Source organism: Armigeres subalbatus, chromosome 2, assembly GCF_024139115.2.
Source record: "Armigeres subalbatus isolate Guangzhou_Male chromosome 2, GZ_Asu_2, whole genome shotgun sequence".
Classification (NCBI taxonomy): domain Eukaryota; kingdom Metazoa; phylum Arthropoda; class Insecta; order Diptera; family Culicidae; genus Armigeres; species Armigeres subalbatus.
Window position 1 is genome coordinate 431,085,190 of NC_085140.1, and position 60,948 is coordinate 431,146,137.

Below are 60,948 nucleotides of genomic sequence, written 5' to 3' on the forward strand. Positions count from 1 at the left end.
ACATATTGCCCCCTTCCTTCCGCTACACGCCACTGTCACCGCCGCTTGGCGACTGCAATTCGGTCGCCTTTGGTATGGAATCGAAAATGGAACATTGCATGTTTGCTATACGATAAAATCGCTTAGGTTTGGGGCTTCAAACAGGTTCATTATATGAACCGTCGCCAGAAAAAGTGTTACATACATTATTTTGATCATTTTTGTTTTTTTTTTTTACATAAACGGGTAAGGTGTCCAATCAGAGAGTGAAATAATCAAAATCATTTGCTGTAGTCCACCTTTCTTCACTTGTCAGCTCACCTTCAGACACATTCATTTTCGACTCTACAGTGTCAATATTCGGTTGATTATTGGTCATTGAACATTTATGTACATTTTCAAATTGATAAATTATTTCAAATCTAAATAAGTTTTAAATTAGTAAAGTAATGTATTGAATGAATGAGTCGATGTCATTCTACGTTTTGAAAAAATATGCGATGATTGTCAAAAATCAGACCGAAGTAGCTTCATGAAATTGAATGTTTTAAAATTTTTGTCCAACTAATCATCGTTCCCCTTCCTCAGCATTCGCATGGACGTGGCCAGGACAGCTACCCGGGCAGAAGCTATGAACAGAATAACAAAACATGATATGGACTTGATTGATATAAGAGATAAAATAACAGATAACAATATCAAAAATTTGCGCCGAAATATCATTCAAACATCAAGATATGCTATGTAGAACATCATAATTTGATCTCCTCATGATAATGCAAAATATTGATATTGTCGTCTGATCTTTTAACTCTTTTAACTCAAACATGGCCATATCACATTTAGCTATCTAATCAACTTTTGATATTATTGAGCTATTTTCGTCTACTCGGGTATCGCGTCACTACTGAGATTTTCATTTTCATTAGGCGAAGCCTCGCGATATTTACATTTAGCTCTCTCATAGCTCTCATAGAAAATATAAATAATGAAAATAATGTTGCTAAATTGCATCAAACAAGTTGTGTCTGCTTCAAAAATGTTGTTATTTTTACTTCTAATTCGAAAATCAGGTATGTTCAATATAATCATGTTATCAACTAGTAATCGTTGTTTGCACAGATCTATTAAACCACTTAGAAATTTAGATAAAAAAAGCAACATTCCCATCATGAGTGCTTGTAATGTGACAGATGACCACGCTACCTTTTCATGTGGTCTCTTGAAAATGAAAATGCGTCTATGTACTACGGAAAACTACCAGTATACTGCTCTCGACTATTGGAGAGTGCATTGCTTCCATCTAAGAGATAGTGATTTTAGTCCCAAATCAATATAGGGGAACGGTTCGGCACTTCATCTCATTAAAAACAAAACAATTAAAAGGAATTTGATTTGTTTTTAATTTTTGTGATTTTTTTCAGTAGTGAGCACGCATGTTAGCAAAAAGAAGCGACAAAATCGGTCCTGCATTTCTCTGTTTTGCGATGAGATGAATATATGTTCAGTGAGATGGAAAATGGAACAGTTCCCTTATGTGGTGACGGATGGAAGTAATGCTACTCTCATACAATAGTCCAGGCTTGTATCACCTACGAATTTGCTCAATGCTAATGCATAAGTATTATAAGCATCCGAGCATATGGAGACGCATGGTGCATTGATCCATCAACTCCTTGTGATTCACTTGTCATAAGACGAGTTTGTACTTAGACACTATAGGTTCCATAGACGAGCGCAGGAACGGTTGGGTCATTTCGATTAAGTGTGTTCTTCCACTTTTTCACAGTGTACCACGTGAATTTGACGACACGCTCCGTTGCTTGGATTGCAATCGTGACGTCATGCTCGTTTGGCTACACTAACTGACAGTTCGTTTGGCTACACTCGCCTTCGCCTCAGCTCGTCTATGGAACGTATAGTGTCTATAGTTTGAACAATCCCATTTAATTCCACCACTTAATTGCACCTTGACAGATATGTATTTCGACCTCAACAGTAAGGTCGTCTTCAGTGTCTCGTAGTTGACTCCTTGTGATTCGCTGAACTTGTTGTGCAGTTACCATAATATACCTATTCTGCATATAGGGGAACTGCTCCTGGAATTCATCTCATTGCTCCGATATTCATTCCATTAAAAGCAAAGCAATGGAAAGCAATTTGATTTGTTTCTTATTTTTGTGATTTTTTTTCAGCAGTGAGCACGCATGTGGAAGAAGCGACGAAATTGGTGCTGTATTTCTTTGTATCGCGATGAGATGAATATATGTTCAGTGAGATGGAGATCGGAACAGTACCCCAGATCATATGATCAAAAACAGCCTAGCCAAGGTCAAGGTCTACAACGCAATATGATACGCATGATAAGACATGCTAAAAAAGAAAAAAAAAACTCATTTCAATGTACATATTTACAATGTTTACAATGACTTTCAATCTTCCGAAAATCTTTCTCTTTCAAAGAACTAAATAGGTAGGTGACACTTTGGTTAATGACTTGCATCCTCTTCAATTAGATATCCTCAGCACTGAACTGACTTACTTGAACCGCACTGAGCGGTGCCATACTATCGTGCCCCCACCCTTCCGAATATAGTTCTGCTTGTGTTCCATCTAATTGAGACAACAGCGGCGCAAATTGAATGTGAGGATCGCCTGTCTTCACGTTTTCATGGCGCAGCAGAACGCTCGTATATCATCCCATCTCGAGAGCACCAAGTCTCAAACCTATCCCGTGCAGAGCCAAGAGAACTGTGGATGATCGTTCTGACGAAAATTAATTGCCAGTCTAATTGCTTTGCGTCAACGGAAGAGTTAGTGAATTACGTACCTGCCTTCTCACACTCAATCTCATCTCGGTTATGGGGAAGTAGCTACAAAGCGCTTTTCGGTGACAACAGACGTAATACTTCTAGATTTCTCATCGTTTACCTATTGAACGTTAAACTCGAATATTCTTTTGATGGTCTGACAATTGGTTGATAGCGAAATTTAAAAAGTTTCAATCCGATTAATATAATTGTGCTTACTTACTTGCGATTCATACTTTGTTTTATTTTAATACAATTTTTTGTACTCAATTACATCTTTCATAATGCACGGGTAACAAATATGATATTATTTCACGTTTTTAACAGTTAACATAAAGGGTTTACACTGAAGACGGTAAAATTATCATAGGGTTGGTTTGGCTCCACTTTCTTATCATATCGGTGCTGCAATGTCAACAGAAATACGGGCATAGTTATTCGATACCTAGGGTAAAATTCCCAATAGTGGACCCCCTAGTAGCGAAATTTTGCTCTTCCTGTCATACGGCTTAGAAATTTTCAAAATTTTAACTCTGCTTGATATCTAACAACAAGCTTTGCATCCCCTCTTCACGATACATACATAAAACATCTAAATACACGACGTTATTCGTTAAAATTAACATTTTAAAGTCTAACTAAATTCGCCCTATAGGAGACCCCCTGGGGGTCCATAATAGGAAATTGCTGCCCTATAGTCGACACTTCATTTGATATTCATGTCCCGTTTCGGGACGTTCTTCTTCCCTATAATGGACCCCCCAAAATATTCCTATAATGGACACTCTCTTGTTTATTTTTTATAGAATTGTAAAAAATCATCTAATTTGACTTTCCATAGCATTTCCAACATATGTAATCAAATCATAGGACTGTAAGGTAGATTCTTCCGATAGAATTTCATAGCGAAATGTTGACAAATGCAGTAATAATGCATAAATGGCTGGAGGGTCCACTATTGGTCACCTTAACCTACTATAAGAAAAACAAGACATAACAAGCGGGACGGAAAGGAATGGATTTCTGGTAATGTAAAAAAAAACTATCGAATTTGAGTTTCACTGATTTTTTATTTGTTATATACGTCAATTGCAATGAGTTTTACATGACAAATCTGTTTGGACGGAAATTTTATCATTTACATCAATTTACCAAACATAGTTGTAGGAATTTAAGGTGCCCACATCATGTGTAATTCTATTTTACACTAATCGAACATTTACTCCACTGAATAAATAATTTATATTTATATAGCCTTCTTCGGGTTTGATCAATTTTTTGCTTACAAATGCTCATCTGTGACCTAACACTAGAGATCCCAAATAACTGTCTTATCAATAACTTACAGTATTTTTTACAAAAGTCATTCATCATCTCTCGCGGTTGTTATTTTTGTACACGGTAAATTTTGGCCAAGATTTTAATGCACGACCTCACCAAAAACATATTTTATATAGAAAAAATGCTGTAGCATTTTCGCAGACTAACGGTTTAAATATAGCTTTGGCTTGAGATGTTTTGTGAAATTCTATTACAAAAGCACCACCAATCTCTAGATCAGTACAAATCATTCCCTTTTTAACTTACAACAGCAGAAATATTGACTGAGTTGTCTGCCACATGTAGAACATTGAAATGAACGCAGCTGAGCTGGAGTTGTCCAGTCGGGTGGCGTTTTTCGTAGCAGCAATGTTGACAACCGTGGCAACGTTGCCAGCAGGTTTTGTCTTTGTTAGGGTTGCTGAAGGTAGCTTTTCTGGTAGTTCTGCTGGGTGGACGTTACGCTCATCTGGTTGGGAATTTCCTCCTTCACCACTGGGAGTACTGAGGGGAGAAACGGAAAAGAAAAGCTGATTACTGGAAGCTGTAGTAGGTATATAAAAAACGTTGACACGTATGTGCCATCAATGGAACTGTATAAAAATGCGACCAATCGAGCAAGAGATTTGTCAAGGGTTCAAAATATCAAAATTTAACTGATTTAATCCCCATTTGAATCTAAATTTGACTAAAATCAATCAAATATTATACGTGGTCAGATAATGATAGACATTTTTGCAAACTTGTTTGCAATAATTTATGATGAAAGATCAAGACCATAATTAATGGATCCAAAATGGCTGACCATTCAATATCTTGAACTGAAAAACATCAAGTCCCATATTGTCTAGTGGTTAGGATATCCGGCTCTCACCCGGAAGGCCCGGGTTCGATTCCCGGTATGGGAATTTTTTTGTAGACAGAAATTATGTAATTTATTATGAATAAATGCAAGTGACTTGAATAGGTGCCGTAACCAGCCCCCCGCCCTCCACCCACATCTTATGTTATGCTTTTATCTTTATGTGAGCGTGAGTGATCCGAGAAGCGTGATATCCATAGAAAAAAGCCAAAGTTCCATTCAACAAACGTGACGTGACATAGGGGAGGGGTTGGTTTAACAAAAATGGCCAATTTTCACGTGACGTATTCGATGGATCTAACCTCATCGAATTCATACGAAAATTGTGCAAGCAAAACCAGCAAGACTATCATTCTTATGCGAACTCGAACTTTTTATGACTGCAATTGTGTCGGGGAGCATGCTTGGTGTTGCCTCAGCTAGTGTAAGGAAGTATCTCTTCCAGGCGAAAGATTTTTTTGCGAGCATTGATTACAACATCATCTTTCACATGTACTCAAATGACGAATTTTAAAATCTATACTTACTTGCCGTATCCCATGGAGAGTAATAGGTTTCAAATCTTCGCGGACACGGAGGAGGTGTGCTGCCCGAAACTGAATTAAACCAGTAGAGAAGAAAAGTGGATAATTAATATTAGAATTCACATTGAGTCACTCATAAAGTAAGTAAGCTTCTTGACCTCACCTAAGTTATTCGATAACGTGCCGTAGCTGTTAATGGTCACAGGTTGCACCGGCTGTTGCAGCTGAAATGTGTTTACAATAATCAAATTTCATTTGAAATGATATCGTCAATAAGTGTATGCTTACCGGTGTCGAGTATGAGTAATTGGACCTGGTTGAGCACGGCGTGTACGAACTCAGTTGGGGGGCCTGCATCCATGACGTCCTGTAACACAGTTGAGTATTGTAGTCTCAAGAAAAAATAAATCATATATCAACTGAATCACACTTACCCAGTATCGTACCGCGGATACTGGTAGGGACTTTGCGCGAACACCGGCCGGCCGAAATTACCCGGATTGGTCATGTACGAGTCGCCGAACATCTTGGAGTAGTGACCCGTCCGGTACGGTCGCTTCATTCGCCTCCGCCGTTTGTAGTTTCCGTTCTCGAACATGTCCTCGTACTGTGGATCCAGAGTCCAATAGTTCCCTTTGCGTTCGCCTCCACCTTCGCGGGGTATTTTTACGAAGCACTCGTTCAGGCTCAGATTATGCCGGATCGAGTTCTGCCAGCCTTTTTTGTTCTTCTCAAAGTACGGAAAGCGTGACGTTATGTAGCCGTAGATTTCACTCAGAGTTGCTCGCTTCATTGCGGAGTTCTGAGGGGGATTGTTAGAACAAATTGGGCAGATTATGCATATGGCTCATAATAATAAAATCTTTTAAGACGTTAGTATTAGATGTTATTCTGTGCATTATTGTGTTATTAACCGTCAAACAATATGTTTTCTGCGTTCCGGTATTGCGTTACGAATGTACAGAGATGTTCTGCTCTGTTAAAAAGTGAATCGTGCCGCAATGTCAGAACGCCGGATACAATGTGTTTGTGGTTTTAGATTTTGCCAGCCACAAGAACGACTTCTCACTGCTGGTGCTCAGTCATCCGCGTGACAGTGTCACAGAGCAGCCGGTTGGATTAAAATGTGATCAATAAATTCTAGCTTTAATGAATGAACGGCGGTAATTTATTTTGTGATATTCTAATTTTAGCATCTGATATGTTTTTCCCACATGCCATGACATTTTTTCTACTAACCTGAATGGCCATCGCTATTAGAGCTACGTAGCTGTATGGTGGTTTGGTGTTTGAATTTCTATGTCCACCTGTGGGGCTTTCCGAACTGCAAGCATAAAACAGATAAGACACATTGAATTATTGGAAGAGGCAGTGAAGTATGTAATTAGTTTTAATTAATTGAATCTTATTCTCAGAATTATTAAAACTGACTATAAAAAGATAAGAAAATTATTTTGAGCTTTTAGTGGAATGTCTTTACTAAGTCGAGTCAAGAACGAGACACTGAAAACGGCTTTACTGTTGAGGTCGAAATACTTATCTATCAAAAAAACAATCAAATGGGGGAATTAAATGGAATTGTACGAACTCGTCTTATGACAAGTATAAAAAGATTTTTGGCAATCATTTCCTCTGCTATGAATACTGAATTTATTACCTAGGAGTTGGTCCAATTATTCATAATTTAATTTTGCATTATTGGCAGTTACTACAGTTCAAAAGCTCAACTTCAGTCACTATCAATTCACATATTCAAGAGGAAAAAGTAAACCATTAAAATGTTCTTACGATTTTTTCAGTTTAGTCGGATTTAGCAGAATAATTAGAAGTGGCATATAGGAGAACAAAATTGTAATAGTTGGACAAAAACTACCTACACTACTTAATATCACATTTGGCTAGAAACTGGTATGACATTTTTATTTTTGGTTTTTAATTATGGTAAAAATCATTGGCGTAAATGAGAGGGGGCTGAGAATTCATCGAAGGGGCCTGAGAAATCATCGAAGCATTCCAACTGGAAGCCAAAATAATTCACACTGAATTCCTTTCAGCTTCGTTTAGGGATACCCTTGGGAGTCTGTGGGGGATACCCTTCATAATCCATTTGCTTCAGAATCTCTCGTTGATTTGCTTCGGAATTCCTCCAGAATCGTTCGAAGATTTGTTTCGGAGTTCCTTGACGAATTGTTTCAGAATACTTCGGCGATTTATTTCGGAATCCCTCTGAAGATGTGCTTCGAAATCCCTCAACAAATTGCCACCATTCGACGATACGCTTCGGAATTCCTCGGTTTTCTTCGGAATTCCTTCGGAATCATTCGACGATTTGCTTCGAAATCCTTCGACATCCCGTGAGGATTTGGAATCCCTGGAACATTCCTGTTGGAATCCCAGGTGGATTTCCTTCAGAATCCTTGGAGGTTCCCTTCGGTATGCGTGAAGGATTCCCGTCGAAATCTCCTGTAATATTTCCGTCGGAATCACTAAAGGATTCTCATAGGAATCCTTGGTGGATTTATTTTTCATTTGAGACAAACAGAATATTTATGAAATATGCAAAAATATCCACTGCCTACCGGTTGGAACCTGACGGCGATCCGTCACATATTGTCCGTTTAGTGAGCGGGACAAAGCCGAGCACTACTACACTTAGACGCAATAGCCATACACTATCAATATGATGCATTATACAAATCATAGGCTGGTAAACAAACACACTTGAGAAAAGCGAATAAATATGGATGAGTGTGATTAATCCACAATGGTCTTAGGTTACCACTAAGATAACTTTATGAGGTAGTAAAACAATCGAGAATTTTTGAAAGGAAGCTCAAAATAGAGACAATAGATGAAGATAGAACGTATGCCGTAAATCTTCCAAAGCGGCTTAACATCTATTGTCTTCCTTTTTCGAACGGAAAGCTGCCCACTTTTTCAATCAAGGTAGGCCGTAAAATTCATATTATAATGATCCCCAATATACAAACTTTCTGAGCCGCTTGAAGTTGAAGTGTGTACACTATGGCTTTCGAAACGAGAAGGTGTATGTTTCTTTTTTTTTTTTGTTTTTTTATTAAGGAGACTTTCAGCCCGAGGCTGGCTCGTCTCCAGGAGGTGTATATTCTATCCATATTCTTCAAAAATTCTGAGTGGATCACTTAAAAGCGTGAATCATTCACCGTTTTCCGTAAATCGAGGAGTGTATAGAACACAAAAATTAGAAAATGTGTATTTTATAAGATTCATCAGAAATACCCGTCTGTATATTGCCTAGACCGGCCCCGGTAATTGAACCCAGCTAGCCTCAGCATGGTCTTACCGTACGGCTAAGGAGGGCCCCTCTTCAAGCACTAATTCGTTGAAAATAGGCTCTCATGAAGCAATACCGTAACTGTAAAACAGCTTGTAGTTCTTCAAAAGATGATTACGTTCAAAGTTCCGAACTATTGTTTTATTACCATATGAATGCCTATTTATCAAGCAACAACTTTGTAGAAGACATTAAACTTCTATGAGGCAACTCTAATCAATGCCATGATTTCATATGTGATCACAGTTCCGTGTAATTATCGGAAACTGCGCTGCCAGGATCAACGTAGAGTAGTCTGGGTTTCTGCTGCGATCTTTTCTGGCGGTGACTCTGTTTCTAGTTGCCATGAATGGGGTCTTCAATGACCTCTCCAAGAACATCTACATCTTCGTCCACGCGGCCGACATCCTCCTTGTGGTCATCGGAGACATTCCAGCGCGAACGCGTATTTGAACCCAAGCAACTCTTAGTTCAACGGTAAGCCTCCTCGGTCGGCGTCACCATATCGGCCGCGTAAAATGTCCGCGGGCATGTGTGAAACGGGCGGCACCATATCTTCGGCCCTAGTATGAAGATTAATAGGCTGCCGATCCCAAGCCGGAAACTTGTCGGAGTCTCCATCGACCGAGGACTATCCCTAGTTTCTCATTTCCAAGTGGTCAAAGCCGGCTGCAGATTGAGATTGTTAAAACCTAAACCAATAACAGGCCCACTCGGTATCGTAGCGGCTAAGCGTTGATTGACAGCAGACTGCTGTACGAACTGGAGCTGACTTGTGTAGCACGCCAAGAGCTTGTCAGCATACTCTCCCCAGTCTTCAACCAATACCTTCGCAAAACTTCCGGGCTTCTTCACTCCACACCCGCTGAGGCTGCCGACGCCGAAGCAGGTTTTATCCCATTTCGCCATCTTGTGCAGCCGGATATTTTCCAAAATCCGCGGCATACGCTCCCGACCCCGGCATATCCGGTTACTACAGGATCCCTCTCCTTGTTCATGGGGAACGAAGCCTCCCCTAATTCCAGTGGCTAGAGTCTACTGGCACGGAGCGAGGAGCTACCACTCCTCCATAGCAGACAGAAACAGTTCCATTGCGAGGAGTTTTAAAAGAGGGTACAACACGGAAGCTTTTCAATGATTTGTCATCGAGCTGCTAAACACCGAGTTTAGGAATCATGAGCACAGCTATACTGACAATTCCCTTTTGAGCGAAGAGGTCGGTTAAGGCGTTAACAGGAACAACCTAACACTGTCGGACAGCCTTCCTGAACAATGCAGCATCTTCTAGGTGGAAACCACAGCTCTGTTTATTGCCGCTACCACTTCCTCCGACAAGCCGGTCCTAGTCCTGATTGCTCCCGCCAGTGCCATCGCTGCAAAACCAGGCAATTATCCCTTGTGAACAACAGTCGACAACCTTCGTCTGGATTGTGGGGTACCAGGGAACTTCAAGGCGGACAATTTGCTGGCTGCCGGTCACCAAGGCCGGTGTTTCACAACATCGGTTTCCCCGGTTAACGTTAAAGCCGGAATCAAAAAGAACAACATCCTTGACTGGGGGAACTAATGGGCAGCCACGCCAACTTCAGCTTGATCAAAGCATATGCACCAAACAGCGACCCGATGAGGTGAAATAAGTTTTGTCGCAGCCAGAGAAAAGGCTATCCGGGCAGAAGCCATGAACAGCACATGATATCAATCACTTCTTACAAATAGCATAACTTGATCTCCTCATGATATTTTAGTGCAAAACATTGATATTGTGGCCTGATCTTTTTTCTTTTACATCAATCAGATCCATATCTCATTTTGCTATTTAATCAACATTTGATATTATTGAGCTATTTTCGTCTACTCAGGATTCGTAGCACCTTTTGCACACATGAATAAATGAAAGCATCAGAGTGTCTCCAGATCCAAATGGTGATCTGCTATGACCGTTTTTGTGCGAACTATTCATTGCGAATTTGGAGGACACAGGGACAAGGAGTACTATCCGAGAAATTGTAGTCGACGACATTTTCAGCATCATCAATTAGAGGAACCTGCCTAGGATTTTGAAAGCAATAAACAAGGACATCTAATTTACCCACGAGGAGGAATAGGAAAGTCACTAACACCATGAGAGTCATCCCATATACATCGAATCATTCGTATCAACATAAAATGGCAACATTTCATGACAGAATGCAGACGATGCCCCAAAGCGAAGACGGAAAAACAAATTATCGAAAGCGCGAACAATATGCTGTTTCCAGCGATTGTTAGATTTTCTAACAATTCTGTATAAGAATCTACCAAAATCTGTATAAGAAATGACCATATGCGAAAATGCTAGATTGTTATACATACAAATATTGGATGGGACCTTTCAATTTTGCAATCTTTTTTTCTACAATATTTGCTTGTGGGAATATTTGGTAGGTTCTAAAACAGGATTATTAGAAAATCTAACAGTTGCTGGTTGAGTGTTTGATTATCCGGAAGATGATCCCTGACAAACCATAATTCGAGCACAACGCTACGCCACAGTGGCGTCAAATGGATGAGCAGTTGAAATACCTCAAAACTGTATCCAAACTCCGTCCGTTCTGAAATTACGAATTTGTCTAACCTAGAGTCGCCACGAGTATTTAATCTATGTCCATCCCCTACTAATTGTTAATGATAAGACGGCATCAACTGTAAATTATTATACTGTGGCTCCGCAAAGTGTCATACGCGACTGAGCCTGCCAAATGAACGAACTAGTTAAAACAAAACTAGTTGCATTATAAATTCTCGAGTTACTACCACATACAACTACACGCAAAAAAATATTGCTGTCGAAAATACTATTCCGAGGATTATTTTAAGAATATGCACCGACGATTTTCAGCAGATGAAACTGAAACATGAACTGAAACAGTGGTGATTTTCTCTTAAAAGATGGGAAAATGGTGAATAATGGTAAAATAAACCCTAATAATTGCATAAACAAAATAATATAAATATACTAACCTATTGGTTGTACTCCTGTCATCACCCACCAGTGTGCCGTTGACTGTGATTTCATCGGATTTGATGGTTGTGGTGATTGTCGGCACTCCATTGGCGGTCACATCCGTATTTTCCGCATCCTCGTGCACCCTATCGATCACGGTGGGCAGCTGTGGCGGTCCGGGAGATTTTACTTGATCGTACGCTGGCAGTGCTACTGAAATGTGGCACAAGATCGCAGAAAATGGAGAGTTCTGTTATCGATCGAAACAATGAAGGGGCGCAATTTACGCAATCGGAATCGCCGCGAATACATTGCTGGCAAGCGAGTGCAACGTCGAATCGGCTCGTTACGAGTCAGTGCTGATTGATAGCACAGTTACCACGTGCCATTGAGAGTATAATTTCTGCATTGTAACGATGGGCTGAGCCTCATCAATGACACACAAACCGTTCACTCGGAAGCGTTATGTATTTCAATGGCAATTCACAACTGCAAACTACATACAACGGTTATAAATACAGTATCAGAGAAGAATGATGTCTTCTCTTGCCGGAATCTTTGTTTACTATAACGTGATCATACTAACCAAGTTCATGCTCACCTAAGTGACTGAGACCGTTGAAGGATTCTTGTTTAATTTTTGGCAGGTTTATCAAGTTCTGGAACAAAATAAGAAAATGTTTATAGGTTAGTTATTTTACAGGATATTGTTGAAAGTAAAATGCAGTTTGGAAAACTGATCAATTGTTTTGCATATGTTGTTTCTTTTTTTTTACTTATATTCATATTTTGGAAATTTTATGAATATGCATATAAAACAGTATTGATATTTGATAACTTTGGTTTCAAATTGACTTTTAAAAATCACGCTTTTAAATACATTTTCCACCCACAGAGCTCCAAACTCACATGTTCACATGCAGTCGGATCATAACTAATCTGTGTCATCAATATTGTAGAAATCGCAACCAACTCCGACATGCTTGTACGGATTTGCTTCACCAACCATGCGAACGGATGTTCGTCTTAATTCGAAGCTTTGTTTCAGTTTATGTTCTGATACCATAGAACCGTCGGCCTTCGGCGTTGAGTCGAAAAAAGCGTAATCCAAGTCACTTATCGTTCGACCAAGCAAGAGTAACATTTCGGATACCGCATCTAACCACCCCACGCATCCACCGAGGATTTTGGGTGAGATTTAATGGTATTTGTTTGGTCCATTAATTCGAACATAGCTCTTCTTGGGAGTGTGATTCTTTTTATTCTCGGAATGAGTAAGATACGACACGATGTGAAAAATTTACCTCGGGGTCTTGTAGTTAAGAGTGCCCTACCATAGCGAACGGCCTGCAGTGGGAGAAGCAGGTTGATGTTTTGCAAATCTTGTGATGAAAAACAAAAATATTTATCCTCGCTAGTCAAATTATTTAGATTGATGACTAGAAACATAATCAACGACGTACTCCATGAGGGGTTAAACTGCAGTATTTTACATTCGATAGAATGCTTCGAACAAACAGCTTAAAAGGCAGAATCATTCATCTAGTGCTTTTGGGCCTCTTTCATTATGTAATACGTCTCAACTGTTTGGATTTGATCGTAGCTTAAGAGCCAGTTCGCGAGAAGCGCGACCCCCTCTTGAATCGATATTCTCCGATTTGGATGAAATTTTCAGGGTTTGTTCATATATGTATGAGAAGACATTTAGCAAATTTTCAGATTTTTTCATTGAGGGGAAGTGGGGTAAAACGGCCCTTCAAAAATTATTGTTCAAAAATCGTCAAAACCAAAAAAATGCAATAACTTTGGCAATGAATGACCGATTTTGTTTAAATTTTGCACGCTTTTTCTACTCAATTAGTTCTTTATACCAAGGGGTTAATAGGGTTTTAAGGTTGTTTACTTTCGAAGAAAAATGACTTTTTCGATAAAAAATGGTCGTTTTTCCAAAGGGAATATTTTTCACCAACAGATCTAGGATAAAAAAATAAACCCGTAAGGCAATTAAGGAACTAAAGAGCTTTCATCTCATATATAATGTAGAAGCGCCAACTCAAGAATTTCTAAAAAAAATCGCAATTTTCTGCAACACTGTTTATTCAAAAGAAATTTCGTACAAACTTTGACCCTACTTAAATTGATGTTTTCCGATCTGGTGAAAACTGTCCAAACTTTTTTGTCGAAGTTGAAATTAAAAATCAGAATTTTCTATTAGGGGAGTGTAGGGTAAAATAGTCCTTTAAAAATAAATGTAAAAAAAAACAAAAAACAAAGCAGAAAATACATAAGTTTAAAAAAACTGTTTCTTCTTCCTTTCAATTCATCTATATTTTTCGTCTCAATAGATACGTATATCCTTCGCTGATCTATTTTAGATAGGACCAAAATAAGTGCCTTAAACAGTTTGCACGTCTTTCGCAAACTGAAACAAAAATGAACGGATTCGACGAAAGTGCTTGTTGATATTTTTTTGAATCAGCTACAATTACTGTGGGTACCGGTACTGATGTTGCTTTAACAGCTATGCGAAAAAAAACAATTATTCTTAACGGCAAATGAGCAATTTCGTAGCGTTTAAACATAGCTTGTTGGTGGAGCTGCTTCTCAGATTATATTTTTCTTTTGTACCTACTTGCATCATGTTACCATAGGCTTGTTTTTGTAGCTTGTAACAATTGTGCGGTATTCATAACTCTCTTTCATCCTCCATCATTATCAGTTTGAACCAAATTCTGTAAGTTTATTGTCAAACCGTGTACCATTCATACATTTTGATTACTAACCTTCAAACTGCTAGCTAATATTACAGAGATACAATCTAAACAAAATGTTTGACTGAATGGACTATACCAGTTCTAATCGGGTGTATATGTTTTCAAGGGTTGGACAATTTTATCTCATACACGTAAAAAAATAACCTTATATGTTATGGCAAAAAACCATTCGAAAATACTTATACTCTTCATTATGCCACCTAATGGATGATCCAATTGCAAAAAGCTAATAACATTCATAAGTTAATGAAAAGTATAAGTTTCGGAATGTATGAGACTAATGCGATGTATAAGTTTTTTCTTATACATATCATTAAGCGCCTGCTTTGGCAAAACAGTATTAAAAATATTAATATTAAATAACATTATTTTTTTTTACGTGTAGGTAATGGAATACCCTCGATTCTATGTTTACACAACTGTGTGAAAAACACTCCAAAGTTTAACAAAGTTGCATTCATTTTGCACAATACCGGAAAAACTTCTTTTTTTCTACAACGAGCTGGTTTTTTACACGGAGAGCGTAACAATGTAATGTGTATACTATTGAATAGGACAGAGTATCAATTGTCTGACGATTTGAAAACACACCCCTCATGAAAATACTTCAAATTCTAGGATACACGTTTCTACACTCATAGATAAAGTATATATTTAATTGTTGACAGATCAAAAACCATAAAAATACTAAGCTTGGAAGAATTTCGAAGCAAACAAGCAAAATCATTAGATTAGTTGCCAGTTGGGTCGGAATAATCAAATCTAAGAAGTGTGGTTACGATTATCTTGTTTCGTAACATTATTTATATTTGGAGATCTATTTTACCCCTCTCTCCCCATCCCAATATTTTGCCAAATAGTTTTATCTACATATGTGTAGATATTACCTTAAATAAACCTTGTAAGTTTCAGCCAGATGCTGAAACATCGATAAACTGGAATTGCGATTCTCACAAACTGGCTTGCAAACAAACAGTGCAATGTGCAGAAACTCATAATTTGATTGATTGTTCTTAAGTCGGCGCACTGAAATAAGTTTCAATAAGTTTGATGTATATTCTGCTTGAGCTCACATATAAAAATTTATGAATTTTTGACATTTTATTTTTACAAGGCTATTTTACCTAATTTACCGAAATTGCTGTCGTTAAGAATAATTGTTTTTTTTTCGCATAGATGTACCAGCAACATCACTACCGGTACCCACATTAATTGTAGCTTATTCAAAAAAATATCAACAAGCACGTTCGCCGAATTCGTTCATTTTTGTTTCAGTTTGCGAAAAAAGTGCTAGTGTTTAAGGCACTTATTTTGGTTCTATTTAACTTCTGTTGAAAATTGTTCTGCAAATAGTTTGCTATCTAATATAGATCAGCGAGGGATATACGTATCTATTGAGACGAAAAATATAGATGAATTGAAAGGAAGAAGAAACAGTTTTTTTAAACTTATGTATTTTCTGCTAAAACTCATATAAAAAAATGATGTATTTTTTGACATTTATTTTTAAAGGACTATTTTACCCTACACTCCCTTAATAGAAAATTCTGATTTTTTATTTCAACTTAGACAAAAAAGTTTGGACAGTTTTCACCAGATCGGAAAACATCAACTTAAGTAGGGTCAAAATTTGTACGAACTTTCTTTTGAATAAACAGTGTTGCAGAAAATTGCGATTTTTTTTAGAAATTCTTGAGTTGGCGCTTCTACATTATATATGAGATGAAAGCTCTTTAGTTCCTTAATTGCCTTATGGGTTTAGATTTTTATCCTAGATCTGTTGGTGAAAAATATTCCCTTTGGAAAAACGACCATTTTTTATCGAAAAATTCATTTTTCTCCGAAAGTAAACAACTTTAAAACCCTATTAACCCCTTGGTATAAAGTACTAATTGAGTAGAAAAAGCGTGCAAAATTTAAACAAAATCGGTTACTCATTGCCAAAGTTATTGCATTTTTTTGGTTTTGGCGATTTTTGAACAATAATTTTTGAAGGGCCGTTTTACCCCACTTCCCCTCAATGAAAAAATCTGAAAATTTGAAAAATGCCTTCTCTTACATATATGAACAAACCCTGAAAATTTCATCCAAATCGGAGAACATCGTTGCAACCTCCCTTGGAAAGGGGGTCGCGCTTCTCGCGAAATGGCTCTTAAATTGTATCGAAAATCATTGGACTGTTGTGCGTCCAGTTCAGCACTGAATTTTTAACATAACTCTATGTGGTCAAAATCTCACAAGAAGATGAACTGTTTGAATTTTGATTAGAACCAGTATCATGAATTAAATTTAGTAGTACTTGCAGAATTTGCACATTAAACTTTGGAAGTGCTTGTGGCAATATCCCAGTGGGGGATGTAATGCCAACAAAGAACCATCCAAAAATTTTTCTACAAAAAAGTTACATTTATTATGTTTTTTAATATATAAGGGAGAATGCATTTACGCACGAACCAGCACACGTGCTTAGTAGTTGTCAATCAAGTGGTATGGTACTTGAACCGGCTATTGGTCCGAGTACTCTACACACTCAGTTTTTATTTCTGCAGCTCGACAAAAATCCGCACAGCCGTGCGCCAGCAAAATAAATAACTGATATTCCGGCAAAAATAGCGTTTGTTAGCTGATTTTCGGCAAATTATTTGCTGATTAACAGCAATTTTGACAGAAATCTCGGCAAAAAACATGTTTGCTGGGGCACGGCTGTGCGATTCTCGGTAAAAGTTCAACATTTTGCTGAGATCCCGGTAAAAAAAAATAAGTGTGTACTATCATGCATTTATTTCTGAAACGAACATGCAGCCTTTCTCGGTGCACTGAAAAAAGGTGGAAAATAAACCTAGTTTAAGCAGTACAAGCATACGATTGATTGTAATAGCCCCCGTTAGGCGAACAATTTACGAAAAGGAAAAATTCGAGTTCGCACCATCAAACGACCACGTTGACACAGTTGTAAATGAGCCGGCGAACGCGAGGCAAACATTAGCGGGCACGGGACACCGCGGCGGCGCTCCTATATGGCGACGATGGTGTGTGAAAGTCTCATCTCGGAGATCCGTCGACGAACGAGACTGTGATTGATATTAATCTGTGGCAGTTTCAATTTATCACATCATCAAAACCCAAAGCAGACCGACCGACCGACGACGGAGGACTACATCGTCTTGCAACTCTGCTCGGCTGATTTGCTGCTCAATTGGGCGAATACCTAGTTCTTTTTCTGTTGACGGTTTGTCAGTTTGCAGATCCTCGGGGAAAGCATACTCGTGACCGGGTGCCTCATCGCTTCGACGACGCTGGTAACATTATACTTCCATTTGGTTTGACCCTCGCTCGGAACGTGAGGTGCTGAGCTGCGTTGAATATTCTGCCCAGAAAAAAAACAGCTGTTCCGTATATTTCAGTTGGGCAACAAGCCGGGCGACGACGAGCAGCGATTTTCACTCTGTTCTATGCGTATTGCTAGCTATTTAATCCATAATACACCCACGATTCAAACGTATAGTCATATCTCGACACAATTCTGATGATATTGGGTTGTTGTAGCATCTATTTGAGAAAAATTGTAACGCAAGTAGAAACCGACACCGAATTTCAACTAAATTGTATCGATAAGTGGATTGTTTAGAACGAAGCTTGGTCCATGTTATTATTTAATTTAGGTAGTCGTTCTGTTTTATCTCCTGCATCTGCACGGTTAGATAAAAGTACCTAATTTTAGGTACTTTTTTCTCTTGCATCTCCTTCCCTCTTCCCTTTGTTGTCATAAAATGAAAAGCAAAACCACTCAACAAGGGCATTAAAGTGTGGGAACCCAACGTTAAGTAATCTCATGTTTACAAAAGTTGAGTGAAATTTACCTAACTTTTGGTTAGTTTCTATCTAAAATTAAGTATGTTTTACTTAATATTAAGTGAATTTCACTTAATTTCAAGAAAAAATTACTTAATTTTGGGTTCCCACACTGAACCCCCGATTTGAGTGAAAAGTACCTAATATTAGGTACTTTTTTCTAACCGTGTGGAACCAAAAGAAACGTGAAGTGACAACTCAGAGATCAGTATTGCATTTGCCTAAAACCAACAACATATTCTAAATGAACCATTTGCTTGACAAACTGCATATTTACATTTTACACAATTCCAAGAAAGCAACAAAAAAATTGTTTTTGAACAAATTGGCAGCGAATATTTCTATTTCTTTGATACAGATCAATAGTTTTTGGCAACACTCAACATCTTGGGACACTTCCATTATGATAACTGCAAGCAGTACTCCATAATTGATCTTCAAAATGCGTATACATAGGGGAACGGTTCGGCACTTGATCCCATAGCTCCTATTTCCATCCCATCAAAAACAAAGCAATGAAACGGATCGTGGTTTGTTTCTTATTTTTGTGATTTTTTTCACCAGTGAGCACGCTTGTTAGCAAAAAAAAGCGACGAGATTGGTGCTGTTTTTCTTTGTTTTGCGATGAGATGAATATAATATAATATAATATTATGTTCAGTGAGGGAACAGTTCCCCTATGTAGTTCAAATATTCCATTGTTTTATTAGACAAAAAAAAAGCTCCCCCGAAAAACAGAAATTCTCTATAAAAAATTAGGAAATTGCCAATACCGATGATGGCAAAAGATGCTCATACAATAAATAAATCTAAAATTTCCACAAATAGTGCAAAATTGTCATAAACAGTTAAAATTGTTTCACAAAACAAAAATAAATTAGCTCCAAAAGCAAAAATTGTAATTATAAAAGATGAATGAAAGAAATAAAGAAATAAAAATGTTTTACGAAAATAATACAAAATTTTCATAAATAAATCAATATTAGCGATAAACAATTAGTTACAAGATTATAAAGTTTTCCACAAATTGAATACTTTTTTTTACTAAGAATTAAAAACTTTCCACGAAAAAAACAATAAAGAGCAATGAAAAAATATGAAAATTTCCATAAAAAAATCACTGAGCATTTTTCCTTAGACCACCCCTTCTTTAAAAGCTTTTAAAGTTCATGAAAAATTTTATCAATTTTATTGCTTTGTTGCATTTCTTTATGGAAATTTTCTAATTATGTTAATGTTCTTTAGATTATTTAGTGGAAAATTTTCAATTTTTATGGAAAAGAAATTAATTAGTGGAAAATTTTGTAATTATTCATTGCCAATATTGATTTATTTATGGAAATTTTGTATTTTTTGTGGATCATTTTGAATTCTTTGTGGCAAAATCTTCTTTTATAATTGCATTTTTTGCTTTTAAAAGTGCTAATTTATATTGTGGAAAATTCTCAATTGCTTATGGAAATTTTAAATTATTTGTGGATTTTTTTTATTTATTTATTACTCATACCCTGATTTATTTATTGGCAATTTACATTTTTTAATGGAAAATTTCTAATTCTTCATGGAAATTTTATTTTGTTGTCGTTTTATTTATGTTCAAATCAATGCCGAAAAAATTAAAAATGTGCATTCTGTGCAAAATGAGTTCGCCGCCTTACCAAACTGACTATCTACAAAACGCTTATTAGACCGGTAGTTCTCTACAGACACGAGACCTGGACGATGCTCGTCAAGGACCAACGCGCACTGGGAGTTTTCGAAAGGAAAAGTGCTGCGTACCATCAATGGTGGGGTGCAGATGGTGAAAAATCGGAAGACTGCGGTGGACCGGGCACGTAGTCAGAATGTCAGACAGTAATCCGGTGAAAATGGTTTTCGACAAAGATCCGACGGGAACAAGAAGGCGAGGTGCACAGCGGGCAAAGTAAATCGATCAGGTGGAGGACGATTTGCGGATCCTCCGCAGACTGCGTTGTTAGCGACGTGCAGCCATGAACCGATTTGAATGAAGAAGACTTTTATGTACTGCGCAGGCCACTCCTGCCTTAGTCTGGTAATAAATAAAAAACTTCTCTGAAACATATTTTAGAAGTTCAGCCGCATGAACATTGTTTGGATCTCGTCAAGTTTTTTTTTTCAAGTAGGGTTTTCTAGTTGTTTTTAATTTTGATTAATGTCCAAAAATTCAAGTTCCTCTATGGACATTGTGTGTTTTTGATGTGAACATTTTTGTAACTGTTGTTAGTACAGTTTTCCCGTATTTTATTATATTTAGATATTATACTTGGCAAATTTGTGTTCACATTCTGGATCCAATAGCATCAATATAACGATTGAATTCCATTTATAGTTTTTCGTTATTTGTTACTTTTTTTATGTTTCAAGATGTAAGATAAAAGTTTAGTGGCTCCAAATAGCTCAAATCAAAGTCATGAGTAAATGCTCAGCGATGAACAGGAACCTGATGCCTGAAAGTCTATTTCGATTGCAGAAAACACCCCTTAGATATTCTTAAAGTGAGGACCCTTATGGTAGATTTAATAAAGTCTTCCAAATAAATAAAAACCGAATTTTTCGGGTCAATAAACCCAATCATGAAGTAGATCAGTGGATTTTTTTTTTTCAAGATCGTTTATTTGGTAGGCTCAGGCGTGTATAACACTTTACGGAGCCATGGTTCTTTATTATAGTTTGGAGAGAATCTTTCGACTGAGAAAACTTGTAGTAAAGTGTCTTTCGGTTCGGCGTTGCAGTCTCGAAAAAATTAAAAACTATTTAGTTTCAATGTCCGACGTTTCGATGTTGATATAGTTCTTTATTATATGTACAATCAATATCATCAATATTATAAGGTGAGTAACAGAGGGGAAGAAGCCACGGTACTCATGGTGACTAGAGGTTAGATTTACAATGTTTAAGGATGGACGGGGATTAGGATTAGGGAGTCAGCGAATCATCGTAATCAAGGAATCATCCGGTCTTTCGGCGCCAGGGACGATGTGGCGTCTCGTCGTGCTCAAGGAATGGTTCGACTTGGGGCATGTTCCGAATGGCCAGAGACTAAACAAAAACAAACTTTGAAGAAATAAAAAACATAGATTTTGACGTCAGAAGTACAAAGAAAACTATAAATGGTCGGGGTTCTGCCAAACCGCACTGAGCGGCTTTTTGACTGTCTTGTGATGTTTGGTGCGTACAAGTAAAACGTAAATCATTTCATATCAATTCACTAGTGCATTTGATGAAGGATATCCTCAGTTATGGGTTTGAGATGTATCCGATAAGAATTGTGGTCAATTAAATCTACTAACCAAAAACTTAGTCTGAAAAATGGGAGAATTTTTGTTGGCGCTTGGTGCGATTTGGCAGAACCCCGGCCAACTGGCCTGCATATAGACCACATCATGATCTCCTCGGGTCACAAGGGTATCCAAAAGTCGCTCTCTGGATGCGTGATATTCTGAACCAAACTACGTGGTCGATATTATCTTAATGGGATCCGCGCCTACATAAGTTACTATCGACAAGGTATTCTGTATACAGATGTTAGTGAATTGGACATAATCCTCGACTTCACGCGAACAACTTAAGTCCTCACTTCTGAACCACGCTCAAGCGTAAACTTTTGGAACTATGGAAAAAAAGTCACCATCCAAGTTCGTTGTGTGTCCAATCCTTTAGCCAACTCTGAAGAGTACTCTGACGGAAACACTTGTTGTTCAAGAGTTGTCTATCATGAACTTCACATTCCTTTGCTAGCGAGTCCGTCTTTTCATTGCCATAGATTGAACAGTGACACGGGACCCAAACAATTTAATCTTAAATGTAAGTAAGATCCGTGTTTTCAACGAGCGGAGTGCCTTGATAGAACTGAGACTATCCAAGAAGATGAAATAATGATCTACTGGATAATCGGGAAATATCCCCAAAGCGAAGCTAATTGCTGCCTGCTCAGCAACATAAACCGAACACGGTTCCTGAAGTTTTCGGAAGGTGGTGTAGCCTCTCGGCTGCTCCGACGGGATAAATTTTATGGGAATTTATGCTGAGCACTGGTTCGTCTTATTCTATAGTATCGTTGCACTCCAATATGCACTCACTCCAGCGGGAGCCTCAAATTTTTGACAAACTTACCGTTAGGGGTTGGTAACACCTAATTTCTACCATCAAGGAATATCTTATCCACGGTAAACGACAACTCTTACAGCGGACTCGACAAAGTGGAAATTGCAGTACAAAAGGGATTAGGTGAACTTAAAAAACCTTAAGGAATGCGTCTGTTCAAATAATTTAGCCTAATGAATCATTTTACATGCTTGTTTTATTTGCCCATATTAGGGCTAATGAGAGAAACGGTTTTAAAGGGTGTACATACGCTTTCTTTGGAGACTGGTTGACTCGTTGGCTAGCATTGTTGATTGGCTGGATTCGTTTGGAGGATGGGCGATGAATGTAGTGAGGCCGAATCGAACGGCGGAGTGCCGCACTGCGGTGGCGATGGACGAAGCGAGGCCGATTGCAACGGCGGAGTGCCGCACTGCGGTGGCGATGGGCGAAGCTAGGCCGAATCGAACGGCGGAGTGCCGCACTGCGGGGGCAATGGACGTAGGAAGGCCGATTTGAACGGCGGAGTGCCGCACTGCGGTGGCGATGGACGTAGGAAGGCCGATTCGAACGGCGGAGTGCCGCACTGCGGTGGCGGTGGACGTAGGAAGGCCGATTCGAACGGCGGAGTGCCGCACTGCGGTGGCGATGGGCGAAGCGAGGCCGATTCGAACGGCGGAGTGCCGCACTGCGGTGGCGATGGGCATAGGAAGGCCGATTCGAATGGCGGAGTGCAGCACTGCGGTGGCGATGGACGTAGGAAGGCCAATTCAAACGGCGGAGTGCCGCACTGAGGTGGCAATGGGCGTAGCAAGGCCGATTCGAACGGCGGAATGCCGCACTGCGGTGGCGATGGACGCAGCAAGGCCGAATCGAACGGCGGAGTGCCGCACTGAGGTAGCGATGGGCGTAGTTAGGCCGAATCGAACGGCAGAGTATTTTTGTTTGTGTCTTTATTATGGAGACTTTCAGCCCTAGGCTGGCTCGTCTCCGGAGAACGGACAACGGCAGAGTGGATGTCAGGAATGCTAAACTCCTATATGCACGTTTTATTTCTAAGTCCACGTTCTTAGGAAGATGGCGCTCGTCTTCGCCGAAGTCGATTCCAAAATGGCCGCCGAGGTGGCTTTCTGTACCCACGGCGTTCCGTGTCGCCCACTTTTGACTCTCGAATCGGGCTCTAGGGACCGCTGCGGAGAAAAGATGTCCCTCGCACGAGGGTTGTAAAAGAAAAGGCCCGATTTGAGTGATTGCCGATCTCTTACCTAGGTTTCATTTCCTTTCGGTATTAATTAAGAGAACCCGAAATTTACCCTTCGACGGTTCGTCAATGTTGGCAACCATTCCGCGTTGATCATAAAATTGACCACCAGGGCACGTAGTTGACGTAGTTGAGATAAACTTTAAGGAATTTTGAACGACAAGTCAGTTTATCGAAGCTATCTAAGACAAGTGTGTTACTTATTCAACATTTGATGAATATTCAAAGTGAGAGCTCCAAGTAACTGTTTGGGAGTGAGACGAAGGGATGTAAGGACTTATGTCACATAATTTCTCTGCCCCATATCACCCGAACATCCCCACGGAGAGGCAAACACTCTCGCCATAAATTCAGCCTCAATCTTAGAGTCAAGTAATAGTTGAGGGTGGTATGCAAGCTCTAATCAGTGCGCAGGAAGCAACGATAGGGTCCAAACGCACTAACGCACAAGCGCATTTAAATGTTTATTATTCTGTTTTAATTGTTAAATAAATGATTGTAGTGTTAATGTAAATCTCGCGCTTAGTTTCATAGGAGCGTAACTGTATTGATCGATTTCTCTTTGTCGATATTTTCTTTTTATTATTGTATCGAATTGACATAGTTTGTCGATAGTTTAATGGTTTGGTGTGATATAAGGATGATTGTATCTTGCACCAAAATCAAGAATCACGGTTGTAGCTTTTGAAACAATTGAGTTATTAACAAAATATAAAATCGATTAAGAGAAATCGATCAATACAGTTACGCCCCTATGAAACTAAGCGCGAGAAATCATGTTGTTGTGAACCTAATATACTATGCGGAAAGCGTAAATCTTATGGTAATTGTGAAGAAGTAAGGAAATTCCAAGAGACAAGAAAAGAGCAAAGGGCCACACAGGCAAATCAGTTCGTTTGGTATTTCTTCTAAGACATGTTGGGCCTAGAACAACGATCACTTTCGAATGTATTAGGCCAAGGCCCCAACAGTAACGGCACTTTAAAGGAGTGACTCCAGCAAGCACATCTAGGCTCATGTTATGCGTTGAATGCATGCAGCCAAAGGCAATACGCAAACAACGATACTGAATTCGTTCCAATTTGATCAGGTGGCAATCAGCTGCTGAGAGGAAGCAGAAAGAGCCGTACTCTAAAACACAGAGAATACTCGTTCTATAGAGTTTGATGAGTTATTCCAGGTGAGCTCCCCACCATGTTCTGGAGATAGAACGTATAGAAAATTTAATTCTTTTTCGGCATTTCTCTATCAAATACTCAAAATGCAGTTTCCAGGTACATTCACAATCTAACGCGACCCCAAGGTGTTTAGAAGATAAAGATTGGTTGATGTCATCATTCAACAGCTTGAGTTTCAGTTGAGTCGAGTACCGCTTCTTAGTAAACACAACCAACTGAGTTTTTTGCGGTGAAAGTTTGATCCCTAAATGTCTGGCCCAAACAGTCAGATAGGCATCGTGGCGGTACCCTTGGTTGGACCGCGAAGGGGGCTCCTCAAGCTCCTTTCCATCCGGTGTTGAACTTAATCTAGAATTAAAAAACACCTAAATAAAGATTTAAAAAAAAGTAAAACCAAACAGTCAGATTATATACACCCAACCGGCGGATGTTAGTTTTTCTAACAATTATGTATAAGAATCTACCAAAACCTGTTTAAGAACTGGGCATATGCGAAAATGTAAGATACTTATACAAGTATTGTATAAGAATCTAACAATTTTGTAAGCTTTTCTAACAATATTTGTATGATAGCTTACATTTTTTTGTATGAGAATCCAACAATTTTGCATATGCCCAGTTCTTATACAGATTTTGGTAGATTCTTATACAGAATTGTTAGAAAATCTAACAACCGCCGGTTGGGTGTAGGGTACTTTGCAATGGTCCTTGCGAGACAAAGCAAAATCTTGTTAGAGGTAGATGGCTTCGATTCCCGGTCTGGTCTAGGAAATTTAATAAAAGTATCATGATAACCGAATGCTAAAATAGTAGCATTAAAACCTCGTAATTAATAACTGTGGAAGTGCTTTATCATATTTTTAAACATCTTTTCATTTACACCCGTGCTCTTCAATTGTTTTCGTTTTCGAATGAAAGTTAACGCCAATAATATCAAATGAGAAAATGATTCGATCATTTCAGATTGTGAATATCAGAATGATGATTATTTGTATTATTGCCATAAAAGGGTTACTATTCCGGTTCTCCATTTTATATGGTAAAATGCCCAATAGTAAAATAGTAGCGGAATTTAGCTCTTCCTGCCATAAGGAGTAGAAATTTTGAAAATATTAATTCCGCTTGATATCTAATATAACAAGTTATGCATCTCTTCTTCTTCAATGTCTGACTGAATTCGCTTTATAGTAGAGCTATATTATAGAGATAGGAAATTGCTTCCCGACACTTCATTTGATTTTGATGTTCCGTTTCGGTACGTTCTTCTTTTCTGTTATGGACCCCCAAAATATTCCTATACCTAATGGACACTCTCGTGTTTATTTTTTTACATTATTGATTTTTTTACAAAAGTGAGCGTTTGACGGAAGTTCAGTTTTCCACATTGAATAACGAATAAGTACGATCTGGGTCGTGCCATTTGTTTGCCGTATAGTTTCTTCTTGCAAACCAAGGTAATAGTGAAATAAAAAGCTTCCACTCCACCGTAATGTCACACCAGTGACAGTCACGCTATTTTTCACAGCGAATTGACCTGAAAATTTACCATTTATTTTTTTACATGCATGCCAATTCTCGCCATGTCGTTTGACGCCATTCCGCCACGTCCGTCAGCCGTCCCGTCAATGAGCTTAAAATTGGAACAAAAATAAGTGTGCTAATTTTTAATTGCAAAATAATTACTTTTTTGTTCGCGCTTGATCGGTGCATTTTAAATAGATGACGGCGTAGCTTGAGGAAAAAAAGGCGAAGAAAGTGGACGACCGATATCTCAATTTGTGCAGCTCTCATTTGTCACCAACGTCGACCACCGACCTTTCTGGTCAAGTGGTGCAAGAACGGGAAATAGCAAAGTTGAATGATTTCACCAACCTATTTGTCTGCAATTTGCTGGTAGCGAAGAAAACATTTTGAAAAATAACTGTGCTAACTAATTTAAAGACAGGATCAATTAATTTCTATTTCAGATATCATTAAATTATGACAACATTCTGATAACATGCTGTTCCTATTTTCCCATAATGCTCAATCTAGCCCACCATTTGTATTTTCACAATAACACGATACACAAAATTTTCGATCAATCATCTGCACATCAAATTTTTGGATTCGTATTTGTTGAGTTTCGTGCTTATGGAATTGTGGTGAAGTAATTTTAAAATTAAATTCTTCTAAATTGGGAAAATACTTCACATATTTTTCATTAATTGACCTAATGGTCGCCGTGGAAAGGAACGAAATGATCAGTCCTTTTATATCTAGGTATATGTGAGATTATTTGCAAACGATCAGTGGAGCCGTAAACTGACTCGTCGGAGAGATTTATTGCCTGTTTATGAAATGCGAGGAATTTTATTCTAGGTGGTCAGGTTTCGCGATACATTGAACCTGGGTTGAACTTGAATTTGTCATCAGTTTTATCATGGGATTACTTACTTGTAAATGCATGTTATCTATCACTATTTATATTTCGCACTCATTCTTCAATACCTGATCAAAACATAGATTAGGGAAAAAGGAAACATTTTCCTTACTTTGAAAACGATTTTCTTAAATCATTCAGGCTTCCGCATCTATTTGTCTGGTGTATTTTGTGAAGTAAATTTTGTTTTTTTTTTCTGTGATCAATCTTAATTCGTTATAGCAATGAACCATTTCGTACATTAATTATTACCTCTTAATACATCATCAGTACACATTCGTTGGTTCTTTGTTCTGGTAAAACGATGTATGGTCATCAGCAATTAGTTCTTTATGTTACCACTGAGAACCTACATCAACGATGTACGAAGATGAGTGAAATATTCCTTTCGGCGTAAATTTCCAACAAATTAAAATGGTGTTAAATTTTTATTGCCTGCCACTTTACACTACCACCGTTGGCTGCCCACATTTAACCAAGGCGAGGCACTCGGAAAATTTGAAAACCGACAGCACCCCAGATGAAGCAAAACGGCGCATATAGTAAAATGATCATCATCTTCATCTTCATTGCTCACGGTCGTAAGTCATCTTGAGCCAACGCGACTAATTTCGAGCGGCAAATGGAAATCCCTGTTTTGAAGGTAATTTACACGATTTTCATCGTTTGAATATTAATAAGTGTGAACAAGTTTTAAAAGGCTTTCGTGGTTGTTGACTCGGATAGTTGATCGGATGCATTTTCCGCATAACCGCGTTCAGCAACCTGTCGTGTTCGCACTCCGGGAAAATGCATTATTCGTTTCTTGCTGAGAGATGCGGTGGTGTGACAATTGTTTGTTATTTTTAAGGTTTTTCTTTCACTGAATCATAATTTAAAACCACGTTGCGCCACCAAACAGCTCGTAAATCTCGTCGACGGTAGGCACTAGCCAGGCAACCATTCATGTAGTTCTTTTGTGCACCTCTCCAAGTGACTCTTGACGAGGACCACAGGAACAAGACGTGTCGCGTACGTAGAACTCGGTCGAAGATTGAAATCGCCCAGGCCAAAGCTGTTGACACGCCGGGATTAGCCGATCCGGGTGCGCAAAAGGCAGGGAAATTTATTACCCACCGAGTCCTCTATATGGGATTCTCTTGTTTCCAACCTCTGCAACGTCAGCAGCAGCAGCATCTGAAACGTTTCGGCATCAGCAGCCAAACGCTAAGCAGCAATCGTCGCCGACATCGAGGCCGATGGGTTTTCGCCAACTGGCAGCTGCTGGGTAGCCTTCACAATTTCTCGGCTGCTGGCTTTACCGGAGGGAATCAACCAGAAGCGCCGTGGTTCTGTTACGCATATAGGCATATTAAGATTAGGCGAGCGGTGGCCGTCCGCAGAGTCTCAAGAGAGCATTTTCTTGATCTGAAGCGAAGGAAAAGGTTTTTAGATGCAACAAGGCGTCGACGACCAACACATGAAGTATAGAAGTGGGTGAGCGAACGGCTCTAACTTTAGAAAGCATTGTTTTAAAATTGTCACGGACATTAACACACTTTTGCTGGTTCATTTAGTGAATGAAATCTGTCTTCGGTAGCAGTATGGAATCGAAGAAAGGGAAAGGAATTTCCGACTAGTTATGTTGAGTGCATGTTATTTTTAATACAGTAGTGTAGAGTACTGTCCTTATGTATGTTAAGTGTGGGAATAATTTTATTAACGAATAAAAAGGATTTTTTACGAATTGAATCAAATAATACAGAACCAAATAGTCGCTGTACAATTTGTATTTTTTAATTAAGATTAAACTGAAACAAATATAAAACACATACAGCAGAATCAAGTACATACTGGAATAAGACTATAGTGAATTTTAAAGTATTTTCATTTAGGGTATAAACATTTGATGTTCAATTTTTTCACTTATTATATGAGGGGATTGTACTCATCCAATAATTACTCAATTTGGTTGAAACTTCTCGTATACACTAGGTTCATCTAAAATACCTCGTACTTGACTCGGACTTTCGTTGAATTCGAAATACATATCTGTAAAATTACAATCACGTGGTGGAACTTAATGGAATAAATACCGTACACTGGCGGTCGCACTAACGAGACAGAAAAAAAACCTAAGGATTTTCTAATAAAACAGAATGAATAAAACAAACCACCCGACATTTAGCTTTAGCTTAGCTTTAGCTTAGCTTTAGCTTAGCTTTAGCTTAGCTTTAGCTTAGCTTTAGCTTAGCTTTAGCTTAGCTTTAGCTTAGCTTTAGCTTAGCTTTAGCTTAGCTTTAGCTTAGCTGGCTTTAGCTTAGCTTAGCTTAGCTTTAGCTTAGCTTAGCTTAGCTTTAGCTTTTAGCTAAGCTAGCTTTAGCTTAGCTTTAGCTAGCTTTAGCTTAGCTTTAGCTTAGCTTTAGCTTAGCTTTAGCTAGCTTTAGCTTAGCTAGTTTAGCCAGCTTTAGCTAGCTTAAGCTTAGCTTTAGCTTAGCTTTAAGCTTAGCTTTAGCTAGCTTTTAGCTTAGCTTTAGCTTAGCTTTAGCTTTAGCTTAGTTTAAGCTTAAGCTAGCATTTGGGTTAGCTTTAGCTTAGCTTTAGCTTAGCTTTAGCTTAGCTTTAGCTTAGCTTTAGCTTAGCTTTAGCTTAGCTTTAGCTTAGCTTTAGCTTAGCTTTAGCTTAGCTTTAGCTTAGCTTTAGCTTAGCTTTAGCTTAGCTTTAGCTTAGCTTTAGCTTAGCTTTAGCTTAGCTTTAGCTTAGCTGTAGCAACATTATAACAAAAATCAAATTTAAAACAGAACACAATGGAGGCTACACTTATTGACGCACCGAATGATGTAGTCAATTTCAGCAACTTCGTTGTAAGCCCAGATATGATTGAATTGGCTATCAATAAGCTGAAATATTCCAACACTGGAGGTCCCGATGATATCCCGCCGTGTATTTTGAAGAAATGTTCTACTGAGTTAATCTTTCCGCTGTCAAAGATCTTCAACCACTGCGTCAAAGAACATTTCCTGAACGTTTCCTGTGTACCATGGTGCAAAAAGGTGGTAAGCAAGACGCGGAAACTACAGAGGCATCATCAGATTGTTATCATCTAATCTCGTTCCGTTTGTATCGTTGTACTTACGTAATACAGAGCTAGGAGCCCAAGTGGATGCAGTGTATACAGATCTGAAAGCTGCTTGATCGGGTTGATCACGGTGTATTGCTTGCAAAACTGAAAAAGCTAGGCTTCTCTCCAGATCTGGTTCATTGGTTCGGTTCGTATCTGAAAAATCGCAAACTTTGTGTAAACATTGGGTCGGCACAATCCGAACATTTCACATACAGCTCGAGGTACCCCAGGGTAACAATTTGGGGTCCCTGCTGTTCTCAATTTTCTTGAACGACGTTGGATTCGTCCTTCCATCTGGATGCCGGGTGTTTTATGCCGACGATGTCAAGATATTTGCTGTAATCCGACACCTCAACGAGCATTTGCAACTACTGCAGTTCTTCAACGATTTCAGCGAATGGTGCAATAGAAACTTCCCTACGTTGAGTTTCCAAAAATGCAATTTGATCAGTTACCACCGAAAGCAAAACCCAATTCGTTTCAACTATACAATTAACGATCTTACACTGCAGCGTGTTGATACTGCATGGGATCTTGGCATCATGCTAGATACAGCTCTTACCTTCAATCACACTATTCGGATGTTTTTACTAGAGCTAATAAATAATTGGGGTTCATCTTTAAGATCGCTATGAATTCCGGGATCCATTTTGCCTAAAAGCAATGTATTGCTCACTAGTTGGATCCATGGTCTAATTTGGCTCAGTTATTTGGAGCTCATATCAGAGAGTTTGGATATCAAGACTGGAAACCGTGCAAAAGAAATTTGTTCGCTATGCCCTATACGCCATCTTCTGCTGTCAACCTACCTACCTACATACCGATGCTGTCAACTTACCGCCTTATGAACACCGGTGCCAACTGCTGGGATTAGACACTCTGGAGCATAGAAGATCAATAGCTCAGGCTGTTTTTGTGGCTAAAACTCTTGTTGGGGAAATCGATTCTCCTGAAATACTTGCTGTTCTTCAAATGTATATGCTCCAGAACAAGCCCTACGGACAAGCAATTTCCTGTACCTTCCACCACGTGTAGCAATGAGTACTACAGTGGTTTTGACTACAACTCCACGCCCAACGCCTTCCGACAACGGCTGGGGCGTATGTTACGCAACGGAATCAATTGACCTTTCCAGTCAAAATGTTTCATTCGCTCAATCGATTCTTTATTTTATTTAAGGTCAACTTCCCCAAAGAACCCATATTTTTTACGCCACTAAGGATTTCTAAAATTTAAAACAAAAAATCAAAAAAGGGCTATTTTTAAGAGATTGGCCTAATGTTTGCTAGATTTTGAACGAACATCGGGTGAACTTTTCAGGTTCTATTTTATTTTCTATTTTAAAAATAGAAAACAAAACCCGAAAAAGTGCTGCACGTAAATGTTAGGTCAATTTTGAAAAACATCACTTTTAGATTTTTTGTTTTAAATTTTAAAAATACTTGGAGGCTTCAAAAATATGGGTTCTTTAGGGAAGTTGACATCAAATTAAATAAAGAATCGATTGAGCGAATGAAAATATTTGACGAGAAAGGTCAATTTAAATTTTATGCTAGAGTTGGTGTTTTTTGCCCTTCTTTTTTTCGAGTCTGAATACGACATGGATGCGATACCTGATGAAGTACTGGACGATGAATCTGAAAATGCATTTATTTTGTTTTAGCACTAATACCATTCTTACATTTATATTGTATAGTTTTAAGCTAAATAATGTTTATTGAAAGATGTGGGGTTTCAATCCATCTTTCAGTACAGCACATCACTATCCTAAAGAAGCTTTTCCCCATCCCTATTTCATTAAGGAAATTTCTGCAATATGCAATTAAATAAACAAAACAAATGAATAAATAGATAAAATAAAAAATCAAACTAAACAAAATCCAACAATGTAAAAATAAAACTTGATCCTTTATTCACGGCTGCTGAAATCCAGTCCTTGAAGTACATTTATGGAATTTCGGGTAGATACGATTCCTTCTAGAGGTGTGTGTGTTTTTGTATCTGCACGCCACTGTATACAGTCTGTCTCACCACTGACCTTTAATTTTCCCCGCCGCTTATACAAATTTGTAGAAATGTGAAGAATTTTCAGTGCAAATTTCGAAATCAAATTCGAATCAAGCCGAAAAATATCAACTTTCCGAGGAAATTTCGTAAAATTTCCACATTGATAACCCCAAAACTTAATTTTTGTACTCCAAAAACCTATCTATGGATATTCCATTCAATCTCCCGTTAAAATTTCAAAGGAATTTCCGTAAAAAAAAAGATTTTGTTATTCCGTTGAAATGTGAAGAATATCCTTCTTAATTCCAAAATTCAATTTTCGAGTAAATTTCCAAAGGTTATTTAGGGAATTCCAAAACAAACATTCCAAAATATTTTCCGTTGAATTGCAGAATAACTTTGCATGTAAACTTGGTATTTTACTTTTTATTTTTATTTCTCTTGCAATTATGAATAATTTCCTGAGGAAATTCAAAAGAATGGCAAATAATTTCCTATGAATAATTCCAAGAAGCGGAAATTAAGGGGAATTTCCATCGAAACTTTCGGTAAATTTCTCGTGAAAATTCTGGATAATTTTCTATGATAACCATAAAGACTTTGCGTGGAAATTGCGAAGATTTTGTATGGAAACGCGAAGAATTTTTGGTGGGAAATTCAAATATCTTTTTCCTGGAATTCTTCGACATTTTTTGGAAATCCCGAAGATTTTCTATCAATAATTCCAAAGAATTTTCATTGGAAATCCCGAAGAAATAACCGTGAAGATTCCGAAGATTATCCCGTGGTCTAATCTTTACGTCAAAAGATTTTCTCACGAAAATATTCTCGTGGTAAATCAGAAGAATTTCCCGTGCACTTTCCGGAACATTTTCCCGTGGAAATTGGAAAGGCTTTCTACCTGAAATTTCAAAGAGGTCCCTTTTGCAAATTCCGAATAATTTCCCGTAAAGACTCGGAAGATTTTTTGAAAACTCCTAAGACTATTTTTTGAAATTCCTGAGAGCTTCCTTAGGCAATTCCTGATAATTTTCCCATGGCATTAGAAATAATGTCTCGTGTAAATTCTCAAGAATATCCAGTGCAATTTTCAAAGATGTTGCTGTGCATGCCAAAGATTTTTCAGTAGAATCTCAAAATTTTCAAGTGGAAATACCGAAAAAAATCCAAAAGATTTTTAAGAAAGCTTAGAATAATTTTTTATTCAACATAAAAGAATTCCCTGGGAAAATCCAAGATAGTTTTACATCAATATTCAGAATATTTCTTAAGTGAAATTCGTTATATTTTTCTGGGGATATACAACAGATTCTTCCGTTAAAGTTTTGCTAATATTCCGGAAAAATCATTTTGTCATAGATCAGCTCAAAATCAAAGAAAATCGCAACGCCTATCCACACCGCAGCTACCGATTTTCGGACCGGCGTATATTTCTGATTTATTATGTACTCCTGTACCCTCTTTTCCATCTATTTCCACAAGTCCTGAATCAATCCAAAATACTTCTGTTATTCTCTTTGCGTCCACTTTGCACAATTGATTTTGATTCTGTGAGCATTTCTCTAAAAAAGATTTAACTAGGTTTATGTGTTTATTAAATTGTTCTAATTTGATCATCTATTAGCAGAGATGCTGCTAGCTAATATAAAAAATCCAAAAGTGTGGTCTGTTTATTTGATTCAAGGTGATGATTTATTATACATTCATAGATCTGAATCTATTTGAAAATACCATAATATTGAATTTTTAACTTCAAAATATTTTTACAATTCATCTAAACCTATCACATTCACATAATAAACGCTTGCCCGGAGGTTAAGTGCCTCATTCATCAGTCGGAGTCGGACTCTCAATAATAGAAAAGGTATGTACAAACATTTGAACGATTGAACAACAAAATTCTTTATTTCTGCAGTTACTTAAAGAAACTGTAGTCAAGTGCTTCGCCGAATAAACTCATAAATATGGTCTCTATACTCGCCTCACGCTCTGTAACCATCTACGAATCGACGATCCACATTTGCATGCCGAGAGGCAGCCAAAAAGAACAATAAATAAGTAGTTTAGACTGTAAAACAATTCTAATTTATAACTGCATCAGCCATAGTCTATCGTCCACCGAATTCGTCACAGACTGAAGAAGAAATCAAATCTCGCACAGTAAAATTTGAAGCCAAGTTCATTCATGGCACTTGGTTGAGTTATTTAAAATAAATAAAATTTAGGAAATGATTTATGAACCTCCCGTCGGGGAACACGCACTCGCGGGGCCAGAGTCCAATAAGCAAATTCCCGCGCAACTATAGGACTACTCTTTTATTTTTCTAGTAGTAGCACAGCTTAGCACAGCAAGATTTGATTCAAAAATAAAACATCCATAAAGCCAAACCAACAACAAAACCGTTCAGGACTATAAAAATCAAAATGTTTACACGAAAACGCACCCGAACTTGATGATTGTTCCTCAATCCTCAATCCGCTGCTTGCTAGTGCGATGACTCCCATTAGTCTATCTAAATTACGGGAGTATGATTCAATATGTACTATTCCCTCGTCATAAGTTATCATTTTTATTAATATCAATCATATATATTATAGTTTCAATGCAATACAATTACGCATTGGGTGAGGCCGAATGCGTCTTAATATGAATTCGTTACAGTTAAATGATAATGATGCACTTTGGTTCACTTTCCCCAGGAAAGTCTTAGTGCAGAAACGAGGGCAATCTTCTTCCAACCACATAACCCAAGAGTTCCGGACCCGCTGCTGATGTGCTGATCCTCGTCGTACGTTCTTTGCAATCAACGCCCGGCGCGTGTGTGCGCTTGGTTGATTGCTTCAAAGCACGTGGAATGACGACTTTTTTCGATCTTCTCGGAGCTCGTGCATTTTTATGGAGCTGAAGAAGATTACCATAAATCAAGTGAGAAAGTTTGGTTGACTTGGGAAATAACATTTGCCGGTGGTGGTAGAAAAAATGCGATGCCGTGCCACCTGTTGTTATATTTGAAACAAGATTGTATGGACATTGTGGTTAAATAAAGGACAATACGGTTATTTCCTCCTGGGTAAGGTAAAAATCAAAAAAGTTCTCCCCGACGGGGAATCGAACCCCGGTCTCCCGCGTGACAGGCGGGGATACTGACCACTATACTATCGAGGAATTGATAACGAGTTGTGGAGAAAAGCATAACAAAAACTAACGCCCTTCAATAATGCGCAACTTCGGCTGGAAAGCATGTGAGTAAGAACAGTTGAAATTATACCAAAGGGAAGAACAAGAACGAACGAGAGAACGTTATGCGCATGCGCGTGTTTGCCAGTGAACCATTATTTCTCTCTTCTCTTGGGGTGAATAATAATGAATGAACCGTTTGGGATACGCGCGCTTCTGAATTGAATTGCCTACAGTGGGTGATTATTTTTACCTGTATGTTCAAGATGTAGATAGGTAGCATAAAAGAGAAGAAACAGATTTGAATTCGAAACGACACAACTCACTGCAAGACCGTCTCATTTGAATTGGAAATCATGCAAAGATGTGCCCGGCTTGCGATTAGCGGTTGAATTAACTTTATATTATATATGAATATTATAAATATTCCAGGAACATCACTTGTGATGCAGGTGATGAAAGCTGATTGTGAGAAAACATAAATAATGCAAAATGTATGACAGGCACAATTTGTTATCCACATATTAGGGAACTAAATCTTTGCCTTATCGATTACTTCGATTTTTTTTAAAGTGGAGTGTAGACCTTATTCCTTATTTCGAATTCTTATAAAGAGGATATAACAAATTAAATTAAGATCAATTATTGATCAAACGTACATCTAATATACTTATTAGTATTAGGTAGTAAATTGAGCTTCATCTTCTAAATTATTGAACTTTCGTATTGTAAATTATCGAGCAGAACATGGCATCAATACGGCGAAAAGCACACCTTCACGAGAGAAGGTGGAATGTTTGCCGTTAGGATAAAAAAACATACGATAGAAAGTGTTTTGCAGCATATTGAAAGAAAACAAACCGTTTTTCCGAAGCATAAAGTTTCGCTTCTGATATTAGCATTCTTTGAAATGGAGAGGTGAATCTTTGATACCTTCGGGGCATCCGCAATTTCCGTTCAACAAAATAGGGATGAATACTACGAAACAAAAACCCAGATTAATCCACTTTAGTTACCCATCCCAAATGACATTTTAAATTACAATATTTCCCACAAACAGGCCGAAAGGTGAGTTTCGAAGTGAATAAAACTTGCTGTACGGCGATTGAACATGTAGGGGAAATGTGTATAAACTGCGCCGTCACGTTTTCCCAGCGAATAACGCAACTTTTGTCATAAAATTGAAAGAGGCCTAATGCAATAAACATTTATAAGCCAACACAAAATTTGACCAAAATATGTGTATTAAAAGTTTAAAAAATAAAAGGTTTTTTTTGGCTCTGTTTTATGCAATACCGGGGTTCGTTTTCTCATTGCTTTTTCTTTAGATACAAAGCAATTTCCTACATATTGACAAGAGTCCGGGAAATCGACTAACGTGGAGAATGGGACTTACACTAATGTTGTGCAGACGAGTGTGACGATTTTAGTAAAACATTTCGGCGTAATTTGATTAATATTTCTGGGTGGCGAGTGGCACATATTACCCAGCATCGTTAGTTTTAGATGGAAATACACAATGTTAGAATAAAATTGTTTTCTTGCAATATTGCTGGTTTTTATTAAAATGTTTGTACTACACAGCTACTAATCAAACATTTATTGATGATCACTTCGAAAATTCAATTTTTGAATGAAATCATCGTTAAGTTTAGGGGACGCGTTGACCATGTTTATTGTAGTCAAAATGAAAGTTTAAATGATGGGTTGCACGTATTGATTGATGATTGATGAATAAACATTGAAAATAAATATACATTATCATGCCTTAGTGCATGGGGTATTTGCTTGTCGATTTAAATCTTTATGAGCATCAGATAGTGTTGTAACTCTGGGATCTTTTCCACAAAGCTTGATAATAAACAAATGATATCTATAATAATAAACTATTCAACAAAATTAAACTTTTTTTCGCTCCCTTCAACCATTTACAATGTACTCAATAGATTTTTTTACGCTGAATTCAGACACATATTCAGATTCTCTGTAACACGTCCAGTGTTTGAGATAAACGGAGTTTCACAAAAGTACGTATTTTCATTAAAATTTGGTTTCTCTCCTCTGTAATGCTGAATTTCGGCTCCTCACTTTAAGAATAAAGTTTGAATTTTGTAGAATGGGCCTTGTAGAATACATGTGGGTTGTTGGGTTTTATTTGGCACGTTCATTTGTTGTGAGAAATGGAATTTAATTAACAAAAGTACGTATTTTCGTAGAAATTTGGTTTCTTTCCTCTGCGAAGATGAATTTCGGCTCATCACTTTGAGAATAAAAGTTGATTTTTGTAGAATGGGCATTATAAAATTCATGTGGGTTGTTGAATTTTTCATTTGTTGTGAAAAACGGAATTTAATTCACAAAAATACTTATTTTCATAGAAATTTGGTTTCTCTCTGTAGAGCTAAATTTCGTCTCTTCCCTTAGAGAATAAAGTTTGACTTTTGTAGAATAGGGCTTGTAGAATGCATGTGGGTTCTGGGGTTTTATTTGGTGCGTTCATTTGTTGTGAAAACGGAATTTAATTCACAAAAGTACGTATTTTCATAGAAATTTGGCTTCTGGACCTTGTAAAAAGCATATGGGTTGTTGGATTTTATTTGGAACATGAAAAACGGAATAAAAATTTACAAAAGTGCTTATTTTCATAGTAATTTGGTTTCTCTGCTCTTCAAAGTTGAATGTCAGCATTCAACTGTAGTTTGAATATCATAGGATGGGCATTTCAAAATGCAAAAGAAATGTGCAAATTAAAATTCAATAACCCATATGCATTCTACAAGGCCCATTCTATGAAATGCAAACTTTAACCCCAAAGTGAAAAGCCGACATTCAGCTTTGACGAACAGAGAAACCAAGTTTCTATTAAAATGAATAATTTTGCGAATTTATTTCCGTTTTTCACAATCAATGAACGTGCTAAATAAAATTCCACAATCCACATGCATTTTGGAAGGTCTACTCTTATGAAATTCAAATGTTATTCTTGAATTGAAAAGCCGCTTTGAAAAGAGCTTTGTAAAGTAAAAAACCAAATTGCTATGAAAATGCGTACTTTTGTTAATTGAATCCCGTTTTTCACAACAAATGTACGTGCTAAAGAAAACCCAACAAACCATATGCATTCTGCAAGGCCTATTATACGATATCCAGCTTTTCGCGTACATTAATGGCGGCTTCTGTTTGTTTCAGTGTTTCCGTCTTTGTACTTTTTGACATGTGGCTGGGGATTGACATTTTGATCTGTTCATCCTGGAATAGGAGGAAAACGAAACGTCAAGCCCAAGCCAGATGTCAAAGAAGTACAGGGACGGATATACTTTGAAACCCAAAGAAACCGCCATTACCGTGCGCGAAAAGCTGGATTCATATATTATTCTCGAAGTGCGAAGCCAAAATACTGCTTTACAGAGCATAGAAACCAAATTTATATGAAAACACGTACTTTTGTGAAATAAATTCCGTATTTCACAACAAATGAACGTGTCAAATAAAATCCAACAACCCACAAGCATTCTACAAAGCCCATTCTACAAAATTCAAACTTCATTCTATAAATGAGAAGCCAAAACTCAGTTTCGCAGAGCATAGAAACCAAATTTCTATGAAAACACATACTTTTGTGAAATAAATTCCGATTTTCACAACAAATGAACGTGTCAAATAAAATCCATCAACTCACATGCTTTTTACAAAGCCCATTCTACAAGATTCAAACTTTATTCTATAAGTGAGAAGCTTAAATTCAGCTTCATAGAGCATAAAAACCAAATTTCTATGAAAATTCGTACTTTTGTGAAATAAATTCCGTTTTTAACAACAAATGAAAGTGTCAAATAAAATTCAACAACTTATTTGGACCATGTTCGATTTTTTCTATATAATTCAAACCTCATTCTCAAAGTTAGAAGCCGTAAACCAGCTTTACAGAACAGAGAAACCAAATTTTCATGAGAATATGTTGTTTTGTGAAGTAAAACCCGTTTTTCTAAACAAAAAAAAACTGGACGTTTTACAAAAAATCTGAATACATGACTGAATTCAGCGAAAAAAAATCTTGTAAGTGGTTGAAAATGGTTGAAGGGAGTGAAACATGTTGACTAGTGTTACACTTCGTGGACCGGAAAACTACGTTTGGGTCAGACAACAATCAGTTGAAAATTTTACCAAAAGGTAAGACATTAATGGTTTCTGATGCCCCGGCTAAAAGAGCAAAACAGAAATTGTACACATTGTGATATTTAGAGGTTGTTTAGATAAACTTTTATTTCCAGTAATCATTTGCCTGTAAATTGGGTCCTAAAGCCCTACCTCGTTTATGGTTGCAAACGATAGTGCGATTTTTGAATCGAAAGAAAAACTTCAGGTTGATTAACTTCATCGTTCCTGAAAGAAAATTGAATATCAAGTCTTCATTTTAGGACCCAAATTCATTACACTATCACACTTAAAATGAATCGCCGAATTCAGTAAAATTTTACCGAAATCTCAACAGCAGAATTGTTCGGTAAATAATTTTACTGATTTTCGGTGATTAGTTGATCAATGGAAAAAATTACAAAAAATATGTATAATAATTACCGAACGAGATTTCGGTAAAATTTATGGAATACATACTGTGAAATGAGTTAAGTGTGATGTTACAAGAAATGTTCCTGAGAATATTTCTAAGTGTCTCAAATTTCAAATAATTCGTTGTAAATTCCATACAGCACCAAAAACGCACTAAATGTATTTCAAACTTCTTGGTTTTCTTGTCATACAGTAATAATGACCGCAAACTAAAGATCTATTTAAACTATTTACTTTTACAATTTAACGTCTTTAAAATCAATAATAATTTCATCGAGATTTGGAAAAGTCATATGAAAATTTCCAATGGAATATTTCAATCAAACCTTCATATAAAAACGAATGTTTGGAATATGAGTCTGTTCGGTACCGTAGTGATTGGAGTGAGTGAAAAAAAAGTGAGAATTATAGATATGTAGGTTAAACTAAGATAATATGCAGCCCCGTGTTAAGAAGTGGCTTAACAATTTCAAAGATGTTTTAGAATTATGTTCAAAGGATATTTCCATTAGTACCTCGAAATCAGAACTAGATGTGCTTGTTACGCGGATAGATTTATGCTAAGTTTAGATAAGCTTGAATTAAACGCGAATTGAACGTCTAACCACCTTCTTTCATCTCACTTGAACGAAAAGATAGTTGAACAAGTTCAACTTTTGGCAAGTCAATTCAATTCAACTGAGTTGTTCAACTCACTTGCCTTGCCAAAACGTAGCATTAAGGTTCAAGGAAATGAAGGTGAAGGGGTATTGTTTAGTTAACGATCTTTTGTAACTTTTGATACCCTTCAACCAAATTTGGAACACATGTTCTCTGTCAAACGCATGAGTACATTTAAACCAAATTTGGGACACGTACTCTCATTCCTAAGGGGACGATTATAGAGGAGTTGGAGGGTTATTGGTAAAAAGCGGGAGGTTGTTACGGGGCACGGGGTATATTATTTAGAAAACGACCAATTCAGTTAAACTTCTGAACCCCTTTACCGATATCCGCATATATCGTTTATCCTAACCAGGCGATTATAGATGGAGTTAAATGCAAAAGGGGGTGTTGTAAAGGAGGAGTAAAGTGCGCGAGGTTAAGCATCAGTACGTCAAGCGTGAAAAACGTAAGGTATAATGTACGATAGGCATATCGGACGTTGGGCATACTTCAAATTTCCCATTCTTTAGTTAGGTTTTTTGAGATTGTAATATTCCCCGGGAATCAATTTTTTCAATTTCGAAAAAAAAATAAACATTTTCCCGGGAATAACATATCCCCGAAATAAACATTTTCTTAAGTAACATATCATTGACAACATTTCTCCGGATATTACATTTCGCCAGAAAAAGACAGTTCCAAAAAATATTCCCCGAATATTACATTTCCACGAAAATGACATTTCCTCGAACGTGACATTTTCCCGAATATAACGTACGTTTCCCCGAAAAAACAATTTCTCAAAAATGATATTTCCCCGAATAAGACATTTCCCCGAAAATAACAATTTCGGTAATCATCCTTTTCTCGGTAATACATTTCATAAAATATAACAAAAATTGATTTCTTCTTTTAATCATTGGATGTTCTTCAACCATTTTTTTGATCTTCTTATCAACTGAGGAAGTTCCAACAATAAAATACGATAACCCCGTTTACAAACTGGTTTTAGCAAAATCAAATTGCCAATTCCAACAGCTGCGACATCATACTGGAAATCCCGGACAAGGCCGGGTACATACAGCTAGTTATGATACTAAGCGCGAGAACTGGTTGTAGGTAGAAAGCTTTGCGAAGAATCCATTGTTCCCAGCGGCAAATAAGCGAGAACAAAGCGTTTTATCGTAGCTTGTCTGTAGGAGATGCTCCCCCCATTTCTTTTTTGTCGCACTTGTGTCCGGGAATTCAAAGCTCCGATGCGACATCTGGAAAAAGTTCAGAGTATGAGTGACAATGATAGAAATTTAACACGGAATACTTGATACTTGATGGGCTACTGCTCTTCGATGCACCGACGCCAAATGGAGTATCCTTCTCCACTGGACTCGATCCTGGGCCAATCGCTTCCAGTCGCCCTGAACGTTGAGCATCCTCAGGTCCACTTAAACGGCAAAAAGCCATCGTGTACGCAGCCTTTCACGAAGCCTGCGGCCTCTTCTGGGTTCTCTACTAAATATTATCTTCACTTGACGTTCTTCCGGCATACGAACAACGTGACCAGCCCACCGTAGTCTGCCGTGTCGTATAAGCTTAATAATATCCAGCCCTTTATCCTGAACGATTTATTCACTGAATCTATCACTTGGCACAATTACTCCACAATTCTAAAAGCTCGACTGATCTACAAGCTCGCCTGCTTCAAAGTGGACGAGTATCACCTGCCAAATATCGTAGAACCCTTCAGCCTGTATTGTTCTGTGACATTTATTCCTGATATTTGACATTTATTCCTCTTTTTCATCGTAAAACAATATTAATTGAGAGCGAATTTTGCATACCCTGTCAGGCGCTCAATAACTGGGCGAGTTTGGTAAAACCGAGGATGAGAGCAGGAAATTATCGATTTATCGGTGATATCAAGATTAAACGAAAATAATGAATGATAATCAAATTATCCAAGATACCGAAGGTTATAATATCTAACCATTTATTTGAAACTATAAGAAACAATTTCAAATCTTTAGTACCAGATCACAATTCAATAGGTACTTGATCTTACGAATACGAACAGTGTTTTCCTGTGGAAGTAACCGTTAGTGCCGCGATACACTGATTCCTTTTTACAAAAGCAAGTCCGATCTAGAGATCATCGGCTGCCTTTCTCACCGGTGATCCACCTCTCATGGGGATAAGATCTATACACGCCACAACTCTGATCACGCAAAACACGCATTTCCATCTTTAAGAGCAACTATCTTTTCCCGCCATCATCGCTCGAATTTTCCATTTGTTGATTTGAGACACAGGGGATCGATTCAATGTAGATACATGGATGAGGCAGTCTTAAATTTACGAAGCTGCGTGCGGCTTTCAGCGGTATGTTGTCTTATGGGGATTAGAAACCGTGATTTAGATGACTTTTTATTTTTATACTTGGTGATTCTTGCGATCGCATACGATTTTCCACGCACAGTCTTTCGTGTATTATTCATGCTGGCACTAGAATGTCCAGGGGCAACAAATTGTTTGTCAGTAATCAATCTAGGCATATCTTAATTGAAATTGGATTCATTTCGAGTAATCCTTTTTCAACTAATTAACCCTCTAACAATTCTTGTGAACCTGTAATAGGATACGCGTGGTGTATTCAATCGAGGTGGGCCGCCACCTCCAAGCTGCGCCGGAAATCAACACTTCAATTAGCAACCATTTGCCTTCCGGGGTTTCCATTTATCCGTTCCCAAGCATCTCCCCATCTTTCATTGGTCGGAAGCTCATAAACAAGAGGCAAGATTTCGCAGGGTGTGAAACATAGAAAAAAATCACGTAAATAGAAACATTGTAAACACCCCACACCGATCGGATTGGTTTGAGCCAGTACCTACTAAAACATTGTTTGTAATTTTTGTTTGTTTGTTGTGAGTTCGAATGTGAACACAAATTAAAGTGAATAAACAAACAAAATTGTCTATAGATATGAGCCCGTCGCCGTCGGTCGCTTCAGGTTGCACGGGGTCGAAGATCGCCACGCGGTGATGAGCGATGAGACAACTAAGACAAAGCTTCCTCCTCCTGCCTTTAGGATGGCTTCCACCCAAAAATGCGCGAAAGCTAAAACGGTGGTGATTAATCCCGGCTACACGCCGGTGGCATTGTTTGACTTGTGCAACTGTAAACTATACGTGCGGGTGTGGTTGATGGCCTGATTAACAGTCTCTTAGCCAGCAGGGGCAACCGATGGATATTAGTGTGGGTGAAATTTACGATCATCAGGGCATAGTGGCATGTGAAAATTTGATTAGTTACGGTGAATTTGGTACATTTGTGTGTCTGAAATTCGGTCAAATCGAGGAAAGTATGCACTTACCATGGTGGACCATTTTGTGTCGTACTGCATGTGCCCGTCGGGAGGCGCCATGTCGTTGTTGGCGGCCGTTGTCGCCAACACTGAAAATAAAGCAACAGATGGTATGTTTAGTAATTCTGATTTTTAATCTGAACCCAGTAGATTCGTGTTTAGCTTTGAGATTATTCATTAGAATTTCATATTGTCGCGAATGTTATCTGAACAAATTGTCAAAATAGAGTTTCAGACGCCTCAAGTATGAAACACTGGAGAGGAGACGTTGAAGAAATGCGTATCTTTCAAGATAAAAATATAGTGGTAGAAAATTCAGCCGTTAAACACATAACTGTTCCATGTACATATGAATCCTAGCAATGTAAAATAACGTATTTTCGACTTGTCGATATTCCTCCATTTTCAATATGTTTTGTGGTCGTATGTTGTACACATGATTATCAAAATGGCCGATTTGGGGCCTTGTTGTATACTCAGCTTAATCGATCTATCTTTTTCGCCTTACGGTTTTCAACAAGGTTTGCAGAATTCAATTCCGATTGATAACGATAGATGCATTCCTCTTCTTCATCTGCACTCCACCATACAAATGCAAAATCATACTCTCGTTCGAGATTATTCAATTACCAAACAGTTTAAGGATTTTTCGTTCTTCTTACACTGTATGGTAAATGAAATAGACATCAATTTGAATCTCGGTATACTATCCAAGTATTGTAGAAGGATCTGTCTCTTTATGTGTTCACTCGCGCCCTCCAGAGTTCATTACCATTAATTCGAAATCAGGTTACATTCTTCTAGTTTATCTATTTATACCTACCTATCTTTATGATTTAAATAACTTAATTATATTTTGAATAGGTACTGTAGACAAATCGTCATCTGGACTGGTAGTGACGCAAATTTGTTAGTGTTTTAAATGCCATAATTTTCAAGTCAGTGTATTTATTGTTTTCTTTTTAAGGTTAACGAATTGACGCCTCTGCATGCGACCAATTTTGATGTTTTCAAAACACTCGGTCCGGTTGTTTTGTATTTTTTCGGTAATCAAATATTAATTAATTCATGTCGGGTAGATTATGTCCAAAGCATCATTCTGCAATAACAAGTTATCTGTTGGAGTTTTTTGCCCATTTGGGAAACCACAAAACGCTCGTGCATGTATGACTATGTACCACTGATAACCGGGTTCCGACCTTTTGGTTGACCCGAGCACAGACATGTATGCCCTATCCGTATTTCACTCATCACATTTCTGAGCCCGTCATGCATGACTCTTAATTTAAACCAAATGCATTTGATAGCGATATGTTTCTCCCAGTCGTGCTCCATAATCTCGTAAATTATTATAAAACGAATTTCACCTAGGGTAGCTGGCGGTTTGTTCAGTTTGTGTTTAAATTGATAAAATTTGAAAAATTCAATTGAAGATCCAGGGCGGCGCCCATGTTTCAGGACCAACCGTTATACGCAAAAAACAAAATTTAGACAAAAAATAATATGTCCAAGATGTATGTTACCCTGATCCAACCTTTTTTGTAATCTGCTATTATTTCGAATGTCTTATCAAAGAGCAAGAAAGAAATGAATGGAAAAAATTCTCTCGGCAACCGTGAATGTACTGCGTTGAGATAATTTTCCTGTAATAATAGTGATGGAGAGTGAAAAGCAGTTCAAATGTTAGGCACGCTCATTTTTTTCTTTCACAGTGTTTCCAACACAGCTGTTCTATTTGAAAATGTGAGTAAGGTAAATTCGTCCAGTAAGCACAAGTGCATGGAAGTAAGGATTCATAATTTTGAAAATGGCAATGTTTCCCCATGAAAACAAGCTAATTATTTTCCAAGTCAACCTCACCACATCTTCCTATACCCGTAATTTAGATTACCTGATGCCGATAGGCAATCCACGTCAAATCATTCGTATTCATCCGTATCCTTTTTCTTCGAATTGGTCTATATAAGCGTTTCTATGGCAATCTCAACCGAGATGAAGGATGGCAGCAGGTATGCTGCGCTGCCACGTGCGGATCATTAACTGCGTTGTCAACGGCCGCGAGCGGGAGTCATGTTAGAGTGCATGTGAAAATAGTATCATGTTTCCAATCGTAGGCAGGAGTGGTTCATTTTTCCCCGTTCTCCGCAAGAGAACCCGTCTGAATGTGCAGTTAGCAGTTATAGAACGATTGAAAGGATTGATTACCTTATCATCTCGTACAATCCCGGCCGCCAATTTACCAAGAGCATTCAGATGGATGATAATAAATAGGTTATCAGCTATCATCAGCGGGATCAAGTTGATCAGCACGGGGCACTGTGCTGCGCATTTTTTGCCTCGGGCATGGGGAAAATTTTTCTTTGAATCGACGCAATACAAGGACAAATAGAGGAGACTCTGCGAAGATAAGTAACTGCCTTGTGGGAAATTTATTGCTGTTGCGTTTAATGTATTTGTTCAATTGACTTATTGAGTATTCTATGTAGCTCTATGGCAATGCTGATTATTTATACACTGCACCCAAGTTTCAAATAAAAATACCACAAAAGATATATACATCATACGTACAGAGAAAACAAGGTGATCACTTCCCTTTTCATATTTTCACCATGTAGAAAAATCGTTATTTCGGACCAGTTCCATAGAAACTTTTGGAAATATACAATTTAGCTTTGCAAACACTCGATCATAAACCGCTGTTAATGATCCCACACAAACGAGAAAAAAATTTACTCGCGAACAAACTTAAATATATTTTTAATTTTTTAATGGTAAATAATGCGGGATCAAATGTCTCCATAATAAGTTAATGACTTATTATTGAAATTACAATAAATTAAACAATGTTTTCTTATAATTCAGAATACACAATTTTGCGTATTCATAGCTTGTGCTGTCATATGATGAACTTATCATAATATAAAACATCACATTAACAAAGAAAAAAAGCTTGTGTTTTTTAAAAATTATTAAGTTTGACAAATCTTACGAAGAGTTATTCAGTTCAGGATTAGTAAATGCCGTGATTGATGAGGTTTGATGTTGTTTTTAGATTTTTTAACATCCTCTTTCCTTTTGTCAATACCTAATACATGTACTGTCGCTCTTGACCCTTCCCCTTTAACTTCGGACGTAATTTTAAAATGGTCTCGAGGTCAAATGCAAATTAAACGAATTTATAATTTGTTCCAATTACATACAGTCGCTTATTTGTTACAATTGTTGTCAGCACGCAAAATAACACCTGGAACGCTTTTGTTTTTGCTTTTTCTAAGTTTACTTGTCATATTAATGGTTAAAAAGCATACTGACAAGCATATAAACAGGATAAAATAAATTATTTAAATATGTATCTATTGAACGGCTACTCAGTCTTATAATATTTTCACAACGAGTTTATTGTTTACCCGACTTTTTGACTAAATCCATTGGTCTATTATACTATAAGTTACCAAGCCTCCTATAAGAGGATTTGCACATCAGCACATCATACAAACATTTAGCACGTGGGATGGAGAGAATAATTTATATAGAGAGGCTGGGGGTAATATCGACACCGTCATTTCCACATGGAAAGCGTGTAATATTGGGGACCTAAAACTTACGTGAACATTAATGCGAAGCCCTACGATGGCTTGAAGTTAATTCAAAGGAAAATAATCAGATTTTGTGATGTTTATGACAATGAAAATCAGGATGAAAAATCCCGGTTTAAAAGTATGCGGGTGTAATGGACATGGTGTTTGGGTAAAACGAAAAGAAGTTAAGAAAAGAAGCTTAAAACTATGAATTTAGTTGATGAATTGTATGCATAGGCTACGCACCTATAAAATGTGGCTCTTGAAATGGAAATAATATTAAAAATCACTTAAAAATGTCATTGGTCTGAACAAAACTAGAAAATTCCAATTTCCTAATAAATGCTTTACGTTTTTGGAGCTGTATTGTTTAGCTTTTCAAAGCTTTTCAAAATAAAATGTCGATGGAAAAATGGAATGTACTTCATATGGTCCATATTACCCACACCAGAACATGTCCGTTTTCTTCCACCATGATCCAATTTCTTAAAACATGCTCAAGAAATCGAATTTAGATAAATTATCAATTCAACCCGTACACCCGTCTTTGAATAGACTAAGTTTGAGATCCTCGAGGATTATGCGGATTAGCATTGCTGATATCTGTTTTAAAAGCTTAAATACTGCACATAAAAAATTACATCACCATGGCATTACAGCCATAGTTTACATTAAATCATAAAAAACAAAATAGTTTTCATTATTTGAATGTAGGAAAACATGTCGTACTCATAATTTGAAACAAGTAATACGATCCACTTAATAAAGTGCCAAATTTGAAACGATTTAGCTCAAACGGGACCCCTGTCCGTTTTACCCACCCTGTCCGTTTTACCTTCAGCTCCCCACCCCGCTCATAGAGCTACTCAAATTAAAAACGAACTCCGTTTATATCTATGACCTACATTGATCATTGGTCAATTGGGCCATGACCACATCTTAACTAGCGAATGCCGTTCGCTAATTGTGGCGTTTTGACAAGCGTTATTGTTCTTTACTTTTTCAATTGAACGAAGGAAAACTTCTTGCACTACCCATTACAATCAATCAAATTAAAAACTAAAATGAAATGTGAACGGAGTTTTGAAATCACATTTTGAGGTTGGGCTGATTTTTTTAATTAGGTTTTTCCCTGAATAGTGAATCTCCAACTAAAGAAATTAGCGATCGTTCAAATTATCGGAGTCCACGCTTTTACATATCGGTATTTTATGTGTGTGTCTCTTGTAAAAATTTGCTATGACAAAAAATATAACTGAAGAAAGGCAGCAGATCATATGTATTTTATTGGTAATTGTTAGCTAATTATGTTTACAATATATCAAAATTAGGTACATAATCTAGGAAATTTGGGATAGAAAATGTCACATATTTTGGGAAAGTCCGAGTTCCTATGATTTTTTTTTTGTAATATTAAATTTGAATACGGAATTTTGTTAATAAAAAACAAGTTAAAATATATAATAAAGATATGCTTAAAATAGTTTTCTCAAGTAAAGTGAGTGTACCGGTATTGGTCAACTCTGAAAAATACATATTTCTTATAGGAATAATCGATTCAACAGTATAGAAACCTAAGGGATATACATATCTCAATGGCCAAATTTCAATTTCTGAATATTGTAGGCATGACACTAAATATTGAAACCATTGCATTTTTATAAACACTCATTAAGATAAAATGTTTGGATGATAACATTAAGTTCTTAGTCAGTCAAAATTTCCAATAAAAAATCGAATGACATCTTTGTCTCAGGCAGTAAAACACCTTGGTCTCAGGTAGTAAATCAAGATCAGTGTTGTTACGACTACGCGGATTTTTCGGATCTACAAGACGAATAAAACCACTCGCCGATTTAGCGCGAATTTGGTTTCAAGTAAAAATTAATCAAATTACATAAATGAGAAGTTCATGATTTGTATATAGTTTGATGTTTACATAAAATTTTATTTTCTATAGCAAAATGTTTTTGAGAATAAAACTCACGTTTGAAGTCTATGCTTATACAATCCTATGGATATTTTATTGCCCCAATTGAATATGCTATTCGTCAAAACTCAAAAAAGTGTTACAAAGAGAGCGAGGGGGTCTAAAATAGTCACTCGTTGTAACTTTTTAATCGATTCTTAAACAAGAAATTTGAGCTCGTTGATTTCGTTGATATTTCGAGATGTTTGATAAATTATTGATTGATTAGTCCGCCACTGGTTTTACGACGAATCGCGTAGCATGGTGTTTCATAACACTTTTCGAAAGTTTCAGCCTTAAAAATTCGTTTCTTCTTTTGTAACACATAAAACCTTCAGTAAGGTACACCGGGCAAGTTTTACCGGGTTCAGTCTTCAAGGTGCAACATGTGTGAGATGTTCACGTAAGTTTGTGCACCCAATCAAACATTGCTTGCTGTGTTCGAACTTGAACATAGCAATCTGAACACGAGCCTGAACTCCGATACACCCAGGCGCAATGTACAATATTCAAACATCGAGTTCAAACTTGAACACGAGAATGCTTCGCTTGGGTAAATGATCGGGTTGCTAGGGAAACTATTGTTGATTCTTCACATTTCCCAGCCTTGTTATTCGTATTTCGAATAAGAGGATTTAACCAAACTTCAATGAAGGTATGATTGAAAAATTGAAACATGTTGTGCACATTTTTTGCACTAGCATAATGAAGCGTTTATAGAGGTGAGGTCTTGATTCAGGCCTTCCATTCACGACGTCTTAGGTTCGAATCTGCTCTGAGCGGAGCTTTTTGTTCTTTTTTCGAGGTTCTGAAAGCAGTTCTTCTTGAGATTTCGGGATTCTGCAACCACCAAAAAAAACTGATTAGTTCATATTTCTAAAATTTTGGGATGAGACTTTTCTGACACGTTTATAAGGGGATAATTTATTCTACTTACTTCGCGGTGGTACTTGATAAACATACCGGGAATCTGAAGCGAAGTTCTGGATTGCATAGAGATTTCTTTATTCCAGGGAGAGAGGGGTTTCGACCTTTTTGAAGAACCTTATGAATAACGGGGCTTTAATTCTAGTTTTGTTGTTTTAGATTGTAATAACTGAAGATTTTATCTTTTATGAGAGCCATGTAGTTTATAGGACTTTTATGTTTAAGGATTTGTGGGCTCATTTCTGATCTGGAGCCCATCGTTTGTAAATTTTCTTTGTATTGTATAATGTCATCGGCGTATTATTTATATATATATATATAGCAATATGAGACAGGCCCCCTACTATCTTTTTAAATTTCTATCAATTAGAATTTTTAGTTTACAACCAGTTCTTCATCCTCCCCCACTAAAAGTGTCTCTTTGAACTTTTTGGAATCAACATCTATATTTTATTCACAACTAGTCCAACAAACTTCGTTTTGCCTAAAATTGATTTATTCTCTTATTAGTTCTTAAGTTATGCAGAAATTTCTATTTCATTTGAATAGGATCTCCAATTTCCAAAGAAGGGAGGGTCTCGAACCATCTTGAGAACCTTCCTGGCCCCAAAAACCTCTGCATACAAATTTTCACGCCGATCCGTTCAGTAGTTTCAGGTATATAAGGTTCAGATAGACAGAAATTCATTTTTTTGTATATAGATATGCAAATGCCAACAAAATGCATATGTAACGGATATATAATAGTTAAGAGCTACATTTTAGACAGACAAACAGAGACTTGTGTATTTTACCTCGTTTAGAACATAAACGCACGGATACTTTAACTAATCATTACATTGGAGGTTGCCGGTTGTCTTACCGGGCAAATGCACATAATATTCAGTTGTTATGAACATTATGAATAATATCTGAAGATTATATGCAAAATGTTGAATAAAAAATGGTTGTGATATTGAGATATCGGACCAAGCGCAAACTGTGGGTAGGCGGTAAAGTATCTTATTCAGCTATTCCACCACCCGACAAGGGCTGAAAAGTGCCTTTATAAAACTGAAACTATTCAGGCGCCATTTCTAAAAAATCAAAGACAAGGATTCAAATATTAGTGCACTTAGTGAACGCCAAACAAGTTACCACTAAGCCATCACGTCTACTCAAGAAGTTAAACCACTTAACCAATATGAACAGATGAACAGCATGCTGTGTGGAAACTGATGTTTAAACTTCCATGTTCAAACCCGTGTGTTTGAACTTGGGCGCACACTCGTGTTCAAACTGGGTGCGATTTTGGTTGGGTTTATGATGAACTCGGTTTGGATCTAGTATGCATGTTTGAGTGCAAACTTGCACACGGGAAAACTGCACTTGTTTAAACGCGGTTCATGTTTTCGTGAAGACTGACCGGTTTTTTCAAAGTTTAACTTTGAAGTACTGTAAAAAAACATCCTTCGATAAGTTTTGAATCCGTTTGCGTTGTTTGCTAGTTCGGACCAAAGATTACACATAAGAAATAAGCAACCTCACCAAACTTTTACATAAATATTTTCACTTGTCATAAGACGAGTTAATACAATCCCATTGAATTCCACCACTTAATTGTATCTTGACAGATACGTATTTCGACCTCAACAGTAAGGCCGTCTTCAGTGTCTCGTACTTGACTCGACTCAACTCGACTGAAGTCGAGTCAAGTACGAGACACTGAAGACGGCCTTACTGTTGAGGTCGAAATACGTATCTGTCAAGATACAATTAAGTGGTGGAATTCAATGGGATTGTACAAACTCGTCTTATGACAAGTGAAGACATTCCACTAAAAAGCTCAAAATAATTTTCTTAAAAAAAATAAATATTTTGTTTACGGGAATTAATTTTTGGTTTGCATCGTTTCAACTTGCCCCGCATATCGGGCAAGCTGAAACACTGCGCTATATACAGACTAAAGCTAAATCTATCGTATTAAAAACAAAATATAAACAAAAAACTCAGTTTGAAGATGCATGAGATTATTGTGGTGACTATACTGCCAAGATTTGCATAAGAGTCCCATTTCAATTTTTGACAATTTTGATTTGCCTTCAGAAATTAGCTTAAAATTGTCTCTTGAAGATAAATATATAAAATAGTTGGCTTGGTACAAGAAATTTGGAAATCAAATCCCACTTATGATCACATAACAGTCACATTTCAGATTGATGATAATTTTTTAAATAAAAAATAAACATTGCATTGAATGATTACCTACCCTGAAAATTTCATGAAAACTCTTCAAAACAATGTTTTGAGACACGCCAAAAAGTTCTTTTTGATTTTGCAAAGGACGAAAACTAAACAATGCCAGGGAATGCCCTCACCTTCTGTCTGTGCTCAAAAAAAAAAAAACATAAGTTGTCTGTACTCTGTACTCATATTGACACCAAATTGAAATTGCTATAACTGTTTTTGTTTTGTTTTTCGTTGTAATCCTGGTTAGGGGAAGGGGGGGGGGGGGGCAATATGCCCTAGCTAAGCAAACACTGCTCTATTGTCTTATTTATAACGCTGTTCATGGGTATTTTTACATTATGCATCAGTTAAACAAGATAGCTAGTTGATGCCATTCAAAAATTGTCAAAAATCTCAATCATATTTTTAATATTCACATTTCAAAAAAGTGGTGATATTCTGTTGCCGGAAAACTCATGAGGCAAAACGCCTTTTAGCTGGGAGCTCCTAGGGAACAAAGTACCACGCGTCGGCGAATCAGCATTCTAGTATGGATAGTCCGTGGAGACGCAAGTACTTTGTAGGTTATTGCCACTAGGGCGTTTTGCCTCGCCAAAATGTTAGATGTTTCTTCAAAATGTGGAAATTTTCGGTTTCTCCGACCTTCCCATGCACTATTTTGAAACTTTCTTCGCCTATCCTACATAATTTTAGATCTAGTTTTGTTACGGACATCTTAATGACGGTAAATACGAGGGAAACCACAAAAGGCGTTTTATATCGGGGGTTTCAGGGCGTTTTGGGGCCTCTTCCCCTACATGGTCATTGAAGCGCAATTTATTGTCTATTGTCAACCTCAGATCATTGATAGTATAAACGCGTTCCAAAGAAACACCGTTTGTCGCGTAGAAGATGAGGAGAGAGTATTAATTTGGTTCTTGGCCGCTAGGTGGTGGTATATATGAAATCATAATTTTAGAACTTAACTCACGATATTCACTTTAACTCATGATATTCCGATACATGGAATTTACTACATTTTAAACAGTCCAATCACATTAATTTGACATTTGTAAAAAATATGTATTTAGCAAAGTTCATCTGGTGGGAATGGGCTGTCTTGTGGTGGAAAAAAATAATTAGGAATTTTACAATTAGGCTGCGCTAGTGTGCCTACGTCCATCCAAGCTGTATTCGGCAAAATTGTTCAGGACTACAAAGCGGTCCAAGACTACAAATTTATATTTGAGTATATTGCTCCATGTGAGATCTGATGTATTTTAGTGTGTAGTAGACTCAAGTTTTCTTCTTTCTGTCTAATTTCTGGTTACAAGTGTAGATTCAAAGGCATTAACTCCAGAGATTTCAAGGATGACGAAAAAATATGCATGAAAAATCACTGTTTTGTACCCTTATTTACAAAAACTCCTCCCCGTTAAGTACCCGCCCACCTATGATCAAGCTTAGGTAACGTCCCTAGTGACACAATTCAGTCCGATTAGGTCACAGCAACTTATATATGACTTGTTTTGGTTGTACATATGTCACATAAACTGGTAAGAGATATGTGTATTACTCGGGGTCCTGAAAGATGATTCAATTATCTTTCGAAACAAAAAACCGAAATTGGTCAAACAACAAACAAGTTATTACGATTTCAATTTAGGGTCAATATGACCACAGAGCACAGACAACGTAAGTTGTTTGATAAAAGTACACTGTAGCGCCTATTTGCAAGATTTTTCGAGCAATTTTGCACTTATGGGACAGATCTCGGCGAGTTTTACCAAACTACGAAAAATTAGGAAAATCGGTTGAAAACTAAAAAAATGGCAGCCTTTCAAAGTGGCCTGGTTTCAAAGCACAAACAAAAGCTTAAGTAGGTGCAATCTTCAGGAAATGGCAGTCAGAAGGTGTGTTTAGGGGAGTAGTTTGTTGAAAAAAGTAATCAGGGTTTTCGATCATTTCTGATCTGAATTACAGGTTCCGTTTCAATTTACCCCGCATTTGGTGTACCTTATATCGCTTTCATTGAGCATTCATTTCGAACCAGCATTTTTTCAACCCTTATTTTTTATTACTTTACTAGCAGATCCGACGAACTTCGTTTCGTCTAAAGTTGATTTATGCTCTGCTTAGTTCTATAATTATGCAGAAATTTCTGTTTCATTTGTATGGGTATTCCAAAAGAGGGAAGGGTCTCGAACCATCTCAAGAACCATCTTAAGGAGTCTATAAGGTTCAGACAGACAGAAATTCATTTTTATGTATGTATATAGAATAGATATAGATATAGATATAGATAGATAGATCAACGTGATTTTTTACACTGATTTTAATTCTACAAAACAACTGCTAACTTTATGGCTTTTACAAAAGCTTTATAGCAAATCATAGAAACTGTTCACAAATTACGTAAGGGAGGGATGGAGTCAGCTCAAGCGTTACGGTTCATACGAAATCAATAAATCATTTACACGAAAAGTGTTACGAGGGGGCTATTTTTCCATTATGTAATTTGTGAACTGCTCCGTGCAGGGTTGACTTGTGTATGTTATTCAAACACTAGGGTAATGGTTTTCGTCATGGCTCAACAGAGTACAAATTCAATGTATGAATAAAAAACTAATTCAGATTTTTTTTTTTGAATGCGCTATTTGTTTTGGAATTCAAAAGAGATCAATGACGCTTTTTTCGCGTCGAATGTAACTAACTATGAGAAAAACGGTTAAGGATTACTATGTGAAAAATTATGCTAATGTTTTACAATCAGATACATACACACGGACAGACAGACATTTGCTCAATTCGTCGAGCTGAGTCGATTGATATATAACATATAAAAGTTCGTTTGTGTGAAATGATAGCTTTTCGGTACAACTTATTTGTACAAGAAAGGCATAAAAAAAGTTTCACTTGATAAAAAAAATCATACCTAGCAGAGCGTAGTTTCGATCTACGGACCTCTGGGTTATGGGCCCAGCACGCTTCCACTGCGCCACTCTGCTTATGATTAAGACTTATAATAGGGTATCTCTGAGTAGCTTGACTCTGTGCGCTATTTTCATCCCTTCCTACGATTAGGAGTCGTTCAAAAATGACGTCACAAGTTTTAGGAGGGGAGGGGGTCTAAGATTTTGTGACAGTACGTATTGTATACTGCCTATGATAGCATATCGGCGTTGCTGGATTTCCTATCCATATGGGACAAATATGCGATTGTGGACGTTATTATAAAAGCGTGTCAGAAGGGGGGCCCAAAAATCTAAAAAAAAAATAGTGGACGTCATATTTGAATCGCCCCTTAGGAGATATTTTCTAGAATGTAGGGTTACTGCTCCTGGACTTCATCTCAAAGCACCGATATTCATCCCACGAAAAACAAAGCGATGAAAAGAAATTTGATTTGTTTCTTATTTTTGTGATTTTTTCAGCAGTGAGCACGTATGTTAACAAAAAGAAGTGACGAAATTGGCGCCGTTTGCTTGTTTCGCGATGAGCTGAATATATGTTTAGTGAAATGAAAAACGGAACAGTTTCCCTAAAGCTATGTCCATTTAGAATCCGGAATCATTTATTGTATTGCAGCGGCACGGAAAGTGACCGCTGCAAGAATTCTTTTACAGCGGTTTGTCTACCTAGGCGCCCATTTGCTGTGGTATAAATTTTACGAAGTTTCGTGCATCGTGTCAAAAATTATTCCAGATGGAAGCCGAAAGGAGAGAAAAAAATCTGCACACCCACGTTGATAATCCTGTCATCGACGATGAAACCTACGTCAAAATGGATTTCGGACAGCTTCCTAGCCAAAAATTCTACATGGTGACGGCACGAGGAGTAGTTCCTGCGAAGTTTAAGTTTGCTTTTTGGACAAACTTGCAAAAAAAAGGATGATTTTGGCAAGGGATATGCAACTGTGGGGCAAAGACCTAAGTGTTAGTGACGAATAAGACGATGGACTCGAAGCTGTACAAGGAGGAATGTCTCAAAAACCGCGGTCGACCTTCCATAAAGCCCATAAAAGTCCCGTGAAGTTTTGGCCAGATTTGGCGAGTTGCCACTACAGCTGGGAAGTCATCCAGTGGTACCGCGATAATAACGAAGATTTTATCGATAAAAACATAAATCCACGCAACTGCCCACAGCTCCGGCCCATCGAGACATTTTGGGCAGTAATGAAGCGGAAGCTTAAGAAAAGTGGAAAAAGTGGAAAAACAGCTCGGGACGCGACTCAGATGACCAAAATGTGGAACAAATGTGCCAAGGAAGTTGACTCCGGAGGTGTGCAACTTTTGATGAGAGGAATAAAGAAGAAGGTGCGAATTTTTACTAGAAACAAGAAGAAATTATTTGTATCAATAATTTTTCCTTAAAGTACAGTGAATTACCCTTGTTTTGATGTATTAACCTTATTTGTACGTCAATCCGTTACCGAGATACAGATGATTTTATTATTCCGGATTCTAAATGGACATAGCCTTATATCAAATTTGGGCAACTTTTCGTCTTTTAATTACATACGTATAATATATGGAAACAAATAAATAAAATGTTAGTTATCCGCGATAGTTTTTGGCACTACGCCGCTGTCGACATATCTGCATCGATGCGCCGCTGTGTTGTTCAAAATATGCCAAAATTTATCGTAGTAGTGTATAAAGTCCAAACCGTATTACTACAACTTCAGATAATAGGGAAATTCGCTAAAGGTTGATCGACTAGTTTCTTCGCCTATTGCTGGACGCATGTGCACTGTGCAGTGCATTTCTTATGTATGTTGAACGATAGGCAAGAATTTTAGCTGTTCAAGATTTGACGATTTCCTAGCTACTACAATTCTATGCACCAGCAACATTCGCTGTAATTTAAAATATTAAAACTTGCAAAAATCGAACATATAGCAAGACCAAAGTAAATAGCAAGTTGTTGAACTATTTTGAATCCTGAACATGCTTTTCGTTCTGCCGTTGTTACTTTATTTTTCTAACTAGATTCAATAATTTTGCAAAATTGCATGATTGCAAAAATAAAATTGAATAATTCCTCAGTTATATAAGATAATTAAATAAATGTTGGCAGGCTAGTCTTTATAGAAAAGCAAATTCTTGATATTTTTGATAGCTCTAAAAAAATCCTTAATTCCTGTGAAAACTTAAAAATAAATACTTAGAAATTCCATGGAAATTCCCGTGAATTTTCAACAGAATTTTCTGTTTGATTTTGATTATTAGAATCTTAATGAAAATTTAAAATGAACCCTTGGAAGTACGTAAGAATTTTCAGTCGAACTTCGGGAGAATTAAGATTCGAAACAATTTTTCATTGAAGCTTATAACTATATCCCAAAACAAAAAAACAGAAACATAAATCTGGGAAATTAATAAGATTTTTGCCGCCGGATAATATTGCCTTCGGAGTGACACCAAACAAAATGATGAAAAAACGCCGATGATGATTTTCGAATTGAGGCGGTATGACGGCGCACACCTTTATGTAACACTATGGGCCTTCTGGCCTCTCATAAAAAGTTGTTTTAGGCAAAGATGTAACCTTTACCTATGTAAACTAAAAGAATGCACGAGAAAGGCAAAAAGCAAGTTCTACGTAGATACCTGGAGTTTCTCGTATCACTATACTGCCGCTAACCGCAAGTCGAGCACATCTGTATATGGAGCCCCATATACAGATGTGCTCGACTTGCGGCTAGCGGCAGTATAGCAGTTCCAATTAAAAATGAGTGATTCTAAGAAGAATCACATCACATGAAGAGCTTTTATATCCCGGACTACAAAATAAAATTAATTGAATTTCAATGAGATACGTTTTTTTACAACCTTAAGTTACTTTTAGAATAGTAATTTAGTTTGATTGATTTGATCAAATTTAATCACATTCAACGATGTAATTAAATACGTTTATATTATTCATGAAATTATTATGCTTCCATGGTAAAAAAAAACAGATAAAAAGTTACTTACTGTAGTCAATTTCACTTCCGATGAGAATTTTTGAAATTTTCTAGAACAGGCCGTCCTAAATAATAATCCTCGTTATTGGTCACTGTCAATAGTAGCTTCACTTCCGATTTTGCTAACTATTTCTTATGTCACAAACACACTGTTATCTAAACACTATTCCTTTGATTACGATAATAACTTCCCTTCACTTTATTATTGCGCTGAGTTTGTTAATAAACTTTTTTCCAAAACATTCACGCTACTCCCGTGCACACCGTAACAACTATCAGAACTATTAAGGAAAATGTTTTTCTTCTGCGGCAATATTTTCCAAACACCTCCACGCCTTTGATAATCCACCTGAATATGTGTTTTGCTGGTTGCAAGTAGTAAATATCGGAGCCTAGTAAATATTATCATCCAAGTGGTTCAATATTTACGAAATCCCCAGGAGAGGAACCTTTCGTCCCGCCGTGGAGAAGGTTTACAACAACTCGAGATGTTTAATGTTTGCAGCCAGTACTTTGGCTACACCCCGTCCAAGATGCGAACCGTATCGTTGCTCAGCTCCACTCAGCCAACAGGACCAGCTTTCCACTACCGACTGATGCTTGCTTATTTGTTTCTTCACGCTTATTGTGTTTCAAATCGGCCAAAACCAACCACCGAAAGCAAAACTCTCGAGCCCAACCGGGGCATGTGTTTACTAAACGAAAATTGCTGGCGCACTAACGCGGCGAGGAGTTTACTTTTTCGCTTTTACTCCGCGAATGAATATCGCGCTCCGTTCCGTCCGAGGAGGACGACCAACCAAAAGGCAGCGACGATGAGCGCGATCCTCCTCTCACACCAACAACGAGCCGCGGCAACTACGGTGACGATGACGACGACGACGTGGGGTTGCGCGCGCGTTCATTGCAATCTATAGCTGCGAGGAAAGAGGAACGATCGCTACACGTATTCCATTTTGTTCCATAGCGTTTGACCGGACGATGGAAATGCCTACACAGGCAATAGAGATTTTCCGCCAATGTGATATGCGCGCGCATCAATGACACAACCCCAACGAGAGCATTCAATTGCGGAGATTATTATCTTCTATAATAGTGCAGTGCGATGCAAGTGCCCGCCAACCAATAATATTTCGCCCAATGATGTAGCGATACGTAGCTCATCATATGCTTTAGGGTTCTCTTAAATAAACTTCGTTTATTTTTATTCCATCAAACTATGAGGATTTTTAAAAGAGTTTATATGCAATTCACTGTGAAAAGTTAATTTAATGTAGAATTTAAATGTTTAACTGTAATTCGAAAATTTTATGAATCGATTATCTAGCATGGTTTAAAACTCTGCTTTTTCATTTTTAAAACCCACAAAATAAAATATAGCACAAATTACAATTCAATATTTTGTTTTCGAATATGATTAAAAAATGCTTATAATCCGAGAATCAGTAGCTTTGGATGAGCTACCATGTGTCTCCATTGCCCTTCATTAGACTGACTTAAATAAACATAAACATTCAGAAGATGATCATGGAAAACTCCGTGCGGAAAAAGAATGGACGGTCAATTCATGTGGTTCCAAAGACAAATAGGGGAAGAGACTTAAAATATAAAAACGTTCCAAAAATTAAAACAATTTAGATAAATATCCAGCTATAGTTAGTAACTATTAGTTACATACTTGATGAGCTACAGCTCCTCCATGCTGAGTGTACGCCGAATGAAGTATCCTTCTTCACTGCACTCGATCCTGAGCCAATCGCTTCCGATCGCCCTGAAGTTAAGCGCCCTAAGGTCAACTTTAACTGCAAAAACTCATCGTATAAGCGGCCTACTGAATATTATCGTCGCCTCTCGTCATCGCCGAAAATCTCGTTAAAAAAGACATTAAAAAAACTTCATAGAATTTAATTGGGCATTTGTTGCTATGTCTCAATACTATAGAAATCCTATGACGTTCATTGGTACTATACCAGAGAGGCAACTTCAGAATCATTTTCAAAATATGTCCCACATTCTGTTCCAATTTTCCAATTCTACGAACTAACTTTTTCTGAAT

The 60,948-nt window shown here is 37.4% G+C and overlaps 1 protein-coding gene and 3 non-coding genes across 8 annotated transcripts; 1 reads left to right on the forward strand and 3 right to left on the reverse strand.

Annotated features, from left to right (window-relative positions):
• Window positions 1-3,839: 3,839 nt before the first annotated feature.
• On the reverse strand, window positions 3,840-59,692 carry LOC134213568 (forkhead box protein L2-like). 5 transcript variants are annotated; one of them, XM_062692729.1, is made up of 10 exons: window positions 58,903-59,692; window positions 44,252-44,331; window positions 12,378-12,450; window positions 11,809-12,004; window positions 6,735-6,819; window positions 5,930-6,297; window positions 5,784-5,862; window positions 5,680-5,719; window positions 5,499-5,567; window positions 3,840-4,613 (listed from the first exon to the last, which is right to left on the reverse strand). In XM_062692729.1, coding segments are annotated over exons 1-10 (1,083 nt in total). In that variant the 5' UTR covers window positions 58,904-59,692; the 3' UTR covers window positions 3,840-4,521. The 5 variants fall into 5 exon arrangements, with proteins under 5 accessions (XP_062548713.1, XP_062548709.1, XP_062548712.1 ...); XM_062692725.1 differs by having other exon boundaries at window positions 5,659-5,719; window positions 11,809-12,001; window positions 58,903-59,681; XM_062692728.1 differs by having other exon boundaries at window positions 5,659-5,719; window positions 11,809-12,001; window positions 12,393-12,450; window positions 58,903-59,680.
• On the forward strand, window positions 4,946-5,017 carry Trnae-cuc (transfer RNA glutamic acid (anticodon CUC)). The gene has a single exon. It is a non-coding gene; the product is annotated as a tRNA-Glu (tRNA).
• On the reverse strand, window positions 35,587-35,658 carry Trnad-guc (transfer RNA aspartic acid (anticodon GUC)). The gene has a single exon. It is a non-coding gene; the product is annotated as a tRNA-Asp (tRNA).
• Window positions 55,861-55,932, reverse strand: Trnam-cau (transfer RNA methionine (anticodon CAU)). The gene has a single exon. It is a non-coding gene; the product is annotated as a tRNA-Met (tRNA).
• Window positions 59,693-60,948: the final 1,256 nt, after the last annotated feature.

What these genes read in the sequence shown, in the direction of transcription:
- LOC134213568 (XM_062692724.1), bottom strand. An exon ending in ATTACTCATACTCGACACCG is followed by an intron (nt 5,720 to 5,783) that starts GTAAGCATACAC and finishes AACACATTTCAG; the next exon opens with CTGCAACAGCCGGTGCAACC. An exon ending in CTCTCCATGGGATACGGCAA is followed by an intron (nt 4,614 to 5,498) that starts GTAAGTATAGAT and finishes TTCTCCCCTCAG; the next exon opens with TACTCCCAGTGGTGAAGGAG.